General features: G+C 31.0%; 2 protein-coding genes across 2 annotated transcripts; both read right to left on the bottom strand.

The window, feature by feature from the left end:
• Positions 1 to 6,285: 6,285 nt before the first annotated feature.
• LOC123302340 (probable peroxisomal acyl-coenzyme A oxidase 1) lies at positions 6,286 to 34,532 on the bottom strand. Its single transcript, XM_044885231.1, has 8 exons — positions 34,355 to 34,532; positions 34,069 to 34,228; positions 31,762 to 32,054; positions 28,248 to 28,492; positions 26,995 to 27,155; positions 13,390 to 13,896; positions 12,125 to 12,383; positions 6,286 to 6,641 (listed from the first exon to the last, which is right to left on the bottom strand). Exons 1-8 carry the CDS (start codon positions 34,479 to 34,481, stop codon positions 6,381 to 6,383), a joined length of 2,013 nt encoding a protein of 670 aa, XP_044741166.1. The 5' UTR covers positions 34,482 to 34,532; the 3' UTR covers positions 6,286 to 6,380.
• Positions 34,533 to 48,857: 14,325 nt separating this feature from the next.
• On the bottom strand, positions 48,858 to 50,965 carry LOC123302883 (cytochrome c oxidase subunit 6B1-like). Its single transcript, XM_044885976.1, has 2 exons — positions 50,668 to 50,965; positions 48,858 to 48,894 (listed from the first exon to the last, which is right to left on the bottom strand). The coding sequence occupies exons 1-2, from the start codon at positions 50,880 to 50,882 to the stop codon at positions 48,858 to 48,860; spliced, it is 252 nt and encodes an 83-aa protein (XP_044741911.1). The 5' UTR covers positions 50,883 to 50,965.
• Between the last annotated feature and the right edge of the window lie 21,124 nt (positions 50,966 to 72,089).

Consider the following 72,089-nt stretch of genomic DNA (forward strand, 5'->3'; position numbering starts at 1 on the left):
AATTTTTCAATTCAAAGGGCCCAACACGCTCTCAGGGCACTTTGAAATTTTTTTACATATACATAACTGACCCTTATTCACTTCCGCCGTCCACCGATTTTATCAAAAAATGATTCTTTCTAATGTACTGAATAAAAAAGTATTAGGTCATTTTCCAATTCTAAGGAAGAAACACCTCCCCAGGGGACTTTTTTTTAAATGAAGTTTTAACTTAAAAATTTTTAATTAAAATTTCGAATATTATATAATACTATTTTAATATTACTAATAATTAGTAATAACTACTAATAAATAGTTATAACGCTTAAAATATTTTAGTACTTGGATTTTAATGACCAAGAGATATATGTTTTTTCATTTTTAATAAACATTCTGTATAGTGGTTTCGTACATGCTGCCTGTATATAATACACATAATATTATTTTATTTAAGATACTGTTTCAATTTTAAAGTTTAGTCGCTGGATGCGTCACCGTTGGTAAATTATTTTCAAACTTGTTTCGCATTATGTAATCTTTATTTGATTAACGTGAATATTAAATTAATAATAATTTTTCCAGTAAATTATTAAGAACAGTAAGTAAAACTCATACTACGAACAAATACAAAATTTTATTTATTCAAAGAACTTACCCGACTACTTGGGATTGAATATTAACCCACTTTAACGTATCATCCGGCGTCTAACTGCAAAATATAACGATGGAATAGGAGTTTAAAAACATCTATCAAATGCCACTTGAATGGAAACTGGTGCTCAATTCTACCAACCGTTCTACTCGGATTACGCACAGCTACAATAAAAGACCTAAACATGTCGACCGCCGAATTAACTTTTGGAACTGCTCTTCGTATTCCGGGACAATTCATAGTCGACTCCCGAAATGACAACGATTCACCAATCGAATTCATACGGCAATTACAAGAGCACATGCGCAAGATAAAAATTAAACCAACTCTACACGACAATAAAAAAAAACATTTACATGCACCCTGACTTAAAAACGTGCAGCCACGTCTTTGTCCGAATCGATCGTACTAAAAAATCACTCGAACCTCAATATTCTGGTCCACACGCAGTAATTGAGCGAAACGACAAGTATTTCAAAATTTCACTCAACGGTCAAGAAAAAATGATTGCAATCGACCGCATCAAACCAGCATATATTTTTCACGACGACTCAACACTGAAAGATGATAAACGAACAGAGATCCAACCTACAATAACGCAAACACCCCCACAAATGGCCACACAACCAGAACACATGGAAACGAAAAAGACACGTTCAGGGCGACACGTCACATTTCCAACGCGTTTCAAAGAATATATTTATTTGAATCTGAACAGAGAAATCTCAAAATTACTGAAAAAGATTAAAATGAAGAAGGAACTCATAAAGAAAAGGAAATTGAAGCAGAAAAAGAAGATGATGAGAATGAATATAGATCAGCAGAAAGTTCCGAAGATTCAGATGGAGATAAGACCGTTGAATCTACCAGAAAATTGAGAGACAGAAATAAAATAAGAAAACCAGCTAGATACACTTATGATCCAGCAAGTGTAATCGCAGAAGCTTTAATTACTGGAGCTGAACCACTGGAACCAAGAACTTATGAAGAAGCAATAAAAGATGAAAATCATGAAAAATGGAAACAGGCAATGAATATTTCCTTATTCACAAAGAAGAAGCACAAAGTTTGGATTTTGAGCGAATTACCAGCAGACAGGAAAGCTCTTAAAAATAAATGAGTGTACAGAATTAAAAGAAATGAACATGGTCAAATTGAAAGATATAACGCCAGATTAGTATGCTGTGGTTATTCCCAGATACATGGCATCGCTTATACAGAAATTTTAAGTCCAGTATCCAGATATGACTCAATCAGACTTATTTTGTCATTGGCTGTAAAAGAAAATATGATGCTGGAACAATTTGATGTGACTACAGCCTACCTGTATGCAAAATTAGATGAAGAATTGTATACGGAGCAACCAAAAGGTTATGAAGATGGAACTGATAAAGTATGTAAGCTGAAACAAAGTATTTATGGCTATTGAAACAGTCTGGAAAAATGTGGAATAATCGATTTACTGAATTTCTCAAGAAATATGATTTAAAACAGAGCAAAGTTGATCCATGTATTTTTTCAAATCAAATTCATTCTATGTTTGTTGCAATTTATGTGGATGATGAACTAATTGCAGCTAAAAATCCAGAAGAATTTAAAAAACTGATCAATGGACTAAAAGATACTTTCAAGGTTTTAAGTTCACCATTGCACTATTATTTGGGTATGGAAATTATTCAGAAAAATGGCTCAATCTGCATCCACCAGAAAAATGACATTGAAAAAGTGCTCAGTAGATTTGGAAGTGATGATTCCAATCCAAGCTCAGTACCAGTGGATCACTCAGTGAAAAAGACCATCCACACAAACTGAAAAGTGTCAAAAATGAAGTGCCATATCGAGAGGTAGTTGGAAGTCTCATGTTTTTAGCTATCATTTCAAGGCCAGACATCAGCTATGCGGTGAGTCGAGCAAGTCAATTCTTAGAAGATCCAAAAACAATTCATTGGAATGCTGTCAAGAAAATTTTAAAATACTTACAAGGAACTAAAGAATATGGTCTTCTTTACCAAACTGAAGGAGATTTGGAAGGTTATTCAGATGCAGATTATGCTGGAGATACAGATGATAGAAAGTCAACTAGTGGATATGTATTTCAAAATGGAGGTGCAGCTGTATCATGGGCATCCAGAAAACAAAGACTTGTAGTTTTATCAACAACTGAGGCAGAATATGTGGCAGCAAGTGAAGCAGCAAGAGAAGCCATTTGGATCCGAAATTTGTATGTAGAACTGACCGGAGAAGACAAAGTCATTACCTTACATGTGGACAACAAGAGTGCCATCTGTGTCATCAAGGATGAAGCTTCCAAGAAGAGAGTCTCTTTAATACTCACATTTTGGTTGATTTTGACGCGCCGCCAAAAAAGGTTGCCGACCCCTTTTTTAAACTTCTAAACCTTTTTATTAAACTTTAATCGATGATGACGAATATGACGATAAAGAAACGGCTCTCTCTTTACTCTTAAGAGTAAAACTTAAGTGTAGGAAGGCTTTCGGTGATAATGGAATAACTAATGTTGTGCTCCACTATCTTCCTCGGAAGATGGTTGAACAGCTCAGCTATACCTTTATTGTGTGCTTGTGACTCGGTTATTTTCCTGACCTTTGGAACGCTGGTAAATTGCTAGCTCTTTCAAAATGGGGAAAGCAACTTAAGTCGCCTTCAAGCTACCGACGCATCAATTTACTGCCATCTCTCAGCAAGGTCATGGAGAAAGTACTTTAGACAAAATTACAAGGAGTAACATACACAATAAGAGTAATTATGATTAGCTGATTCATACTAATGTAGTCGAGATACTTATTAATATAATACAAAAACTGATCTAGGAGATTGGGGAAAATCTAATTTTAATTTTTAATACATAAAAAAGGCTAAAATTTGAAAAAAAAGAACCTCAACTGAACAACAGAAAAAAATTACAGCGGTTTTTAAAAACTCGATTTTCGTTTATTATAAAACATATTATTTATTAATTTGGCTAATATTTTAAGTGAATGTTGAAGACGTTTAAAAGCACTTATAGCAGAAATTTTACATAAATCGGTTGGTAATTTAAAGGTAGTAAACTCGAGTCCATGCAACATCTCCGTTAAATTTGGCTCAATTCGGTCTAGTAGTTTTAAAAACAAAAATAAAAACCACATACAAGTTGAAAAGAACGCAATTTTCGTGGCCATTATGATATTGAACTGAATTCATAAAGCATCATTTTCTAAAAGGTCAAAAATTGACAGTTTGTCTTGGCGTTAAAAAGCAGTTTGGTAAATGAATTATTTGATCCATTATGTTCAACTGAAGCATTCTGTTAATTGTTTCCAGGAGTGTTTTTTTTATGAAACGAAAAGTAAAAAAAATTTTTTTCAATCTTCATTTAAATTTGATTATTAGTTCTCAAGATTTAGAAGCTCTAGAAACTAAGTTTATTTTATTTTTATGAGTACAAATTTCTTTTTTTTTTTTTTACAGTCCATTAAGTTCGCCCGTCTCTTTTTTGTTCGGGCTTTGCCGCTACAAACATTTTGAACAATCGCAAAAGTAACCTAATTGCTATCGTTAAGATAGTACATCGTATATGCGTATGTGAAAGGTCTGTTAAGTGAATTCCGCGTTTACTCGCAGCTGACCAAAAACAACAACATGGAGTATATAAGAATGGATGAAACACGTATCCACCGTTTTACTGCAGAGTCAAATCGGGAATCAGCTTAATGAATAATAAAGAATGCAAGCCAACCTAAGCGACCAAAAATCGTAGGTTGGAAAAGTTATGTTATCCGTATTTTGGAATGTGATTGAAATCGGTAAAATATACTAATTTCTAAAACCAAATTTCTCCAGATTTAAAAGTTCTAGCGACCAAGTTTACAATATTTTCAAAATATTGGAAAAACAAGTTTCGTACTTTGATAAAACAATACGAGTTATATACTAGAAATTCGAAAATATGTTTTACTAAAAAATAAATACTCCACACAAAAAAAGTTAAGTTCATAAGCGCACACTTTACGTAGACATTAAATTCGACCGCAAGTTTCAGAGTCAATGAAAAATTAGCTCATACTCATTTGTAAGAAGAAATCACCAAAGGAAAGAATGGTCATAAAAGACAAAACAAAAAGTGATCCTACACCAAAAAAATGTGCTGCCTCACAAGTCGGTTTTCATTTTTGTCAACGATGACAAAAATTTGAATTGCAGTCAAGTTATTTTGAATCTATCTTATTCTCTAGATTTGGCTCCCTCAAGTATTAATGTTCGCAAAACCTGGGAAAATTTTCTTGTAACATAATTAATTACAAAAGAAGTAAAATAATATTTATCGAATTTTAAGATTAGTTTGCAATATAAATTGATTTATTAAATAAAAAAAGTCTATTGCAATGACGGTTAAAATTTGAATTGCACTACCTTCAAATTGCTTACACATCCATTTTTTCTAGATTTGAGCCCAAGCGACCTTTTCGCAAATCTCAAAAACTTGTCGCCGAAAATACAACGACCCCTATGAAAACATGATATTCGAAACTGAAGCCAATTCTGTAAGATAAAACAAATCATTCCAGCAAAAAGGCATTAGAAATGTTAGAGCATCACCAGAAAGATTAAATCATTTTACAAGTCAATCACGAAATTATGTTGATGAATAAAATGAATTTGGCGGAATGAAAACATTCTTTTTATTTTGCTTAAAACTGCTCCAAACAGGGCTTTGAATCATCATCATGATTTACTTGGCACAGAGCTTTTACAAGCTCAAATACTGATCCAAAATACAACGTCATATTTTTACGATGCCAGATATTTATTTATACCAAACAGTACAAGTAGTTGACGGATTTATGAGGATATACACATCTTTTCATGTCTAAACTCATACTACTCTTACCAATATCAATACTGAGAATTTGTACATAAACTTCTTGCCCCCTTGTTACGAGAATACTAACTGGTAAATTGCTCTTAGTCGAAGTTATTTCTAACGAGTTCACTGAACCTTTAATTCCAGATATAAGCTCAACAAACAATCCATAATCTGCTATGTTTTTACATAACCCTTATTCACGCTATCAACTGTATATTTTGGCTCTGCATTTTGTCAAGGAGTATCTTCTATCTGCTTCACACCCAAGGAAATTGAATGAAATAGGTGAAACCATGAGTGGGGAATATTTATTTAAAGGAATCATGAAAAAGTTACTCTTTCTCCAATACAATGTCTCCCAAATTAATAGAAACGATAGCAAAAATTTAAACTGCACTTAAAATTGGCTTCGTCTCTATCTCATCCTCTAAATTTAGCATTCAGCTATCATTACTTATGCTAGCTGGATCAAGTACGATTCCAATGAACAAATTATTTCTGAAACTGGAGCGTATTTTAAAGAATTGAAAAAATTATTCTATAAGAAAAGGCAAAGAAATGCCGGAGCGGCGCTGAAAAAATCACTACAGAAGTCTAGAAAAAGATATGTTGACTACTTATGTTGAATTTTTCCATAGAATCGTATTTTCATGTTATTTTCAGGGCCTTTCACAAGCATTAAATAAACATTCAATCTGGAAGAAAACAGAAATATATTAAATTCAATTCAATTCAAATGGTAATTTTGAATAAAATTATGTTTAACACTTTCATTTTAAAATGACCAACCCTGTATATAAAATTTATTATAAAAAAACAAACATTTTCTAAGTAAAACAGTTAATTACAAAAAATAAGTAAAAAATAATTTTACTACTAAATTTATAGATTTGATTTTAAGAAAGGTTTTAAATACAAATGGAATGATTTATTAACAGGTTCTTGATTCAAAGGACTCTTGGCAGCTTCTTCGAACAAACGTTCATAAACACGACCATCATACGATCCTAAAGTTGAATTAAGAATACGATCACTCAAGTCAAATCCATCTACAATACCCACAACATTTGGTCGAAGTTCTTTTAAAAGTTTTTCTAACCATTCTTGTAAACTGTCAACTGCTTCACCATTCAACGAAGCAAACTGAAAAAATAATAAATAATTGAAAATAAACAACTGACTGATTTAATTGCTGAAATACTCTGTATAGACAGTGTTAGGTATCAGTGCTTTTATAAATAAGATAAGTGTAAAATAAAAGGATTCATGTAGAATAAAAAGACGACCATTTTGTCCGGAAAATTTCTAAAATTTTTCTTGGAATTGGAATCCGTTTTTTTTTGAAATTTACATGTTTTGAAAAGAATTTTTAAACGACAGAAATTTTGCTTTAAAAATTGGCCCCTTTGATTCCATTAATGTTATCGAATGGATTAAATATGAAATTATCGAAAGACTCACTATTTGAAACTACTTACAAAATTTCAAATCTCTATAGTTCAGTTCCCCTATTTGGAAATCAGCTTTATTGAGGTACACACTTCGTGGTCATTGATGATTTGTTCGTAATGTTAACATAAATCCGAAAAGGTTTCACAAAAATTTGCCCCAAGATGATCTTTTTTGGCGGTTTTTTTAAAAAAAGTTAGAAAAAAAACTGTTTTTTGGGAAATTTATTGATTTTCGTGGATAACATCAAATGGGAAAGTTGAAGATAATTAAAAAATACGTATTTTGAGATTCGACCCTCTACTGTATCCGTTCTCTACTTATCAGCAATTGAAGTTTAGAAATTGACAAATTTTTTTCTCGGAAACGCGGGGGGGGGGTAGTATTTTTTGTGTATATTTATATTTTTTGCGAATTTGTATTAATAATAGAAACGAGCCTATACCTGTTTGCTTTTTAAAATTGATGCACAGTCGCTGACATTTGAAGGGCATAGCAACCAAAATAAAATTCCTCAGGTCGAGGTATGATTAATATTTACAAAATATCAAAAAATCAAAATTTTTAATAACTTGCCTAACAAAATTAATTAAAATTAAATCTATATATATAAAACAAAGTCGTGTTAGTGACACCACTATAACTAAAGAACGGCTGAACCGATTTAGCTGAAAATTGGCAGGGAGGTAGTTTAGAGCCACGAGAATAACATAGGATACTTTTTATCCCGTTCGACAGCATTCCTGTGGGACTTCATAACTCTACATATACCATTTATTTATTAAACAAGGATAGTTCAAACCTACTTACATTTAAATCTTATATGTCGATCTTTATTTATTAAATGTTATATGTACTGTCTATATCTATTTAATATATGTTTAGAGCTATCTTTGTTTAGGATATTCATTTTATAATTTAGTGTTCTCTTACAATAAATTATAAATGTTTGTTGTATCTACTATCTTTTTTTGAAAATTTTTTATTAAACAAGGATTGTTCAAACCTACTTACATTTAAATCTTATATGTCGATCTTTATTTATTAAATGTTATATGTAATGTAACATCTATTTAATATATGTTTAGAGCTATCTTTGTTTAGAATATTCATTTTATTATTTAGTGTTCTCTTACAATAAATTCTAAATGTTTGTTAAAAAACTAATGTAATAAAATGAATAACAAATATCTTGGGTCTTTGTCCAACTTTTTACTGTCCGAAACAGTAATGAATCGTAATTGAAATGAAAAGGACAATTTCGGAATAATTAGATTCAATGCGGAATAATTTCAGAGACAGAACGGAATGAAAATGTTGGCTCTACAGTCAGATCATAAAATATCTCGAAAATTACTCATTTAATGGTCAAATAAACACGATTTTTGTAATTTTCGGGTCAAAATTACCTTATAAACTTAGTTTTATCGAAATTGGAAACAAAAACTTTTTTTACACTTTTGCAATTTGTAAAAATCGAAAAAATCATAAAAAATTCAAAAAAACACAATTTTTGTAATTTTTGGTTGGGTTGGGTTAGGTTGGGTTAGGTTGGGTTAGGCTGGGTTAGGCTGGGTTAGGCTGGGTTAGGTCGGGTTGGGTTGGGTTGAATGTGGGTGTGGGTGTGGGTGTGGGTTGAGTTGGGTTTTTTTTCAATTTTATTGATCTGTATATATAAAAATAAATTGCTGTGCGTTAGTCTCCCTAAAACTCAAAAACGGCTGGACCGATTTTCAAAATTAAACTTAACTAAATTTTAAAAAACCCAAAAATTAAACTAAAGAAATCAAAATTTATTAATTTTGTATCGGAATCGCTATTGTTACGCTTGATCCTCAAGGTTGCAAGAGTGTAACAAAATTGTTCAATATATAGGAAGATACGTACAAGTATACTGCGAAGTTATACTACTTATCTATATTCAGTTTGTAAAACATAACCAAAAATTTCAAGAAGAAACTCAAGAAGAATGTTTGTCATTACTTTTGTTTTATTTGTGTTTATTCCCATATTGTTTATATTGTGTATGTTTATTAACATACCCGTGCGCCTGGCCTTTGCGATGATCATAAACAAATCGCAAGGCCAGTCGTTGGAAGTTTGCGGGATTAATTTAGAATTTCCATGCTTCTCGCATGGACAACTATATGTCGCGTGTTCACGTGTAGGAAAGCCATCGTCTTTATATACTTATGCTCCGATAAACCAAACTAAAAACGTAGTTTATCAAAAAGCTTTAAATTGCATAGATATATTTATTATGTTTTGTTATGTATTGATTATATTTTGTTGTGTTAATAAAACACATAAAACATGTTAAAATGACCAACAAGTTTCATTTAATAACCTAATACCATTTTAACCGTAGATAATACAACCAGTGTTACTTTTTGACAAAAATAAATTAGAGTCTAAAGGTTGACATAATCACGAACCAAAAGTTGTAAAAAAAAAAGTTGCAGGTGATACGAAGTTCACCGGGTCAGCTAGTTTTATTATAAAAAATACCAAAATAATTTTTTTTTTAGATGCCAAAAATTTTAACCTTGCAATTACTGCCAGGCAAGCTTATTAAAATTTTTGTTATATTTTGTTAACATATTTAGTCGACCTGGGGGGTTCATTTTGGTCACTATCCCCTCAATTGTCAGCGGCGGTCCATCAATTTACATAAACAAACATGTATAGGTTCGTTTCTATTATTAATACAAATTCGAAAAAAGAATCATAATTCATAAGACTTTTGAAAAATTTTCGTTATTTAGAAGAATATCGATTTGAAATTTTGCACAGTCATACAGGGTGATGAATCACATTTTTTAAAGTACTTAACCGAAATTTAAACTTTAAACTCAGTCTACTACAAATTGGCAAATAGGGCCGATTCTTAATATTTTGCCCAGCGTCAAAGATGGTTAGAGATATCGAAAAATAAAAAATATTAGAAAAATTTGCTTAGATCCATAGAAAAGTTCTTATACCCATATATCGATTTTCATGACAAAATACGCATTTTTGATTTGTAATTATTTTGGTCTATACACATAATTATAAAAAGTTTATTGGAATATTTGAGTACATATAACACTATTAAATTATCAATTTATCCAGTTTTTATATTCCATAACACACTAATTATAAAATAAAAAATAAACTTTTACAACTAGTGTGCTATGAAATGTAAAAACTGGACAATTTGATAATTTAATAGTGTTATATATTCAAATATTTCATTAAACTTGTAATAATTATGAGTGTAGACCAAAATAAGAAAAAATTTAAAAATGTGTACTTCGTCATGAAAATCCATATTTGAGTATAAAAAAAAATATTCTAAGCAACTTTTTCTAATAGTTTTTTTTTTCTTCGATATCTCTAACCATTTCTAGCGTTAGGCCAAATAATAAGAGTCGGCCCTATTTGTCTATTTGTATCAGGCTGAGTTTAAAATTCAGATTTCGGTTAAGTATCTTTAAAAATGTATGCCAATAAATGACGAAAAGATGATGGTGTCTTCATCTTAAATGCAACACACGGCACATATAAAATTTATATTAGATCGGTTTACTGCGCAAACGCAATACATTCTTAGCTTTTAGTCGATATAAACCTGTTATTTTCAGCTGAGCATGTGTTGTTCGTACACGAGTTTTACAATAGAAATGATTTGTCTAACCCTAATTTTCTAGTGAAAATATTACTTTTGTAAAACTTACGTTACACACAATTTTGTAATCTGAAACTGTAAAACATATCCAATGATATCCACGCGCCTCCCAAGTGTGTTGCGTTGACGCAGAAAGGCAATAAAATTTATAATTTTTGAATAAAATCATCACTTTTATAAAACTTGTGCACATACAAAACACGATCCGCTAAAGAGAAAAGGTTCATGCCGACTAAAAACTTTTAGGACCAGGTTTTCGAATGATATGGAATAGCTGTTCAAATATATGTTGAGCTTTTCCCAAATACATCCGGTTTCTATTAGTTGGTAGGTTGAAGCGCTAGCAGTGCCGGCAATGACTCGGAGGCCTGCCGTCCAATACCCGGTTGCTTTATCCCTTCATCCATCTCGTGAAATTCCCGCTTAAAGTTTATGGTAATTTTTTTAAAGCGTTGTCACATCGTGGAAGTGTGGAAGTATAAGCGCGCTGATTTATAAACAATTACATCATACAATCATACAAATTTTTAATCGATTAAAATATAATAAATTATTTTTATTAACTTGATATATGATAAATTGAGATATATTTTATTATTCTTAAAGAAATTGATTTTATGAAATTAAACATCAGATGTAAATGTCGAATTTTTTTTTTTTTTTTTTATGAATTATATTATAGAAAAATTTAAAAAATCTCATGTGAAAATTTTAAATTATTCAAAAATAATTACTTAGAAATAATTTATAAATCATAAATAACAAGTGAAAACAAACAATTGACAGAGTTACTTGTTGAAATACCATGTATAGACAATGTTGATTACTCTATAACATTACAGATATACATAACTGACAATTCAATATTAATACATACTATAAAATTTGGATCTAATATGTACCCTTGTGAGTAAACAGTGCAGCGATGTTTACAAAAAAAAACATGTTTCAAACCAAAGTTGTTTATTTTTCGACAAGGAATTTTTTTTTACATTTAAACTTTTGTTCTATCTCTAACGGTTTACAAGATGGGTCCTACGGACTCAAGACCCAATTGACCTATGTTGCTCATTTACGAAGTTATCTCCCCTTTTTACGCCCTGAGTGCATACTAAAAATTTCAACTTGGTATCTTTTTTCGTTTTTGAGTTATCGTGTTGACAGGAATCGACTAATTAGGTGAAATTATGAACACCCTTAACCAAAATTTTGTTCGTAGCATCAATATTTTTAAAAGTTACAAACTTGAGACTAAACTTGGTATACCGTGATATATATTACACATATTGAAGGTATAATAACCAGAATAATTTATAAAGCATAATTAGATATAGTTGAAATAATAAAACATAGGTGGACGTGAGATTAACCTAAGATCAGTTGGTGACAAAGCTGCGAAGAATTTAAAATGCGAATTTTTCGTGTTCCCTTATAAGATAATCTGAACAGTTTTCCTGAGTTAAAAACTACTTTCCTCTTTTCTTCCAAAATCCAAAAAAAAAATGCTCACCCGAATTAAATCTCCTAACATTTTGGTAGCAGTGTGAACTGCATATAATTCACATAATTGCATAAAGACTAGTTGTAATGGTTGAGATAATGTTTTGGTAGTAGTTTTAACAGTTTCATAAAACTTTTCTACCAATATTAATCGACAATGTGCTTCGGCAGCTGCAACTAATTGTATAGATGCATCATTCCAAGCATCTTCGTAGCACATTCCTTGACGTAAACGTTTATCTATGTGTTCGTAACTCAATCGAATTTTCCTGTAAAATTAAACAAAAATAATTAATATTAAAATATTAAAATATTAAAATAACAAGCTCTATAAGAATCGTGACTCTTGACAGATATTTTTAATTTGGTATAGAAACTTTTAACTGTTGAGAACTGCTTAAAAAAATACTCAAATAGAATCCATGTAAAAATTAATTGAGCATCAAGCGTAGCTTAAAACAAAGACATCGAAGGTAAACTCTACTTCAGTTTCTCGCTAATAAAACCGTTATAAGCGGGGAGTCGGTGACAGTAAAACTGCACTTACATGGATTTCGAAATTTTGCATAAGAACCAATTCTATTTAGGTCCAGTATTTTAGTTAAGACTAAACCCTCTTTCTGTATCCGTTCTCTAGTTATAAGCAATTGAAGTTTTGAAATTGACACATTTTTTTCTCGGAAACAGCGGGGGTGAGTTGAATAGTAGTAGTATGAGAACTTTTTATGTTATATTTATGATATTTTTTACGTATTTGTATTAATAATAGAAATGGTCATATATCTGTTTGTTTTTGAAAATTAATGGACCGCTCAGCGGTCCATCCATCACAAAACAAACAGGTATATGCCCGTTTCTATTATTAATACAAAAAATATCATAAATATAACATAAAAAGTTCTCATATTACTACTATCCAATTCACCCCCGCCGTTTCCGAGAAAAAAATTTGTCAATTTCAAATCTTCAATTGCTTATAACTAGATAAAGAATACAGAAAGAGGATCGAGGCTCAAAATACGTATTTTTTATTATTTTATTTATTTATGAACCGTTGATTATCGGGGTTATTAATGGTATCAACAAAAAATCAGTAGTTTTCCCAAAACAACCGGTTTTTTTCAAAATTTTCTCAAACCGATGTATTATCAATTTTAGTACAAATATCTGTGGATATTTTCAGGAATTATTTCAAAGTAGCCAACAGTCCTCGATAGCTAATTGTATTGACATTTAGAGTTTCAATCATATGAAAGTGAAAGCTAAAGCACTTACTCAGCCGCAACTAATTTTAGCGCACTAATAATTCCAGGCACCGTGTTGATGAAGAAATAACTTCCTCTCAATTGATTAACTTCATGTAAATAACTAACAGCCGGTGTTAATGATTGTTTTGCTATAACTCTTGGCCAAACTTTCATTAGATACCGTGCAGTTTGTAATAATAGCACGGTATTTTCACCTTCATAAGTACATGCAGCCGTAACCATGCCATATGTTTGAGGAAAATTTGATGATGTCATATATCCATGACCACCACAAGACAAACGACATTTTTCAACACCTTCAGCCGAATCAGCTGTACTCACAGCTTTTAGACAACATGCAATAGAATGTAATTCTGGAAGACTGTCCAAATCACCTTTTTCTAAGTCATTTGAAACATTATTGTACATATCCCAAAGCCATGCTGCACAAAATCGGAACGCGAACACATATGAGAGATATGGAAAAATTTTGTATTGTTGTGTGACGTAATCCAAAATTTGTGGTTCTGGTTCCCTGTGGACAATAAAAAAATAGGTTTTAATCTAACTCAACAACTAAAATAATATAACCTTACAAATTTTCCGAATACGAAAAATTGAAAAAATTTTCATATTTGCTTTTAACCTGTCATTTTGCTCAAGCTCAATTAAAAAATAAATAACTTTTATTATTCAAAGGGTTGGAACTTTTTCTATCTTCATATAATTTTATCCATTTTCGAATGATAAGTTTTTTAGTAATGATGTAAGCAAAAAATAATATCGTTTGGAAAATTTCCGGACCTATACGGTGTAAATCGTTAAAATTTATTTCTCAAAAATATTGCAATGTCATTATAATTAATTGTGCAATAATCTTAAGTGATCATAATTATTAATTAGTAATTAATTTTAATAATAAGTTTAATAAATGCAGGTGACGTTGTTTTAAGTAATTTTTTTAATGATTTATTTATATTATATAATTTCTATATAAAATAGTCATTTTCTTAATGCAAAGAGTTACATCAATAAATATTTGCAATGTAATTTATGATAATGATTATTCTGTTCTAAAATTATTCACTTTTTAAAATTCGCACTCGTAAATATTGAAGAATGTACAGAACGTGAGAGCAAAACTCTCATCACGAGACTAAAAATTATCAAGCGAAAATCAAAACGAGGAAAAAGGATGCTCAAATTTTCGAAATTAAGAATTTTGGTAGTTGTATTTGGTGGTAGTATTGATTACAAAATTCAAAGTTTTTATGAGTACAAAGTTCTAAAAATTCTATTTTTTAAAATTCTTATGTTTTTATTCCGCAAAAAGTACAGTTAAAATTGTTAATTGAGCTTATAACGATGAATTGGTAAATAATCCAATTAATCTCAATATTAAATTTGATAAAATTAGTATAAAAAAACAAAAATACGTTGTTATCAAGGGGCTAAGTTAACCAAAAAAATTCGCCAAAGTTTAAAAAAACGGTTTTCTTGTCATTAAAAAAAGTTGTCGTTTAATGCAAAACAAAATAATTGGAAAGTTATATTTCGATTATAGGGTAATAGTTCAGTTTTAGCAATTTTTCTTATAAAACATCCTAGAACATCAGGAAAAAAAACATTTTCAAGCATTTTTCATGTAGATTATGAATCCGTATGCGACGATACCAAAAAATTCTTTAATTCAGGACAATATGCTTTTTGAAAATATGAATTTTCTTGGTTAATACAAGTTATATTTTAAGCCTAAAATGGAATATATGGGTTAAGTTAATTAAACATATGTTTTTATGGTATTTTATTTACCTTATTTATTATTAAATAGGTTAAAATTATACAAAAATATATTCAATAAAATAATATTTTTAAATATTTAAGTATTAAGTAGGTATCAAAACAAATATGGCGTCAACAAATGACATCTACCTTGTTTGTGTATACATTTATAAAATAGGGTTGACGACACAATTGATGGATACTATGAAAGCCTAAAAACAAGCTAACTCGATCCCGTTAAAAGTACGATTGACATCAAATCACAGAGTGAACGCAGGGGCCAAAAAACCCGCAGACCCGTCCTAACTCGACCCCATTAAAGGCATGGTCAACCCGTAGATCGCAGGGAGAATTCCATCACAGAATGAACGCAAGGGCCAAGAACCCGCAGACCCGCCCTTACTCGACCCCATTAAAGGCATGGCCAACCCGTAGATCGCAGGGTGAATTCAATCATATGGTGAACACAAATGCCAAAAATCTTGCGAGCTCGTGCTAACTAGACCTCCTTAAAGGCATGACCAACCTGTGGTACACAAGATGAACGCAACCATTTGCGAGTTGTTTGCCTTATGCGTTTACCATGTGATCAACAGGTTGGCCATGCCTTTAATGGGGTCGAGTTAGGACGGGTCCGCTGGTTTTTGGCCCTTGCGTTCACTCTCTGATTTGATGTCAATCATACTTTTAACGGGATCGAGTTAGCATGAGTATCGTAGATTAATAGTTGTTTTTAGGCTTTCATACTATCCATTATTTGTGTCGTCAACCCTATTTTTGCATGTTTACACAAACAAGATAGATGTCACATGTTGACGCCATATTCATTTCGAAACTTAATACTTAAATATTTAAAAATATTATTTTATTGAATATATTTTTATAATTTTTGTATTGTTTTAACATATTAATAATAAATAAAGTAAATAACGACCTATTTTTAATTAATTTAATACAGTTATTCATTTTTAGGCTTGAAAATATTAACCAAGAAAATTGAGTATATTTTCCTGAATTAAAGAAAAACTGTAAGTTTTTCGGTATCGTCGCATACGGATTCGTAATCTAGGAAAAAATGCTTGAAAATGTTTTTTTTCCCGATGTTCTAGGATGTTTTATAAGAAAAAGTGCTAAAACTGAACTTTTACCCTATAATTTCCCATTTAATTATTGTGCATTAGTGGTCAACTTTTTTTTATCGCAAGAAAATTTTTGTTATCTTTTTGACAATTTTTTTAGGTTAACTTGGCCATTGGTAAGCCTTAACCAAAAAGTGCTGTTTTCTGATACCAATTTTGTCATCCGTTTCGCAGATTAATTGAATTAAAAATACAAACTGAGTACAAAATATAAATGAAGACATACCATCTACAACAACAGCGGATAAAACAGCATAACGGTTAGAGCGGCCAACCATCATTAGAATTAGTCGTTTATAACGACCAACATTTAATTTTTTGAACATTTGAAGTTGCATGCACTTTCTTTTGAACGTTATAACCAATGACGCCTTAAACAACCCGTTATAAGGGACACTTGTTTCTTTTTTGTAACTTAACACTTAAATAGATTTATAAAGTAGTCACCATAAATTAGTTACAGGTAGTTATTCTGCAGTAGATAACAATTGTCTTCATTCATATATGTTGATTTACTGTTTCAATAGTAACAATTGAAATTAAAATGTTAATAAATCAAATTATAAAATTATACAAAAGATTTCTTCAACATTTCACTGTCGGTTTATTAATCACTACAAAAAAATATTTATTGATCATACTTCAGTTAATTCAGTTTGAATCTGATTTAATTATTATTTTTTAACATAACTTTTAATTCAATTCTTCATGACTTGATAACGTTACTTTACTACATCAAAATGTCAGACTAAGTTTGACATTAAATTACCTCCAAAATTATGAATAATATCTATTACACCAAAAACGAATATGTAATACTAATATTTCGAATGAGTTCCGACATAGACTGCGACCACTGTGAGGTATGAAGTTTATTTAGGGTGCGTTCCGTTATACACTGCGAGCACTGTACAGTGCTCTTATTGGAGAAAAATTCGTTCCGTTGTAGGCCGCCTCCTTAAAGAGGTAGGTACTCTCAGTGCTTGGTAAACGTAGTCAAAATCAAACAGCGCCAGCTTTAAAAAGGACGTGTTCCGTAATATTCACCAGTATATTTGTCAGTGCTCATGACGTCAGAATGTACCATATTAGCACTGGCCAGTATACTGGGGAATAGTATGGAACATACCTAACATTTCGCGTCTATTGTTAATATAAAGAAATTATTCATCATAATAATAAAATGTGAAGTAAAATTGTTTTTTAAGTTTGAGAACGTTAATTGTATGTTTAATGTGTTTTAATTTATAAAATTGGTTTATTAATAAAAATTTTAGGCATTACATTCATGTTAAATGAAGATATAACATTAAAAAAAAAAATATATATTTATACCATGTATATATGAAATATACATAGTATATTAAGTTCAGTCCCAAGTTTGTAACGCTTAATAATATTGATGCTAAGAAAAAAATGTTGGTATAGGTGTTCAAAAATCACCTAATTACTCTATTTTCGGCTGTCTGTCCGTCTGTCTGTCTGTCAACACGATAACTCAAAAACGAAAAATGATATCAAGCTGAAATTTTTACAGCGTGCTCAGGACATAAAAAGTGAGATCGAGTTCGTAAATGGGCAACATAGGTCAAACGAGTCTTGGGTCCGTAGGAGGGTCATTTTGTAAACCGTTAGAGATAGAACAAAAGTTAAAATGCAACTTTTCGAAACATTTTTTCGTAAACATCAGTGTTTACCCGTGAGAGCGCAAATTAGGCACAACTTATATAGTATGCATTATATGGGAATATCAGTTATGTATGTGTGACTATGAGTTCGAATCCTGCACGTGCCCATTGAACATTTTACGTCATAATTATTATTTTATATATTTTTTTTTTCTTTTTTTTTTTTTTTTGCTTAATTCCGAAGTTTTTAAGAAGAATTTTTATTTAAATTTTGGGAACGCCGTAATTTATATATATTATCGCCGTTAATTTATATTTATATTTATATGTATGTGAAAATTCAGTGACTTTAAACATATATTGTGGACAAACACAAAATCAATGAATATACTAGTTAACTTCATGTGAACTTTCAAGTGCAAAGAAACAATAAAACCCGAACTATTAGTGTCATTTATCAAGAAAGATTACGGTCAGAAGTTATTATACGAACAAAAAAGTGCTAAAGTGTAAACAAAAACCATAATTTCAGTATATAAGTGAAAAATAGCAAAAATCAAAGATTTATTAGGAATGATTTAGCAAAATCGATCACGTAATTAATGCCACCTATCGGGAAACAGTTGTACTTTTTATTATACTGATTACCAACGGCCGCTTGTAACGTAGTAAAGTGCTGGGCATCTAACAGAGAACAGAAGTACTTTGAAGACCATACATCTTATTATTATAATAATATATATATATTTTTTCAAAAAGAAACCAATAATAAATCATGGATGAAATTATGAGCATGCTTCGTAAAATTGAAAAAGAATTAGATGAACAAAAATTAACTATTCTACATTCAGCAGAAAAGGTTACTGAACAGGTTACTCAAAATATAATTATTATACTAGAGAATAAGTTTCATGAACTGGATGTTAAATATGATAACTTAAAGGAAAAGTTGGAAAATCAAGAAAAGAGGTTATATTTCCTGGAAAAACAGTCACGACAGAGAAATATTATACTTTTTGGCTTGGAAGAAACAGAAAGATCATATAAAGATTTAGTAAATATCGTTATTAATTTTATACATAGATATTTTCAAATAGATCTACAACAGCGGGACATTCAGGAAACTAGGAGAATTGGGAAAAAAGGGGAAAAGCATAGACCCATTTCTATAACATTCACAACACTGGGCGTAAAGATTAAAATCCTTAAAAATAGAAGAATACTGAATGATACTACGTATTACATCAAAGAAGATTTTCCCCCACATATTTTAGAAAAAAGGAAGGAATTACAGGAACTAGCAAAAATTGAAATAGAAAAGGGTAACCTCGCCACTATCAGGTACGACAAACTGATAATACGCTCAAAGAATAACGACCTACCAAGCGGAAAGAAAAGAGCTCTCCCAATATCACCGGAAAGTATAGCGCCTACACAAATCAAACAGCAAAACACACAAGCTAATAAAAAAAATAAAACACAAACACGCCCACGGAGATCATCTAGTTTATCAGAAGGAATACTTAAACCTGGAATTCTAAATTACTTAACCAGCAAGAAAACCGATGGTACACCGAAAGAGCAACTAGACAAAAATAATCAATAGCAATTATCGCCCCCTCCTCCTCAGGCGACAACCATTTATGAAAACCACAACGCTAGATCATTAAATCTTCCAAGCCGGTTGGTCACCGTGGAAGATCACGACCACAACCCTCCAAGGAAAGAAAGAGAAATAAACAAATACAACATTTGCACCTTCAATGTTCGAACCCTCTCGTCTGCAACAAAATTGATAGAGTTAAAAGAAGCTTTAAAAAACATCAATCACGATATTTTGGGCCTGTGCGAGATTCGCCGACTGGGAGAAAATATTATCGAAGACGAGGATTACGTGATGTACTACCTCGGAAAAATGAAAGGCCAGTTGGGCGTGGGCTTCTTGGTCAAGAAAAAGTACAAATCATGCATAACAACCTTCATCGGAATATCAGATAGAGTGTGTATATTAGAAATTACTCTAGAAAACTTACCTTTTGCTATCATACAAGCGCATGCACCCACTGAAGGCTCATCACAGGAAGATATTGACGCATTCTACGAGGATCTTGCAAAGGCTCACGACTCAGTCTCAACCGATAATATAATCTCCATGGGTGACATCAATGCTCAAATTGGGAAATCGAAACATCACGAACAAACAGTGACTGGTAATTACGGCCATGGAACCAGAAGTGATCGTGGAGTGAGACTGATTCAGTACGCGTACGAATACAATTTGAGAATCATCAACACCATGTTCGATATGAAGACACACAAGAGATGGACATGGCAATCTCCAGATAAAGAAACAAAAAATGAAATTGATTATATCATGTCAACTAAACCAAGGTTTATTTGCTAGATGGACAGATGATCTGGTAAGGGCAGCAGGGAAAAATTGGACAACCCTGACCAGAAATAAAGAAAGATGGAAGGCCTTGGAGGAGGCTTTTACCCGCAGGGGGTCCATGTAAGCCACGACAGGGCAATGATTTGAAGTCGTTGAGTTAATATATTGTTTATTGAATAATATGTAATTATAATGAATTAATATGCAACTGAGTTATTTATACATATTGTATTGAAAAAATTTTTTTTTCATCAAGAATTAATTTAAATTTAAATTGTATAAATTTATATTTTATTTTAAAAATGAATTGTTTTGGCTGCATGGAATTAATAAAGCTTTATTATTATTATTATTATTATTATTATGTGTGACATGTATGTATGTGTAATGTGACACGTGTATTCAACACAGTCTATACATGGTATTTTAACAATTAACTCACTCAATTGTTTGTTTTCACCTGTTTTATTATAAATTTCAACTAACCTTCATTATATTATAAATATTCTAACAGATAATTTAACAGAGAACTTTTTAATGACAACGGTGTCAAAAAATGTGATAACAGTACACTGGACTGCGTTCCGTTTATACCACTGTTATAAACCCTTTTAGCCAGCCACACTGGTTACTAACCAGTACAGCTGTCTAAAAAGGAACGGCTTCGCAGTATTCTGAATAAATGACAGATCTTACAGTGGTCTTAGTTTCGGCACATAACCGCAGTATACTGGGAAGCCGTTTCTTTATAGCCAGTTTTACTAGTTTTTTGACACCGTTGTCAAATGAGAATAGCTTTCATTATAAAGTCCTCTGTTAGACGAAATAAATTATTGTTTAATTAAATATTTGATGAATATTTATAATATTTTCAAGATTAGTAGAAAAAATTAAATTTATTTTATATATTATAAAAACACATAAATTTAAAGTAAATTTTTATTTACTTACAATGTTATATTTTTTTGTAACATGAATGTAAGGCTTAATAGTTTTATTAAATTTCTTACTCATCATTTTATAATTATGGTATGTAATTTTTTTATACGCTGTTTGGTTTTGACCATGTGTTCAAAGCACTGAGAGTACCTTATCTCTAAAACGGCAGATGTACTCGTAATAGTAAAATGACGATGATTTATGACGTCATTAATTCCCCTACAGTACTGTGGCAGTGTACTGCAAGTCGAAAACGAAATTTCTCTCCAGTAAGAACTCTGTACAGTGGTCGCAATGTATAACGAAACGCACCCCTCTTAAGTTGCTAAAAAGAGCGGCAATTCAAATATATATATATATATATATATATATATATATACTCTCTTCTTTTTTGACGAAAGAAAATTCCTGTCTTTTAACGCGACGGGGCTATCATTTTTCGCCTGAGAAGGATGATTTTAATCACCAAACTAACTACTAGTGACATTTCTACCAGAAGATCTTTTTTTTTGGAATATAAAAAACATTAAATTAATTCTAAACCTCGTATAATTGGTCATAGTATAAGCACAAATATTTTAACTATCAAGAATGTTCCATTTTTATGTAATTTTTAAGAATGCCGCCATTTTAATGTTTTGTACTAGAATGTCATATTTGTGGACAAGTGAACACATCTCGGTTTAAAAAAAAAAAAAAAACTAAATATTTTAGTGATGATCGTGTGCAAATGAAGAAGGGGGGGGGGGGGTGAAACTCAGACGACACTGTCCATCTGAGAGGACAGTGAGTCTCGTAAATGCCAGCGTAGGCAATCAATACCAATTGTCGAAAATAATGAGATGATTTACTGAAATTAGTTATTATTGCATTTCATGTAATTTCTTTATATAAAATAACATAATAATTTATAATTGTTTTACATAGTTCATCATGTTAATTGAAATGATATTAAAATTTGGAGTAATACTTGGGAGTTTTTATACACTGTAGATATGTAATACATATCAAGGTATACTTAACTTAATCCCAAGTTTTTTTAACGCTTAAAACATAGGTCAATTGGCTCTTGGGCCCGTCTTATAAACCGTTAAGAATAGAAGAAAAGTTTAAATGTAAAAAATTTTTCCTTATAAAACAAATAAACATATTTTTGTTTGAAATATTTTTTCGTTAACTATTTACCAGTAAGGGCGCAAATTAGGACCAAATTTTGTGGTGTACTGTGCCCATTTTCTCCCAAAATACAGATAAAAAGATAGTTATACCATACCCAACAAATTTTTTAACTAAGTTATTCAATTTTACTGATTTTGTGTTAAATACATCGATTCAAAAGCTATAGATAATAGATAAGGTATTTCGATACCGAAAAAATGAAAATGATGCAAAAAAGTTAGATATTTTATTCATCAATTAACCATCCTTTTATACGACTTTTGTGAAAAAATCGTATCGATTTTCCGAACGGTTAAGGAGAAATTAACTATCAAAGTCATATAAGGATGAATTCTTGTTGACTTCGAGTTGAGACATATTTATTGAAATAAATACCACGATACTCGAAATAAAATTGTATATAAAGAAATTCTATTTAAAAAATACAATTAAAAAACATACAACGGACTTACATGTAGCTAAATATCGATATTTCGATTGCAACGCAACAAAAATTTTTGTATTTTTATTTTTTGTAAATCGTTACTGTTTTGTTGGTAATGTTTTGTTTATTTTTAATTTTTTAATTTTGTGTAAAATGTTTGTAATGTGTTATATGAATAAATTTTGCTACTGATGATGATTGCGTTGCAATCGAAATATCTTGATATACAATTTTATTTCGAGTATCGTGGTATTTATTTCAATAACTATACCAAAGTCAGCTTTTTAACCAAAACCTACATTTAATGTGACTCTTCATATACTACCATCTAGAAAGCGCTATTTTTAAGAATTAATTTATCGTAAACCATACAGAGAATCAAATTGAAAATCGACCTGTGTAAACGGCTACAGCTTAGTCTTTTGTCTATGGGGAATATTGTCAACTGTCAAAATTGGCAGTTGGTGTTATATTATGAAGTTGGCAACGTAATTTCTTAAAGAAAAAAAGTTTGCAATTGTAAATTTACTACAGATTGTAAATTTACAAAAGAATTTCTAAAATTCTATAAAAAAGCATAGTTTAAAAAAAAAAATAATGGTTATATTTATAGTATTGTACTTTTAAACTAAAATCTCAGAGCGATTAGACACAATCTATTTTTAAATAAATGAAACGAAGTTCTTAGTAGTATTTCATGTGCTTAGAACGTGTGCGCACTTACAGAGTTAAATCTGTGACAAATGTACAGTTACCAGGTGAGAAAGGTGAGTAAAAATAAGAGTTACTTTCCTTAAATTTGTATGACTGATTTTTATATATGTTTTGTAAAATTAAACTCAGTCTCTTAAATTAAAGTAGTATCCAGCGTCGCCAGACACTTCTCGCTGACCACAACTTCTGACAGACGCTTTAAAACGCAGGGAACAATTAATGAACTCCACTTAAATTTAAATGCTTGATTTTTATATATGTTATTCAGATATATATTATATTTATATTTCATCAGCCAGACAAATTGCAAAGTCCAAACATCCCCCCAGACGTAAAGAATAGTCATCTATTAGTATGAGTGCGAGAGCTTTATGTATGCGTTTAGAGCGAGTGAGACATTTATGTAAACTCCTTCTTAAGATCACAATCTGTTTTAGTTTTAGTGTATGTGTATGAATTTCATGATGATGACCAGGATGATTAGGAATAAATCATATAATTTTACTAAAATACTATATACATACTTATCTTTTTATCATATATACCATGTATATATGAAATATATCATAGCATATTAAGTTTATTCCCAAGTTTGTAACGCTTAAAAAATTGATGCTACCAACAAAATTTTGGTATAGGTGTTCATAAAATCACCTAATTAGTCCATTTACAGTTGCCTGTCCGTAAGCACGAATAACTCAAAAACGAAAAGAGATATCAAGAGGACCCGCCTAGCCGTTCGAGATAGAACAAAAGTTTAAATGTAAAAAACAACAACAACTTTTGTTTGAAACATTTTTTTCTAAACATCACTGTTTACCCACTAGGGCGCAAATTAGGTGCAAATTTTAAAAAGTGTATTATATGGGAATAGTAACTATGAATATATGGCTATCTAAGAGTAGATATCTTTCTTATGTGACGTCAAAAAACAAACGGTTGCGTCCTACACACTGTCTATGCATGTATTTCAACAATTAACTCAGTCAATTGTTTGCTTTCACTTGTTTTTCCTAAGATTTTTTTATACTATCTATATATCAAATACAGTAGAATCTCGATAAGTTAAAGTCCAAGGGAAACACAAAATATTTTAAGTTATAGAGGTTTTAAGTTATCAAGTGTCTATGTTAGGTAAAGGTTAATATAGAGGTATGTACATGTTTCTATGTAGTTACTGAGGGCCTATACAGAGATTATTTATTTAAGTTATAGAGGTTGCGTATTTTAAGTTACAGAGGTTTTGGGCTCTGATGGGAAGGGAACATAGTATTTTTTGAAGTAACAGAGGTTTTTATGTTACCGAGGTTTAAGTTATCGAGATTCTACTGTATATATCAAGGTATACTAATTTTAGTCTCAAATATTTAACGCTTAAAAATATTGATGATTGATTTTTGGTACAGATGTTCCTAACATCAACTAATTAGATCATTTTCGTTTGTCCGTCCGTAAACATGACAACTTAAAAACGAAAAGAGATGTCAAGCTGAAATTTTTATAGCATGCTCAGGATATAAAAACAGAGATTGAGTTCGTAAATGAGAACGTAAGTCAATTAAACCGTTAGTGATGGAACAAAAGTTTAAATGCAAAAAATGTTCCTTATAAAAAGATAAACAACTTTTGTTTGAAACATTTTTTCGTAAATAAGATTTTTTTCCCGTGAGGGAGCAAATTATGGCAAGGTTTGGTATCCATTTACGCCAAAATTATAAAAAATACAGAAATGAAAATTTGTAGGTAATTTCAACTAGTAAATTTTGTGAAAGACTATTGAAATGAAAAAAAAATTCTGGAAAATACTTCGAAAAATTTTCAAAATTAGAACAAATAGTGGTCGGTAGGCCAGCATAAAATTGTGTTTGTTTTTAATTTATTAAAAATAATGCAAGCCCTGATATTCAACATTTTCTGTACCGGGTATTGCAACAATTAACTTGTTTTACATTGATCTAATTAATACCTGTTCTAAAATAAAATAAAAATAAAATTTCAAAAAAGTGCCTCAAAAAATTTTTTCTTCCAAATATATGTAGTAGATCAACTTTCGGCCTAAAATAAATCATTGTTAAATATTAAATTAAAGCTCCTACTAACAGCTGCTATTCTTTACGTCTGGTGGGGATATTTGGTCTTTGCAATTTGTCTAGCTGATGGACTATAATTTTGTGATAGTTGTCTGAATCATATTTAAAAATTTAGCATTTAAAAATGAAGTTGATTAATTGTTCTCTGCGCTTTAAAGCGTCTGTCAGAAGTAGTGGTCAGCAGAAAGTGTCTGGAGACACTGGATACTAGTTTCTAATGATATGTTACAAAACATATATAAAAATCAGCCATACAAATTTAAGTAAAGTGAATTTTATTTTTACTTACCTTACCTGGTAGCTGTTGTACATTTGTCACGGATTTAACACTGTAAGTACGCAAGCGTTCTAAGTACATGAAATACTACTAAGAATGTAAGATTTTATTATTTAAAAATAGATTGTGTCTAATCGTCTTAGAATCTTAGTATATTTTTTAGTAATGTATTTATATTTACTACTCCCATCAAATTAGATGAAATTTCATATGACTTATTGAAGTTTTGGAGACTGCAATGCCACCTATGCAGAGCTTTTTACCTGTATCGGACGTACAATTTCCGCGCAATTTGAATACATAAACTGTTTCTTTATCTTTCATATTTCTTATCTTTTATATTTTGATGGTTTTTTTAAATTTTTTTTAAACTGTACATTTTAGGGAAATTTTATTGTTCCCAATCTTTCGCATTTTCGGAAAAATTAATATATACCAGGCATACATACTAATATTTATTTCCCGTCCTTTAGTGAAATGTTTTTTGCTTAAAATGCTTTCGAATAAATTGTAAGACTGCGGAAAAACGCGAAAAATTTTATTTAAATATCGATTTTTCCAAAAATGTGAAAGCTAGAAACCATCAAAATTTTGGACTGTACCATTTTTTCTCTAAATTGCATAAATTCTTTCGAGTAAATTGCACAAAATTATGGAAAAACGTGGAAAATTTTTATGTTTTTTTTACGTATATGCAAGTTTTTATTCTACAAATAAAAAGCTAAAATTTTTCATTGGTGGGTGGCATTTCTGCCTCCAAAATTCAGTAAATTTTACCTAATTTGATGGAAGTATACTCATCTTGTCCAAGCATGATATTATTGATGTTCAAATCACAAAAAGTACATGTTAACATTGCAGTAGCAAAAATTCGACAGTAAAGTTTCGCGTATCTCAAACCCATGTGGCATTTGGTATAAAAATTTCCGACCCGACAATATCCGAATTAGGAAAATTCTCCTAAAATCAATAACTCCAACTCTTATAAGCCGATTACAGAAATATTTAAAGAAAGAATATATTCTCAGAGAACAATTACCTTAAAAATATAATAAAATAAAATACTTACCCTGGTTTCGGTTGTGATTGTCTTCGGATAACAGCATATCGTGTAGCTATTGTAACTGCTTTTGACAAATAATTTGCCATGTCATTGACTAATACCACTCTTACAAACATCATTGTTCCATAGGTCAATTTTGAATTTGGTGCTTTTACAAAAGTTCCATCCTTATAAAATTAAAATAAACGACAAATCAATAAAACTTCGTTCACAAAAATAATCAAAATATAATATAGAGCCTTTTCAAATCCATACCAATATTTCTGTTTTGATTATATGGAATGCTAGTTTTTGTTTGTTAAAAATAATTTCATAAGTTTGATAAATAAATTCCAATTTTTGTCCAAATTTCCTTAATCAATTTTTGTGTTCTATAAATACGTATTTCGATTTAATTGTAGTCATTATCAGTATGAATTAGCTAATCGTAATTACTATTACAAATAGCGTACTTTACTCGTTGATAATTTGATAACAGTCTGCACTGAATACATATTTATATAATACAAAAATTGATTTAGAAATTGAGAAAAAAAATCAAAATTTAATTCGAAATATAGTACTATTTTATTATTCTATGATAATATTTATATTTATCTGAGAAGAAAAGTTATTCTCTGGCTTCTGGGACTTGTTCAAATGTAAAGATGTCAATTTTATTAGAATTGGACTACAAATGGCAAAGTTATAAATATTTTAAGATCTTTAAAGTTTGATTTTTGAAACATAAACGGGCATGGCGAAATGATATAGGTTCCGTTTTTTGACACTTCCGCGGATCCCTAAAAATCAGTGTAAAACCTTTTCGTTTCCATGGGCTCAAAACATTTCAAAACAAGTAAAACAAACAATTGACTGAGTTAATTGTTAAAATACTAAAATTGTTATAGACAGGGTTGATTACGCAATCGTTTGTATTTTGATGCCGTAAAGAAAGTAAGTAATAATATATGTAACGTATAAATTTAACATATTTAATTTGCGCCTCTTCGAGAAATAACACGGTCAGGCAATTTTTCTTGCAAAATTGCGATGGTTTCATTGCTTGTGTGACAAGTAACGGGCTTTAAATGAAAACTATTATTGGAAAACTCGTACAAAAGAAGAGTAGGTGAGGTTAGGTTAAAAGGCTAATTGAGCCATGCCAACACTCAATTAAAGACCTAAGGCCCAGTGTGAATTTTGACAAAAAAAAGATTATAACCGATTTTGACTATATTCATCAGCATAAATAAAGAAAAGTAATTAGTCAGAGTCACCTCTAAAACTTGATTATTTTTCATCAGCATATTTTTTCGTGGTATTCGAACACTTTCAAAACCCAAATATCCATTATTTGTTCCATTCATTCCAAGTTTAGTACCAATTTCTCCAATTTTAATACCCGGCAATGGCATATGAGTCTCTTCATCACGAAGTTGAACTATGAATGGATGAATTCCTTCATTTTTGCCTTTTGTATGAAGTTGGGCAACGACTACAGCGTAATTCGCAGTATGTGCAACTGAAAACAATAACTCGGTATTAATTTTTAATAAATTTTATGTTCTTCAAGTTTATTATCCATAATTAGTCATATTTTCCCCAAAATATATACACTTATGAACTGTGGACGAAGGTTAATGGCAACGGGTGTTATAACTCCCTTTTATAATCCCTAGGAAAATAGTTGTGAGGTTTTTAGTATGTCTGATACAAATCCATTTCTTTAAACATGATCATTTCAAATAATTCACTGTTAATAACTCTTGACTTGATGATTGTTTTGAGTGATAACACGTCGATTTTGGTATCCGGGAAAGTTAAAAAATGGTGCCTAGAAAATTTTAGGTTTCATTCCTCCACACCCACTCACCTTAACTTTGAAATTTCAAATGGCACCTGCTACTTTGCGATATCTCATTTGAAAGGACAGAAATTTCTTTCTTTAACCATGGTAAAAAAATTAAATCGGTCAATTGGTTCTTAAGATAGATTACACAGAAGATGAAGGATATTAATATCTTCTGGGCAGTCTATTTTAAGAACCAATCGATCGATTTTATTTTTTTATTATGGTGAATAGAGAATTTTATGACCTTTAAAATGATGTATAACAAGGTAGGAGATGCCATTTGAAATTTCAAAGTAGGAATGACTAGGGGCGAAACTTAAAATTCTCTAGGTACCATTTTTGAATTTCCCCTCAATATCTAAATTGATGTGTTTTAACCCAAAACAATAATCACATCGGCTCAAGAGTTATAACGGGATACTTTTGAAATGATCACACTATACATTTTTTCCCTCTGAAATTCGACATGTTTGTTAACATCGCTTTTTTCTACATTTTTAAGGTTTTGCCCAAGTCTACAGACTTTTCCACGTGAGCTAAAGGGATGAAAATTTGTATGTAAGTTCAAGTAATAAGGAATTGCTTTTTGCAGGTTATCACCCTTCGTAGACACCTTGTGCTTTATGTATGTCGAAATAACATGATTTTCGAGATTTTCAAGGCATTTTCAAGGATAATTCACAATTTCTCTAAATTAAGTTAGACGATTGGATATTTGTATGCAAATTAAGTAAGTGCCAAGGAAGTGCATTTTTGGAGCGTTTTCAAAAGTGTTAATTTTGCTTGGAAGCAAATATTTTGGTCTAAAAAGCTCGTACGGGAATTTTTTATAGCTGATTTTCAAGACAAATAAACAATCTTTCCAGAGATTTTAACAAATTTATTGTAAAATTATTTTTAAAATTTTTAGTATGCTTCTAAACTTAAAAAAATAAAATTTAGGGAAAACATTTCTCAACTTTTCAACATTCCGTGAAAACCGACAAGGGGTGCAAAAAATTTTTGTTTAATAGATTCCAAAAATAGAAAGTACAAGTCTTCAAATAAGCTATTGAAATTCCGAAGTCGATGATTTTTCGCAAAGATACAGATGTTTGAAATATAGGTAATATTTTTAGTAAAAATTGTGTTCCCGTAATAAATTGGCGGAGTGTATATGAAAAGGCAAAAATCCCATTTCAACGAAAACCATTTAATAAGGGGAAAATGACCTCAGTGATGGTGCTCCGATACTTAGGTCTTTGTAATTGGCTTATCATTGTTAATCACAAAACACTAATAATCGTAAAATTTGTCGTTACGTATTCGTTATTAAAAATTTTTCGGTCAAACTTTTTTAGAATCGCATGGATTGTTGATTCGACTTAAGTAAGCATACCATTAACATGCTTATCAAAGGCAGCATCAAAGCCATACCACTCTAGTCAAATCAACAATTTTTTTTTTCTGTCTATTATATAATTTTCTCATAATATCTGTTTATAATTTGTAAATTGAACGTTATAGCTATTTTTAAGAAATCAATTAAAAAATTAATTTATATGAATTAATTTGCCTAGTATTAAGCAGCAACAACTTTCTTACAATTTTTAAGTTGGTGTATATAATTTAAAATATCAAACGTGCGATATCGATATTTCAAATTATTTTGAGTGAACGTGTAAAATTTTAAGTTTCAAAAACATCAAACGTGTGATATCGATATTTTAAATTATTTTGAGTGAACATGTAAAATTTTAATTTTCAAAAACAAGTGAGAAAAAACAGTTGACTGAGTTAATTGTTGAAATATTCTGTATAGAAAGCGTTGAATATCAGTGATTGCATTTTTTTATATAAATTAGAAGAGTTGCAAAAACCAACAAAATTTTCAAACGAATTTTCTAGAATATTTTTTGGTTTTTCGAGAATATTTCACAAGAGTATTAGGTAACGCTTCCAGTAAATTTTCAATTAGCTATTTTTTATAGTTTTGGAGAAAATGTACACCAACGTTTTGTCCTAATTTGCGCCCTTGCTAACAAACAGTGACGTTTACATAAAAATGTTTCAAACAAAACTTTTGTTCTATCTCTAACGGTTTACGATACGGGTCCTACGCCGCAAGACCCAATTGACTTATGTTGCTCATTTACGAACTCATACTCACTATCGTGAATACAGACAGACAGACGTACAATCGGAGATGGACTCTTTAGTTATTTTATGAACAACTATACCAAAATTTTATTCGTAGTCACAATATTTTTAAGCGTTACAAACTGGGGACTAAACTTAGTACACCTTGATATTACACACATACAGGGTATAAAAATATAAAATAGTCAACGGCATTTAAAAAATATATTTTTAATAGTAAGTATACCTCAAATAAAAAGGAATGTTATTTAATATACAGAGCTACTGAATTTCGATAATTTGTCCGCTATTTATTTTCCCCTAAATATGTCTCCCTAATATAGCTGTTTACGAAAAAACAAAGACAAACCCCAGCATAAAAACATTAATTTAAAAAAAAAAAAAAAAAGAAAAACTATACGATAAATCATGTTGAAATTCAACAAGAATTCGTGTTTAGAGCTATTTTATACATCAAGAAGTTTTTTACGAAAGGTTAACTTTGCCAATTTTTCAAATATAAACCATTTCCGATAAAATTGAACAAAGATACTCAGAGCCCATGTAATTTTGAAAATTTTAAATAATTATGTGTCTTAAACGACGGTAAAAAATCTCATTTTTTTGCTTTTAAAGTAGGAAACTATGATCTTTCGAATAAACTTTTTTTAAATTAATAGTATTTAACTGTGACTCTTGATACTACTATAACTTAATAAGACAAAAAAAATCTTAAAGAACGGCTCAATAAAGATCTCTCGTGTGGGATAAGTATACATAAAAATATCACGGCTAAATAATGTTAAAAAGAAAATACTCACGTCCACCAGGCCACCATTTGTAAGACGTTAAAGTTGGACTATTCAAAATAAATTCTTGTGTCTTTGGATCATATGTAGCAATTGTTTCTAAACCACGAATAAATGTACCATGGCCTAATTCGGTTTGTGCGTATGTACCAATTATACTGCAGGTCCAAGCTTTTTGCATCCATTCTGTTTGCTGTTCAATTGTACCTTGTCCCATTATTGTTGGAATAAACATTACATAATGTAATGCTAATGGATTTCCATCTTTTAACATTGATGATCCCAAAAGGCCACCTAAGACGGATCTGTAAACAATTTTTTTCCACAAATAAAACATTAAACAAAAATTGAAGCAGGATAAATGTAACGACTTTTTGGCATACCATCATTAAGAATGTACGAGCGTCAGAATAATTTTGGATAAAAGGGTTGATTTTTTTTTTTTTGTATGAAGTTGGACTAAGTCTCAATCAATTATGAATATTTTAGGGTGAGTTGCCCGATTATTTAAATAAATAAATGACTTAAAAAGTAGGCATATTTAACATTGGTCTTATGGGAAAATAGATATGTTTTCATAGATTTCTCCAAAACTAGTATGTGGAAATTATTAAAAAAAAAAATATTTAGAGTTAAAATCTTAATAAATTATTGGAAAAAAAAATTAAAAAAAAAACATTGTGCCCAAATAATTAAGGAAATACAGTTAAACCTGGGTAAGTGAGAACTGGATAAGGGAGAAAACTCTATAAGTAAGAGTAATAGCCAGGACCCCTTGAACTCTCGCTTATCCAGGTTTGACTGTATGAACACAAATTAATTTTTTTTTTCAATTTTGATGGTGAATTATGTTGTGAACTTTACAAGATAAGACAAAAAGTAAAAATAAAATTTTTACATTCAAGAAGTTATAACAAAATTCAGTCTACATTCCTGAAGTTACAACAAAATTGATCATCAAAGTTAAAAAAAAGTACAAATAATTTCAACCAGAAGTCTTGCCTTCGATCTGATTCACCTATAACGATTAAAATCTTCTAATTATAATATTTAATATTTCTTGACTAATATTAGAAAAACTTAAATTTTTATGACAAGAAAAGTTGTAGGAAATACAGTTTACTAAAATTTTTTTTTACTAAAGTTCAAATTTTTTATTTTAAAACATTAAACGCCAATTTCTCTGTAAATATTAACCAAAAGAATAGTCTGATAATAATTATAGAAAATGTTATATTCCTTACAACTTTGCTTATTACAAAAATTTAAGTTTTCCTATGAGTCGAGAATTTTTTTAAAATAAACGATAAGTAAAATTTAGTTATATCAAAAAACAAAGATATTTTCTTGGAATAAGGAATTGTCGTAAGGAATTCATAGTTTTTGTTTGGTTCGGTTATTTAGGGACATCTTGTATATAAATTCTCCAATTATTCACAATTGTTTTAAATAAATTCAGTGATTATTTCGAAAATTAAAATTTCACAATTCGGCGGCTTAATAATTTTACGGAGAAGCAGGAGTGTTTTAAGGAAAAGGTGTTTAAATTATTAAACAACTTTTCCTTAAAACACTTAAGGTTCTTTAAATTATTAAGAAATCGTATATCCTCAATTTTTTTTTTCAAATTTCTAGAAAGTAATTTTACCTTTACTAACTCATTGAAGGCATTGACAAGCCGTGGATCAGCGAATGAAGATTCGAGATGCTTTAAAATGGACCCCATAACCTCAAATTAAGTGATTTTGCAAAATTCATTTTTTATTATTAATATTTTTTGTAAATTTTAAGCATATTTAATAATAAATAAGGTAATTAACAATCTATTTTTAACTAACTATTAAAACGATAATTATTGAAAATAAAAATTTATAATTTATATTTGTTTATTTTAGAAAAATTAATGATTTTTATCCAGCTCTGACAACGGATTCGTAGTCTACGTAAAAAATTCTTTAATTTGGTTTTTTACCTGACACTCTAGGAGTTTTTTTAAGAAAAATTGCTAAAGATAACGTTAACGTTAGATACTCGTTAGATATACGATAGTGTCAGGATATCAGTGGTTTTTTTTTCAAGAACTACGAATTTCAATCTACAATATAATCACCAACGGATGAATTAGTTACTATGCCAGGAATTATTATGTTACTCGGATCTCATCTGATGGTTTACTAAATAAGCACCTAGTGAAATTTCTTGCAGAAAATACTGAAATTTCTTAAAGAAAATTAAATATCGATTATAACAAACACAAATAAAGGTTCCTTCAAGGTCGTTAAAACTGATTTTGACTATATTTACAAAATAAAAATTTACCTGTAACTATCCATTCCAGCTTTACCACTGTTTTGTAATTCTTGCACTTTTCGAAAAATAATACATGTTTTACGTATTGCTTCCTCATATTTTTCTTTGTGACTAAGATATTCATTTGGAACACTATCTTCTAATTCAGGATCCGAAAAGAAATAATTCTCTACAACAAATATAATAGGTATACACTCAATAAAACTTCATTTTGAATTCAAAACGTCAAAACTCAAAAATACAACAAAAAGTATATAACCTTAAAAAAAGTTTTTTAAGTCAAAATGTCACAAACCTCTTGAACGACGTTCTTCTGTCTTTTCAATTCCTCCATCTAAAAAGATTGTCAATTCCTCTGGATCGAAAGTACATCTTTGACGTTCTCTTAGTAAATCTTGATTAACTGTTTTCTTGATTGACATCTTTTAATGAATAATATTGATTAGAATTTAAAAAAAAAAAAATTACACAAAACTAGTTTTTATTCGCAAATTAATTAATACTGTTAAAATTATTTTACGGAATGTTTTAACACTTTTTAAAATATTGTAAGACGTCACCAAATTAAAAATCACTGATTTATTTTATTCTTTCATAACACTAGTTTTAAAAATTAACATTTGGTCTCTTCAACAGTGTTTTTAGTATAAATATAATAATTTATTTTTAATTACGTATGATGTATTTGTAGTATGTACAACATAATTTATCAGCATGAATATACAAAATTTTTACTCATTTTTTCTAAAGGCTATAATACCACTATCTGAATCTTGATACTTATTTACATTTGTAGACATTGTACTCTAACTACTCTAAGTATGAATGTACTAGCAATATAATTTATTTGCTTGATAGACGAAAAAGATACTTGTCATCCTAAGTTCTTTGTTGTGTATAAAATTATGAATGATCAAAATTAGAACAATCAACATATTTTTTGTTTAAATTTACGAAATAGTTTTATTCAGAAAATGTAATACTAAAATATTACGAATTTATTTTAGCATATTTTTATACCATGTATATATGAAATATACATAGTATATTAAGTTTAGTCCCAAGTTTGTAACGCTTAAAAATAATGATGCTAGGAAACAAATTTTGTCATAGGTGTTCATAAAATCATCTAATTAGTCTATTTCCGGTTGTCCGTCCGTCCGTCCGCCTGTGGACACGATAACTCAAAAACGAAAAAGGTATCGAGCTGAAATTTTTACAGCGTACTCAGGACGTAAAAAGTGAGGTCAAGTTCGTAAATGAGCATCATAGGTCAATTGGGTCTTGGGTCCGTAGGACCCATCTTGTAAACCGTTAGAGATAGAACAAAAGTTTAAATGTAAAAAATGTTCCTTATCAAAAATTAAACAACCTTTGTTTGAAACATTTTTTCGTAAACATCACTGTTTACCCGTGAGGGCGCCAATTAGGCGGAAATTTTAGAATATGTACTATACATGATTAACAGTTATGTATGTGTCACATGTTTGTATGTGTAATGTGATTAAGAAATTAACACTGACTATGCATGGTATTTCAACAATTAACTCAGTAAATTGTTTGTTTTCACTTGTTTTTTTTTTAACTTGAAACAGAATTTTTGAGTATACCCTAACAAGTAACTATTTGAGGTATTCTGAAAAGCAAAATTATTCTATTACATATTAGAAGTATTTTAAAAAACTTTGAAATCAATCGGGGAAGAAAAAACTTTTTTTTACCTACTTTCATTTCGTTATGAGTCAAAGTTATTTAAGACCATGCAATAATTTAATAAAGCCTGCTTAAAATGGTAGTTGGAAAGTTTTATTTGAAGGTGGGATTTGCCAATTTATCACCAAATAAAGCGAAAATGAAAAGTAACAATTTTCGATTTTGCGCTTGGCTTTCGAATAATTGAAGCCAAAAGTGCAACTTGAAATTTCATTGTACGGCCATTTTTTAGTTGAATTTATAATTAACGTTAAAAAATCCCAAGAACTCGATTTCATTGAAAAAACTAATTTGAAATTATTAAAAAAATTATCAAATTTATACTTTAGATAAAGCAACATATCGAAAAAAAATTTCATTATAGTTTTATGTTGACGCATTTAGCATTTTTATGAATGCCAAACCGTTATTCTTAAGAATTTTTAGGTTTTAGACGTACCTGTAATGCTGTAACAGCGAGTCAAAATTCTATATAAACGTTTGACCTGCAGTGCAACGGAAACACAGCGAATCGCGCATGTCCGCTGTAATAAATGTTGGATCGAACTAATAAAATTGAAAGCAGTTTTTGAGCGACCTGGCATACATTGTAAGTCTTGGTGAGTACATCATGAAAGCATGGTTCAAAATCTCCTAACACCTACAAATTTTCAAGTTATTGAGAAAAACCGTTTTTCGTGTACTCCGCGCACTTAAACAATTGTAACTCCGTCAATTTTTAATCGATTTTCGAATGCTGAATGTGGTTTTGAAAAACTAGAAACATTGAGCTTATGGAATATATATATTTATCTGTACTTTCTAAAAAAAATTAGGACTCTTAAGTAGAAGTTATCTAGGATTTACTTACTCTTTTATGTAACTACTTAATCCTCAAAAACAATTACTTTTTAACAGTTATTTTCAAAGTACATTCTATCTCGAGTATCGGTTAGAAAATGTTCAAGTTACAATGCTTTTTGTAAACAAAAAAATTTGTCTCTCATCAAAATGTAGCTACAATATATACGCACAATTTTCTGCTAACCAAAGGCCATTAAAAGGTCCTGGAGCCCAAGTAGGCTTATTTTCACCGTGTTTTTCAATGATTTCTTGCGAGTAGGACGTTAACTCTAAAAATAAAATGAATACCGAGAAAGATAGTGAATTTTGATATGCTGTTTCACCGCGTTTTTTGTTTTTTTGAATAGCGCCACTTCTGGCGCCAAAATTAAACATTTCTGGAAAATTTTAAAATTGAGTATTTAGGCCAAAAAATGCAGTTATTAAAAAAAAATAGTTGTTGTAGATTGTGGTCAGTACCTATAACCTAAAAATACCTTTCATTGTAAGTTTGGTCAATACTCCGACTTCCGTGCTTACTTAGAAAAATTCGGATCTCGAAAAATTGGGAAGTTTTCGACGTTAGAACTATTTTAGATTGGCCAAATTTTACACGTTGTTAGAGTGGACCATTATTTTATCTCATCTAGAAGTTTAACTACAAATTTGCGACCTCGTAGCTATCAATAAAAAAATTCTAAAATCTAAAAATTCTCTAATAGATTTTATTATTAGAGTCAACCTCCAACTCGAAAAAAATTATTTTAAAAAAACGTTAAAAATGAGCATATCTGGGCCTCAGGACCTTTAAATGACCTTAAGTTGTCGGAAAATTTTGCGTATGTACTCTGAAAACTTTTTTGACCTAACCCCTCAGCTCAAATTTAAATTTAAAAAAAACCGAAATTTCCAAGTTCAATTCAAATTTCTCGCTTAAAAATGGCCATATCTTATTTTTCCTCACCTCGTGGAGCAAAATGACAAAAAATTGGTGATCAGCGCACAAAGTTACACATTAGAAAAGTATTTTCAGGCATTCACAATTTTTGATTTTTTTGATATACGAGTTTGATTTTGATTACCAGGAGACTAGTTAATTAATTTGAGTGTAAGAGTGACTACCTTTCGTTTTCTTGATTTTTTAAATAATTAACTCTGTCAATTGTTTGTTTTCACTTGTTAATTGAAAGTTTGAAAATAAATATAAAAAACTAAAAAATTTTTATTTCAGTTTCAAAATTTTTACTTGCTTTTGGATTTATAAAGAATGAATTAAAAACAGTAAAATTTTTCATGGTATGCCAATATGATATTATAATATAATTAGAGTGATAAGATCAAAATATTATTATGACCTCGACAAATTTGTAAATAAAGTTTCAAAATGCAAAAATTGTACAATTCAGATAAGCTTATGAAAAAAACTTAGATCCCTAAAGTTTTCCCTTAGCATTTTGACCCTTTAATTAACAATTTGAGGCGTTTCTTGTCTAAAACTGGCAGCATCAACAACTTTTTTTATAAACGAATAAGAAAATTAAACATCCCGACTTGAAAAGGTTTTTGCGGTAAAGTTGAACGTCTACCGCCTTTGGTCTTTTTTTGGTACATTGCCATAAAATATTTTTTTTAGGTACTGTCTTATAATAACAGAAATTCCACTTGATTATTTATTAAAAACAAAAAAGTGAAAGCGCGACAATACCGATGAGTAAATCAAAGAAATTGCATACTATGTGTGCAATGTATATGTATAGGCACATGATAGTAAGTGAAAGTGTCACAATCTATGGTCACAATGGTAAGTCGACTTTGGAGCATACAAGACAGACAAATATAGAGAAAAAATTGCAAGTAGTGCCGTAGGTATTTACGGCACAAAATATTCCTAGAGTAAAAAAAATTTACCAATCCTTTTTTTCAACGCAATAATTTTTAAGCATTTTAAAATAAAACCAAAAAAGGGGGTTGAAATCGATAATAAAAGCGAAAAGAATGAGACTAGCTTAAGTATGTACGAGCCCCAAGGTAATTTTAAATAAAAAGCTTTTTTTTATATGAAGTTGGACTAAGTCTACATCATTTCCGAAAATTTTAGGGGGGGGGGAGTTGCCCGTTTATTAAAATATATAAATGACTTCAAAAGTAGCCATATTTAACATTGATTTTATGGTAAAACGGTAGATGGATGATATATTTACATAGATTTCTCCAAAAGTATGGCTCCATTTAGGTAAAGATATCTGTGGAAACTTTTGAATTTTTATTTCGATCAGACGTAATACAACTTTTCACCCCCAAAAAAATAGTACGGTAACTTTACCACTAGGCAATATGGGTTTTCTCATATCTTATCGGTTACTTAAAAAACCCATCGAAAAAATTTCGGCACAGAACTTTCCATACTCGTGCGTCGCTACGTACTACACTAATTTAAAGGTATATAAGTAATACGAAATTAAAATGAATACAATTGAACATTCAACTTTGAACAAACATCTGAAAAAAACTTCATTTAATCCTACTCTCGGTTACCTTTGTTCTGTTTCATCTTCATTGAGTTTATTTACTTTTAAAAGAGCTTATTCATTGTTTCAGATATGTCATTTTAATATTATATATAACAGCCACGCGCGCAGGAGCTGCGTATCCTTATCGATTTTTCTGAAATAAAGCTAAATGTACGGGCATCCATTAGTTTATACAGAAACGATTTCTAATCATCTGGATGGGAGTAAGAATACAATATTAAAAAATGCAATTTTCTGTTTTAAGCAAAATTAAGTAACATATTTATAATTTTTTTAACAGTATGAATATGCATATAATTTTAATTATTATTTAAAATTATTATTATATATACTAACAGCATGTCTACTTAAGATGGCGCCATATGAAACAAATTTTTATTATAAGGTTTACGAAAAAAAATTTCTTCTCTATAAAAATCTCTACTTTCAAAAATATTATCATTCAGGCATTCAGGAGTGTATATAAAGAATTTTATAAAAGAATAATTACATGTATGGAACGCGAAGGTGAATACGTTGAGGCAAAGCCGAATTGGAGATAACTGTTGTTATTTACTTTCGGTAGTGAAAAATAAATTATGAAATTTGATATAAATTAAAATTTATGTTGAAATATTCTTAAATATTCTGATTTTGAGTCTAAGAAACACATTTTGTTTTATTACATTAAAATTAAAAGTCTCTCGTTTTAATCTGTGTATCACGTGACCTAAATCCCCCATCATTATTTATAAAGGCAAAAATAATATTAATTACTAATTTATTGATGGCTTTCATAGTAATTGTAGGTTATATTACCAACAACTTTATTTATACATATATCTAATAATTACATACACTACTGTTGTTTTAATCAATATTACGTCACCAAAATGGTTGACAGCGTTTTTGAGAAAATAAAAAAGGTTTAAAATTTGATTTAATTTCATGGGAAGAAATCGTGTTTATTTTGACGATATTATATTTTCTTGTGACTTTTTATTAGGAAAATAAACATTTTGAACTTTTTCAAACATAGCCTATTGTATTTGTATATATTGTATTTGTATATAATAAATGTAATAAAATAATAATAAGATGCGAAAAATGTTTGAGTTGAAAAGTTGAGAGTTGCAAAAGGACCTATAAAAATTAGGTTCATTTTATTCCTTAATTCAAAAATTGTACACTTCAAAAATTCCAGGATTGATATAACCTCAATAGCTGCATCTTTTTTTAGAAAATGCATTAAAAAAATATAAATCTATTTTCATAAATAGTAAAACAGTGGTAATTTGCAAGATGATTAAGTAATATTACATATTGTATGTTAGACAAGGCGCTGAGTCTACCCACTATTAGTAAAAGTTTTCGAATCGTTTAGCGGAGTTATCTAAAGCTGATCAGTTTACTCTCACTAAGTTTTAGGAAATTGTCATCGCATCTGTCTATCTATCGAGAAAAAGAGTCTTATTGGATTTCCATATGAAATGTGCACTGTCATATTTTTTAACATTGAAACCTGTGAAGTTCAGATTTGGATTTGCCAACCTCGAAAACTCTCAGGACAATATTATTATTATACGTATTTGTTTTAATCGCGTATTATATTCTCGGTAGCCGAAAGGAGGCTTCAAGCTAAAAAATTTAATTTTCCGGTCGCCATTTTGAAATTTGAAACAAAATGAACCGTGTTAGTTCAAAATTATCAAAAAAATTAAAAAGTTGACTCTGATTTTACATTCATTCACTGCACTAATACTTAAATCAAACCAGTACCTACTCAGCGTCTGTACTATGTGATAAATAAAATATAAAACAAAATTGAATTACAAAGTTCGAAAATAAGGCCTTCAGAAATGGGAATATTTTTAAATATGAAGATATATATATAAATTAAATATTAAACAAAATTGAATTACAAAGTTCGAAAATAAGACCTTCAGAAATGGGAATATTTTTAAATATGAAGATATATATATATATATATATATATATATATATTCGAAAATAAGGCCTTCAGAAATGGGAATATTTTTAAATATGAAGATATATATATATATATATATATATATATATATATATATATATATATATATATATATATATCTTCATATTTAAAAATATTCCCATTTCTGAAGGCCTTATTTTCGAACTTTGTAATTCAATTTTGTTTTATATTTAATTTATCACATAGTACAGACGCTGAGTAGGTACTGGTTTGATTTAAGTATTAGTGCAGTGAATGAATGTAAAATCAGAGTGAACTTTTTAATTTTTTTGATAATTTTGAACTAACACGGTTCATTTTGTTTCAAATTTCAAAATGGCGACCGGAAAATTAAATTTTTATATTATATAGGTATATATTATATAAATAAATCTTCATATTTAAAAATATTTCCATTTCTGAAGGCCTTACATTGGGACTTTGTAATTCAATTTTGTTTTGTATTTAATTTATCGCATAGTACAGACGCTAACAGTCATGTTCGCTGGGCAATTTTAACTTAAAAGGGCCGTTCATAAAATACGTCAAGCTAAAATTAGGAATTTGAGACCCCCTCCCCCCGGTCATGTCACACTGTGTCACACTTGCTGTGACCACCCTATAAATACTACGTCACAAAAACTAAGCCCCCTCCCCCTAAAAATAGCAAATTTTGATTAATAGTACACAAATTTGTGTATAGAACTGCGATTCTTTTTATGTATCTGTATTCTTTGGCAACGCCATTAAAAACAAGGCAAAACGATACAGTATAATAGAGTCGCACTATAAAGCTAGCGCTTATAATGGAAAATAAACATAAGTAAACATATTAAGCTACAAATTATTGTCATAATAAAAAATTTTAAATTTAGCTAATTGTATATTTCCTTATTCGAAATAAATGCTTTTTCTCATGACAAAAAATGAAAAAAAAAAATAGCTGAAAGAAATTCTCCAATAAAATTTTTTGATAAGCCGCGAACGTCACCTTGTCTTAGACCAACTGTCCCCCCTTGTCACATCTTGTCACACTCAGCAGAACCCCTCCCCTCCTTGAGTGCGAACGTATTTTATGAATGGCCCCAAAAGAAAGACTACCGCGATATACCCTTCACTTCCCCGCCCTCACTTGTCTTCCCCAATTGTTCACAATTGCACGGGTTTCAATTTTTTGAAATGGAACCCTTATTTGTTGTAAATAAAATGCAACCCATTATATTTGCTGATAATTTAGAATTCTAAAGACGCAAAAATTTCTTTAATGTTTGAAAGTAGTATATTCAAAAATGACGTATTTTCATAGAAAATATCATCCCCTATTCCACTCCTTGGAGTAGGGGGGGGGGTTTATAGCTAGTATGCTATTCGAAGCGATTCGTTTCACCTACAATTTATTTGATAATAACTTTTGATCAGCGATTATTAATCTAAATTAACTTGCAGCACTAATTCATTCATCGCTATACTTAGCCAACCCGCGACTATTAGACTTACCTCTTGAAGCTCGCTGTGCTCGCATACAGTTATAGTAACTCTAAGTTCATAAACAGCCATACTAAGCTTGGTCCCGCGAAAAACTATGAAAATCGGTCGAGCCGTTCTCGAGTTATAAATGGTCGAACAAATCCGACTTTCTTTAATATATTAATATTTATTCAAAAACTAAGAATAATACTGTCTCCCACTTCTTTATCAAATTCTCGACAATGAGAAAAGATTGAAACAGAAAAAAATATTTTGATAGTCAAAATTAAACAATACAAACAATTGCATTACATACCTTCATCAGAGTTTTTTTGGCGTAATGTTCGCTTAAAAAATTGCATACAATGAGGGAAGAAAATAAATTTCATCGCTTATTTTTATACAAAATGAGTAGATATGAGTAGATGTAAAATGTCTATGAAATTAGTGGATAAAAATTTCTAATTTCGTGTATTATGTAGACTCTTCAGGTGAATATTAAACTCCAACAGAAGTCCAGTGCTACATATTGAACTTTGATCCCCTCTATCCGCAGCTTAAAATAAATACTGAAATGGATATAAAAATTAAATTAAAATTTATATTCTATTTTTATACAAGCAATCTCATATTTAGCTATGTTGCGATATTAATGGTACATTCTTTATAAATAATTAAAATATATACCGATTTCTTTAATCTGCTGTTCTTTGACTTTGCTATGTTTCATCATACAGAATGTTACAACATATTTCGCTGATTACCCTTTAAACATTGTGAAAGAGTGCTTTTTTTAACTTGATATTAAACTGAACGAGTTATTAAAACAAAGAGAAAATATTTGATACCATACCTATTATAGATTTTAAAATTGTAGTCTGTTTTGTTTAAGTGTATTCATTTCTGGAAAACTCACCAAAGTTGAAAATTTTATCTAAAGGTTATATCAAAAGGTTGGAAACATATCTTGGTTACGTATCTATTATAAATATAAATAATTTCTATGCTTATAAACTTTTTATTTTTAATTACTAATTTTGTAAACGTTCTCGTGGTGACGTTTTCTCATGACTTGTTCGACATAAATATATTTTATTAACATAATTTTTAATTCCCAGCTTAGATATCGACTAATTTTAGTTGGTGAATGATTAAAACTGGTTTCGATAATAAAAATAACAAAGTTCAGAGAATCCAAACGCGGGATCTACCATTTTTTTTGTGCCTCCGTCAAAGTGCTTCTTCTTTTCTCAGAAAATAAGTAACTTTTTGCTCCTGCTAGTCTCTAGAGTCCTTTAAACAGATGGCGAAGAATATCACGATGAAGAAACGGCTCGCTTAGTGTCAGAATATTTGGAAAATATTCTGTGTGTTTGAAATATATACTGCGTGCTTGCAACTTAGTTATTTTCCTGACCATTGCAGAGCTTCGAAAATGCTGGCTAGCTCTTTAGAAATCGGGAAGGCAACTTAACTCGCCTTCAAGCTACCCGTTTGGCCCGATGAACTTTTTCACAAACTTTCCAAATTCAAACTACCTACCTACATATCGAGCCAAAAATCACGATTTAATCTCCAACAAAGTAAATTGAGCTAATTTTGCGCTAAGGCTAATTTAATGTTACTGAAACTGCAATCTTTGCCGACGATACTGCCATCTGCTGCTCTTCCTTGCAAGTGAAATTGATTTTGAACTAGCTCCAGTTCCGATTATCAACACTTATATCCTATGGAATAAGTTAAGGAAATGATAATATTTTTATAGTAATATTACATTATGATAGTTTTATAATTTTGGTACAATATTGTAAAATTATTGGAATTACTTGGATGAGAAAATGCTTTCCATCAAAATAGAGGAGAATCTTTCTTTCACCTAGGTGCGTGCAATTCCACTTAACATGGTTATAAAGGACAATACTTGGTTATTTCAAGCTAGAGAGTGAAGATTTTGCACACTCATGAAACATACCCCAAACCAACTTTTAAGAGGTGTTTCTACTTTGAAACACTTGATGAGGACGTTTGCTTACCCTAAGAATTATTTTTACCCTACTTACCCTAAAAATTATTATTTTTACATACAATAAATGGTCTAATTATGTTTCCAGAGGTTATATCTGAGACTATGAAAGATATAAACTTGTCAATTCCACTGTGTAAGTTGCCCCGACTAGGAATTTTCGCCTTTCTCCAATTGGGGCTCAAATGCACATGTAACGCAGATTCGTACTTCGGCTCAAATCCCTAGGGCTCCAGTTTCCCATCAATTCCAATCATTTTCCGAAAAAATCTACTCCACTTAAGTTGCACTTATATACTTTCTTCCTTATTTACGACTGTTGATTATGCTAATTCTTTGTATTTGAAGGACGTTGAAATAGCCAAATCTTCTAGTTACATACTCATTTACCATAATTTTGAATTTCAATGGGATACTCAAGCATACTGAATGTCAAACTTGCCCATTTCATTTTTAAGAATGGTATATTAATTGCTTACTTGCGGAAAAAAGAGACTCAGGCTGACACTAAATAAAGTCGTATATTTGATTGACACAGAAGTCGTATGTACCGTTTGCAATTTAAACACTAGAAGTGATTTACATCACTTAATACTTGTCTGTCCTGTTAATTCGTACATGCGCGAGTGTTTCTTATCTTCGATAAGATGGAAGCCCTATGCACTCAGTCTTCAAACACTAATGGAAATAGGTGGCGATGCAAGTGTTATAAAAAAATTTTCAATTTTTTAAAAAAAGTTTTTTGTATACAAGAGCATTTATTCTTATACTAATTACTAAGAAAGTCCCGAAAGTTCACTTTCTCCCAAGCTGCAATATTAATTATATTGCAGATATCATGTTGCTGTAATAGAGTATTACACTATTTTTGAAAAAGTACTTCAAAATGTTGATTTTGTTAATAAAAAGCCACAAAAAATTTATTTCGGAAAAATACACATGCTTTCTTGCCAAAAACTTAAATTAAATTTTAAACCTTTTTTAAACTGTCAAAAACGCGGGCATCCAATTTGATGACGTAATATGGGTATCACTATACGAAATAACACAAATCAGTTTGACTGATATATTCATAGACATCTGATCATAATAAATATAAATACATATTATCTATGTATATAATATACCCAGCTGTCTACACTGAACTAACTGATGGTCTATGATTCATACTGCAATGACATCACAGCAGGGCTTACACGCGTTTTAGGTTACGTGATATACAGTTAAAAAATTACGATTTTTAATTTTAGTATTTTAAAAGAAAGAAGTGCTTTTATGACTCCAATCCAGAATATTTAAGTATATTTTTTTCATAAATTACGATAATACCCTATTACCAATTTTATTTATTGTTTATTATTATTATTATTACATTTTTTTGTGTGTGTGTCCATATTATTTTATTTGAGTATTAGAATCTTTTGGTTTTCAAATTTTTTTATTTAGCCTTTGTTTTGTTACAAATCATATGCAAGGATTTTTTTTTGTTTCAATATAAATCTGACTTTAGAGAATGACTGACAGATCCTTTGTATAAGATTGTATTAAGACAAATAAATTTCTTATTATTATTATTATTTACTAGTTTTACTCACTTTGATGTACAAATTGTTCAAATAAACTTGACGTTGTGGCAATGGTTGTGTCAGGGCTTGAACCGAAGATCATGGTATTGCGAGTCTGAGCTGTTATCCATTACACCAGGGGTGATCAATGGTTCCTTTATTGTACTCATATGAGTAGATTTTATGATTATAAAACATTTTTTAGACGCAGATCAGCTAGTATGACATTTTTTTACCTGTAATCAATTACTACCATCAGAAATTTTTTTTAGCGAGTCTCCAGTCAAGGGCTAACAAAAGAAGGCATGCAAGCAAATCTGATTATAATACTTCAAAGATTTTAGCCCAGTGCTAAAATCTTTGAAGTATTCAGAAGTATATCAACAGGTTACCATCCAAGTCCCAACTGGGCAAGCCCAATATTGAGTCATTTTATTACGTTGGGCTATCCCAATAATAGCCATTTATAGCAAGCCCGATTAAGAGTCATTTACTTTTACCTTAGGTTATCCCAACAGGTTCCCGTCCAGGTCCCAACTGGGCAAGCTCATTTATTTTTACATTGGGTATTCCCATCAGGTTGTTATTCAGGTTCTAACTGGGGTTGGCAAACTGAACATGCCCCATCCATAACCAATTGGGCCCCGATATGTAATTTGGGAAAATTTCTAGGCGAGTGCATCTGTCCCATCCATTCTCAAGTTGCATTTGATAACAACGGGCTTGTATAAAATGCGCATTTTATTCATTTAGATAGTAAAGCCCTATAATTAAAAAGAGTTCATTTTATGCTTTACAAGGCAAATATACGCCGCAGACCAAAAAGCTAGAAGCACACACGAGGTAAAATGCAAAACTGAGATTAGAGAATAGATAGCGATGGTAAGAACATATGGAATTATTTCTTCTTCATTAGACTTGAAATTCGAGGGACCATGTTACGGGCAACAGCTAGTATGATACGAAAATATTGAAACAGATCAAGGGCACATAAGTTAATAAATATATATGTTTTTAAATAGTTGTTGTAAAAGTTGAAAGTTCACTTGCATTAAATATATTTCCATATTAATGTCTGATAGATAGTTATAGTTAATTTCATCCAGAACAACGAAAACAAAAATTTTATGAGAATTTACGTTTTGAATTGTCTACTATTTGAATTATATTCTACTATTTGCGTAATATTTGAAATATAATATGAAATAACAAAAATTCTTCTACTTTCAACACATTTAGAATAATCACAAGCGAAAACAAAAAATTGCGAATTGAGTTAATTGTTGAAATACCATGTATAGGCAGTGTTGATTACACTGTCACATTACACATACATACATTCATATCACACATAAATAATCGATATTCCCATATAATACATACTATACAATTTGCGCCTTCGCTGGTAAACAGTGATGTTTACGAAAAAATGTTTCAAACAAAAATTCTGAGTACGCTGTAATTTCAGCTTGATATCTCTTTTCGTTTTTAAGTTATCGTGTTGTTAGACGGAAAGACAAACAGACAGACAACCGCAAATGGACACTTAAGGTGATTTTATGAACACCAATACCAAAATTTTGTTCGTAGCAACAATATTTTTCATTGTTGAAAACTGGGGACTAAACTTAGTATACCTTGATATATATTACATATACATTGTATAATAATAAAGTCGATATAATTACTATTAGTCCTGTGGGCAATCGACATTTTTGGTGCCTCTTTGCAACTAGTGGATTTAGTCCAGACCAGAAAAGTTCTACTTGGAGAATAGTTGATAATATTCCAATATCAAGAACCTCCCAAATTTCTGGTTTTTCGCCTACAAGATTTAAGTTTATATATTAAAAAAATTTTACTGTAGATATTTGATCAATTAATACATTAAGTAACAAATAAAGTTATTGATCTGACCTCTAAAGGCTATATGTAAAAACGGATAGTTTTTATTGATATTAATAAATATTTAAAAAATATATTATTTTTTATACCATGTATATGAAATATACATAGAATATTAAGTTTAGTCCCAAGTTTGTAACGCTTAAAAATAATGATGCTATGAACAAAATTTTGGTATAGGTGTTGATAAAATTATCTAGTTAGTCCATTTCCGCTTGTCTGTCTGTCTGTCGTTTGTCGTCTGTCCGTCTGTCATCACGATCCTCAAAAACGAAAAAAGACATCACGCTGAAATTTTTATAGCGTGCTGAGGACGTAAAAAGTGAGGTCAAGTTCGTAAATGTAAAAAATGTTTCTTATAAAAAAATAAACGACTTTTGTTTGAAACATTTTTTCGTAAACATCACTGTTTACCCGTGAGAGCGCAAATTGTAGTATTATGTGGGTATATCAGTTATATGTGTGTGACATGTATTTATGTGTAATGTAAGAGTAATCAGCACTGTCTATACATGGTATTTCAACAATTAACTCAGTCAATTGTTTGCTTTCACTTGTTTTAGAAACATTTTAATCATTTTGTAATTATTTCATTTTGTATGATTTATGAATTTCCTCAAGCTCTCAAGAACAAGAAAACAAACCTAGAAATGATTCCATAAAAACATCCTTTTCACATTTTGAATGTTTTGAAACTAATTTTAATTCCAATAAATTTTTTGAATCCTTTTCTAGGGCAAGTTTTTGTATATAATGAACAAAATTTTGGTATAGATGTTCATAAAATCACCTAACTAGTTTATTTATGGTTGTCTGTCAATCTCTCCGTCATCACGATAACTAAAAAACGAAAAAAGATATCAAGTTGCATTTTGTATAGCCTGCTCAGGAAGCAATGAATTTGGGATCGTAAATGACCAGCATAGGTCAACTTGATCTTGGATTCTTATGACTCATCTTGTGATCCGTTAGAGATTGAACAAAAATTTAAATGTAAAAATGTTTTTGCTGAAATTACTAAAAATATACCAAATGCGATAAATTTTTGTAGTGTTTTTGCTAACACGAGATAAGTGATATCTTTGGCACAACCTTCTATCCGGCAAATAGCTGAACTACTACAGTACTATTGAGTTAATGAGAGTAAGAGCAGGCGAGACTCTAGTGTTGATAGCTTCGATTTTATATGGGTACGCGTTTTTATCTCCTATACATTGACGGGCATTTGATTCTCGGGGGGGGGGGGGTGCTGTCCTTTGATCATCCACCGCAAATAATAGCATAATCACTCAAAGGGATCGAAATGCTGAATTCGATCTTTATTTTTTCAATCAATAGGGGGTTGTTTAGATACCTTAAATCTGATTTTGCGTATTCGGGAAATTAACCCTTCCGCCACCATCTTGGAAAATGACTTTATTACGTTGTTACCCATATCTTGCGTTCTATTCACTTCAATTTGATGATTATGATGTTTTTTTAATTGTGTTTTATCTTCAAACCCATTTATGACAAAGTACACGATTGACAGAAAAAAAGTTATTCGTTTTCAAAGTAACTACTATAGTTTAAATTGGAAGTATATCTTTAAGCTATGACTTACTTTAATTTTGAACTTTAATCAAAATTTCAAAAACAAACAAAAATAATCTAATCTAAGATTAATTGTAATTTTTTTGAAAATAAATTCTTTAGTTGTAAATAAGTTATGTCAGTTAGTTATTTCTTTAAATGAAAGTAAAAAATGACTAATTGTTGAAATACTCTGTATAGACAATGTTGAATATGAGTGCTTGCATTACTTTTAATAAATTAAACAAGTGAAAACAAACAATTGACTGAGTTAATTGTTGAAATACCATGCATAGTCAGTGTTGATTTCTTTATCACATTACACATACAAACGTGACACATACATAACTGATAATCAAGTATAGTACATGACTTTATGTAAATGACTATAGGTTTCTGCATTACCGACCGACATTTAGTGTATAGTTTGTACACATATTATAAAATTTCCGCCTAATTGGCGCCCTCACGGGTAAACAGTCATGTTTACGAAAAAATGTTTCAAACAAAAGTTGTTTAATTTTTGATAAGGAACATTTTTTACATTTAAACTTTTGTTCTATCTCTAACGGTTTATAAGATGGGTCCTACGGACCCAAGACCCAATTGAGCTATGATGCTCATTTACTAACTTGACCTCACTTTTTACGTTCTGAGTACGCTATAAAAATTTCAGCTCGATATCTTTTTTCGTTTTTGAGTTATCGTGACCACAGACGGACGGACGGACGGACAACCGGAAATGGACTAATAAGGTGATTCTATGAACACCTATGACAAAATTTTTTTCCTAGCATCATTATTTTAACCGTTACAAACTTGGGACTAAACTTAATATACTATGTATATTTCATATATACATGGTATAAAAAGATAAAAAACAAGTTTATGGCGGTTTTTGGAAAAACTTTTTTTTTGTTTTTCTTTTCTTTTTTTTTAATTTTTCATAAGGCCACTATATTTTTAACAGTTTTGGAAAAAATGAAAACCAAATTGCTCCCTCGTGGGAAAACAATGATGTTTAGGAAAAAAAATTCAAACAAAGTTTGTTTCATTTCAGTCCATGCATTTGGACATAATGATTTGTATGCTTTTTCAAAATAACGGCATGGTTCATAATCGGATCCTTTCACCTTTTGACAACGATGAAAATCTAAATAACTTTGATAACAGTATCTTGTTTGATTTGTTTTTGGGTATCGTGGATCGAATGGTGCAGTTGAAATGTCTGCTATTTGTGTAATTGCGGCTGGCATTTCGAAGTTTTGGATTGGCTACGGTTCAGCTAGGGTTTTGATCAACCAATTAATTAATTACTTATTCAAATAATGTTTTTGGTAATTTGACAAATATTTATTTATTAAATATAATATTTTTTTAATGTTTATACTGCGTATATGACCATATAGTAGTTAAACACGCAGTATAATATTTAAAAAAAAAAGTTTGTTTATTTCTTTTACTGGAAATTATTTTCAATTAAAACTTTTGTTCTATTTCTAACGGTTTACAATGGGTCCTACGAGCGCATGACCCAATAAACACCAAATTTGAAACCACTGACAGTCGGACAGACAAACGGAAATGGACTAATTAGGTGATTTTATGAACACCTATACCAAAATTTTGTTCGTATCATCAATATTTCTAAGCGTTACAAACTTTGAAATAAAATTAGTATACCTTGATATATATTTCATATTAAGAGGGTAGATCCACATGCTTAGACAGTTACCCAATTATAAAGATATTGAAATTCTTGGACAAAAATGGCACGATTTGTGGAAGATCGGTGTAATCGGATATCGGATTCGTAATCAGCGGCAAAAAATTTCTTATAGAGTAAAGTTTGGACGATAAATACTTAGTTTTCCGTTTTGTGCCAAAAAGTGGAATTTCGGGTCAACAATTGCATGATTTTTGGAATACGAGACAGAATTAGTGTAATCTGGCATCGGACTCGTATGTAGCGACCAAAAGTACCTACTAAATAACAATTTTATGCCAAAAAAAGAACTTCAAAAAAAATTGGGTTGCAAGCACTGGTATTTAACACAGTCTATACAGGGCATTTCAACAATTAACTCAGTCTATTGTTTGTTTTCATTTGGTTTTATTTTTAGTTTTTCTTAATATTCTTATATTTGTTTTTGTTTATTGTTGTGGAGGTTTAATACAAAGAAATTTTTTATTTATGTTCTTAAAGAATATTTTAGAAACGTTTTAATATTAGAAAATTAGAATTGAGTAATTATTAATGTACATTATTGCTTAAATTACTGCAAGGACTATGGTTTAAATACAGATATTAACGTATCTTATTTTATCTTATCTTAATCCAAAATTTTGTTCCTATTAATATACATCAAGGTGTATATTTGGTACATATTCCATAACAGGGTATAAACACATACTTAGGCTATTATAAAGATATTTTAATATGTAGATAAAAATATCTAGAACAATATTTTACAACCGGTAGCGGATTTGGTTGTGGGAGCGCTCTAAACATTTGACATCTTAAGCCGCTTTTTTTGTAACAAATTATTCTATATAATTGTCATGGGTATTTTAAACTCATGGGTAGTTTAAAAACGTATTTTAAACTCAAAATCAACAATTTTAATTTATGAATGATAAATTGATTATTAGTTCGGGCGCTGCTGACATTTGAGCATTTTGACGTTATTCTTTGTTTTTTGGTTCGCTGAACCAGGTATCAGGCCGAATTCCTGGTCAATTTTTGGTTATTAACTAGTTAATTTGTAAAATTATGTTTTTTCGTTTTTCTTGTCTGATACAAACAATCAAGCTTAAATTTTAAAATTTTGATTTTAAAATTTTGGTTTTAAAATTGAATTCTAAGAGAAAAAACACGTTAGAATAATATATTTTAACATAAGTTTATATTACAAAATAGGATTTTGTCGAGAGAAATGTGAAAAACCCATAACGTGAGGCCGCGCAGCGGCTATCGAATATTGTATTAAAACAAAAAGATACTTTAAAAATGATTCAATTATTAACTATCAAATCCGTTTATTTGTCAAACTTTATTACAAAACTCATAAATTAACAGTTATGAAAAGTTAACAACAATTTTATTCTTAGTTTATTATTTTATAAAGTAAAAAAAATAACATAAACTAAATGCTGTGCAACTAAATGGATATTTTTTTTTAAGAACAAAACAACGTTTACAGAATTTTATAAGTTTTCAATTTCAACATTTTCTACTCAGAATAATTTGATTCATTTTTAATTTTTTAGCGTCTTTTTTGCAATGAATACAGCTCTGTGAAAAATGTTATTAGTTCCGGCGGAATTTCACGGAGACTTTAAAGTACTTAAATCAAGAAGTTTACCATCTAAATCGAAATTAACTGTTTTTAAATTTTTTTTTTTATAATTTTAGCACTTTGTTTACGAATAGTTTCTGGCTGCAATTTAGAATTAACGTCTTCCAAACATACGCATACGCATTATGACATTATTCAATGACATATTGTCATAAAATAATATCGGTTTCTTTTGGTCAGATGGAATTCAAATTTCAATGATTTCACCGTGATATTTTTGTCTACAATTCTTAACATCTATGTAGACAATATTAAATTTTGAATTCGGAAGGATATTTGCTTCGTTCCGAACGAAAGTTAAAGAAAAACTTTCTTCTTGACGAATTCGTAGCATTAAAGAATTTACTATGTGAGAAATTGCATAGAATTTTTCATTTGTTATATTAGACTCCTGACTTCATTGACGTTAGAGTTAAATAGACTGAGTATCAAACGATTGTAACAGTGCCAACAACTCAGGTAATTGGCTAAGTAAAATCCATGGTCGATTCATAAGAAAAAATTTAAAGTGATACATGATAAGTATTTTTTTAAGTCAAAAAGGGAAAAAGTTCAGTGAAATCACAATAATTTATGTAAAACATTATGTGTTATGAAAGTTTAACATTCAATATGTTTATTTATTTATTTATTTTTTTGATAAATGTCCCTATATTCAATGTATATTTTTGTGATAAATGTCCCTATATTCAATGTATATTTTATTGATAAATGTCCCTAAATTCTTGCTGATCGACTCGGCGGTGGTTTATATAAGGAGCGTAGGGCAACCTATCAACTTCTCGAGCGCCTCGAGTCCATTTCGGATGAAAGCCTCTCTGATCAACAGAGGGCCTCCAAAGAATGGGCAAAAGGTGTAATCGGGGCAAAGGAAAAGGCAAAACTAAATCCTGCTAAGCGACCAGGCTCGCAGGAAGAAGCAGCCCCCCCCCCCGCCCTTCCAAGAAAGCGAAAATGCCAAAAGGGTCAACTAATCGAGTCGGCCGTACAGCGAAGTGGTTTAAGATAAGAACTTCATCTGGGCGGTATTATACCGTAGTAGCTTCGACCGTACCATCTCTCCGCCCAATTCAAAGAAGGAAACCGCGAAACCGCTCTTTTAAGAGTTTACAAGGAAGTCAACAACACAACGGAAAACCTGGGGTCACATAAAGCTTGTGGCCTGTGAAGACCAAAGATCTGCAGATCTTTACAAGGAGGCTATAGGGAAGGTGAGGAGGTATGGGACAGCACTGGAAACTGTCTCAAGGGATTCGATCCCGAGCAGACCACGGTCGAGAGCCTGGATCCCAGCCGAACCTGCCGACTCCTTTGCACGTTTAGAGCTCATCCAAATGAGCAACCCAAATTTATCCCCGGAAGACTGGAGGGTGGATAGGTTTAGGAAGCTGTTGGAGGCTCGAGACAGGTACTGATTATCCTTAATCAGAACTCTGTGGTTCCCCTTATGGAAAAACGAGGGGAGATCTATTTTGTCTTCGGTCAATCTATCCTTAGCATCTACAACAAGAAGATCTACGAGAAATGTCAATCCCTATAGGAGGTAGTTCAACTTAAGAGGCGTTGGAAATTTTCTCTAAAATAAGAGTGTAAAGTGGAGATGAGTCGCTCTCATCTGGGGACGAAAACCTCGATTCAACAGTAATTGAGGTACTGCACCAAAAAGCGGATGAGAGTGGTTTAATTTAACCTCCACCACTCGAAAGCAGCCTCCGCTGCATTCCTCCTCAAAGGTTACAATACCATCAACATTCAAGGTAAAGGTAAGCCTAGGGCATGCATATTTTATTATTTTTATTCTGCATAATTTCAGTGATCTGGACACCGTGAGCGTGGTAGTAGAATTGAGAGAATAGACTCTCTGACTACCGGCTTCCTATATGGCCCACAGCGACTCTCCTCCACCGACGTACTTGCGAAAAGCGATAACAGAAGCGGGGAAGAGAAGAATACCAATCATCATTGGGCCCGACGGTAACGCACACCATTCGACGTGGGGAATCACGGACATCAATGAACGAGGTGACTTACTATTTGAATACATATTAAGTAACAAACTATATATCTGCAATAAGGGAAAACATCCAACCTTTATTACATTAGTTAGGCGGGTTCTGGACATCACTTTAGTCAACGAACAGGCTGCCGGTATGGATGAGGCTTGGAAAGTCTCAAGCGAACACTTTTTTCGCACCATCGATATATAGCGTTCTCAATAGACGTACCAAAACCCAAAGTTAATACTTATACTAACAGACGTAAGATAGACTGGGAAATGTGCGTCGATACTTTTCAAAATTTAAGGAAATCCTCACTACAGCATGCAATGAAGCCACTAGAGCATCATATCCAACAAGGGTAGCCAAGGGGAAATCAAAATCTCCATGGTTGTCTCGCGAAATTGGCATCCTAAGGAAAAATTGCCAACGCTTATTCAATCAGGTCAAAACAACCAATCAGTGGAACGCTTATAAGGTCAGCTTGAACACTTTCAAAAAAGCATTAAGGCTTGCATAAAGGAACTCTTGGGCGACTTTTGCAAGAAAATAGAGGCAATCACGGAGGCGAGTCGACTAAGAAAAATTCTCTCTTCAAGTCCAGTGGCTCCAGGATATCTGGAAGACCCTATCACTGGCCATAGACGGAATCAAGCTTGGGCACTCTCGAACTCCTAGCCAATCACCATGGCCAAGAACAGCGGCTATATATATATATATATATATATATATATATATATATATATATATATATATATATATATATATATATATAGCCGCTGTTCTTGGCCATGGTGATTGGCTAGGAGTTCGAGAGTGTCCAAGCTTGATTCCGAGAGTGCCCAAGCTTGAACATCCAAGAGCCTCTCCATTGTCTTGAGTAGAAAAGAAAGTCTTTGTGAGGCACGTCCGCCTATGGATATAAAAACGAAGGTGACCTGCCGCCATCTAATCTCGGGATGCCTGCGGATAACTCCATCTAAAGCAATACAGATAATTCTGCACCTCCTGCCAACTGACCTCTTCGGCGAGAAATGTGCAGCAGGTGTAGCTCTAAGGCAAAATTTTGTCTCACCTTGGACTGAGACTCATTATGGTCATGCACGGATGTTACGAAGATACTCACTTTCAAGATCCGTTGACTACATTTTACCTTCTCCAAACTCGGGAACAGGTTCTCAGTAATGATTCCCTCCAGACAGGATTGGGATGAGAACCTAGTTAAACCAAAGGGCTTCTTATTTTACACTGACAGATCTAAGAGTTAGTTAGTTAGAGAAGGGGGTGGGTTGTTGGATCTTCTCTGAAAATCTCGATCTGCGTCTATCATTACGGCTGCCGGATCACTGTAGCGTGTTTCAAGCCCAAGTGCAGGCTATTCATGCGGTATGTGCATGTGTAAGACTTCACACCCCATCCTTCATTCAGTCTATCTAACGTCAAAGGTAGCGCAGAGCTGCCGTACGTCCTTAAATGAGCTGGCAGAAAAAATGCATGTAAACCTGGTATGGGTACTGGAACATAGGGACATCCCAGGAACTTGTGAAGCCGACGAGCTTGCCAGGAATGGCACAATGATGCCGGACACAAGCATCAATGAATATTGTTCCATTTGGTAACTGCTAGTTGATCCTCAAAGAAGATATCTTAAAAAAGGCCAATCTTAGATGAAGACAGGAACATACTTGTGGTACTAAGAGACAGATATGGTCTGAATACAATCGCAAGCGTTCCGAAGATCTTATATCACTTCCAAGGACCTCTGTTCGCAAAGTTGTTGCGGCTATTACCTGGTTTGGTGGCAGGCAGGCTGAACGCCTGGGCCTGACAGTGTATCATGACTACTGCAGGAGCTGTCACAGTGGTGAGGAGGAGAAGAAAATATCTCACCTTCTCTGTCACTACCCAGCTCTTGTCAAGAGGAGATGGACTTACTTGAGCCAGCCTCTATTTGAAGACCTGTCCGACCTTAAGTCCGTCAAAGCTCTCTCCTGTTGTTCTTAAACAGCTCCAAATGGTTCATGGATTAGTGGTCGGGGATGGGCCAACCTTTTTTCGGTATCACAACGGACCCTATGGTCTAAGTGTGTCCCACCCCAGGACATCCACTCTTACTTAACCTAACCAAACCCTACATTATTTTGACAGATTTATTTTTTTGATAAATATCCCTATAGGCGATGTTTAGTCTATGTATAACTCTAAAGTGAATTCGCTTTGCGGGATAATATTTTAAATAAAATAACTAATTATAAATTAAGAATAAAATTTTCTTAACTTTTCATAATTGTTAATTTATGAGTGTTGTTATAAAATTTTGCAAACAGATTTAATAATTAATAATTAAATCATTTTAAGAGTATCTTTTTGTTTTAATACAAAATTGGCCAGCTGCTGTGGAGTCTCGCGTTATCAGTTTTTCACATTTCTCTCGACAAAATCCTATTTTTTAATATAAACTTATGTTAAAATATATTAACTTAACATGTTTTTCCTCACAGAATTCAATATTAAAATCAAATTTAAGCATGAATGTTTGTAAAAAAAAAAAATTGACCTGAAATTTAGCCTGGTACCCTCGAAATTCGGTTTCAGCGACCCAAAAAACCGAGGGGAGATCTCAAAAATGCTCAAATTTATTTTAACATATAAGAGGCGTCAAAATTTAGGCCTCAGATTTAGGCCTCACGGACCTGAGCTGGAATCTGCTTCTGTTAATAGTCAATGCAATCAGAGATGTTGTCCGCCTGTGGCGTCGCAAATCCCAAATAGATGTATTGTTTCTGATTTTATTTTATAATTGTTTGCGTAAGAAGATGTTTATATTTATGCTTCATAAAAATGTTTTCTATTAAAAGTTGATTATTGTAGGAAAATTCTTTTTTTTCGACATTTTGAAATCGATACTTATCGATTAACTCTTCAAATTGAACTGGAGGGCTGAAAATTTGTATGCAGTTTCATTTAGTGCCGGACAAGTGCCTTTTAGAGTTGTCATCCCAGCATCTTCATTTCCTTTTTTCACAAATAATATATAAAGTTGAAAAAATATAAAATGAAATTAAATTAAAAACAAAATTCCGACACAAAAGAAAAACTTCAAAAAAAAAAAAAAATGTATGGGTCCTTTAAGTTTAAAATAAGTAGTAATAGTGGGAAAAACAGAGGCTTTTATTCCGGGAGATTTCGGGGAAGTCAAAACTTTTGAAAATACTCTGTTTACGCCAGGAAGAACATACTAAAAATTATAAACATCCTTCTGTGTAGTTTTTCATCACCCTTTTGCGTACAACACAAGTTTTTCTGTACAATAAAAAATGTACGATCCAGAATTTTCGTTAAAGCACGAAAATGGAAATCAAAGACAACAGTACAGTGAATGAAGACCACGCGCTTTGCTTGACTAAATTTGCTGTAGCTTTAACAGGAATTATCAAATTGAGCTAAACTCATTCGCTCTAAATTAAAAATTTTTGACGCTGTGAGAAAATTTGAAATGTATATGATGTAAGTAATTTATATCACTTTAAGATTTTTTAAGCTTGAAATATGTACTTTTAAATAATTCAAGGGGGTTTTGTATATGTAATAAGGATGTTACTATGTTGAAAGCTATCTTAAAAACGACAACCTTTTTCAGTGGCAATTAAAACTTGAATGTCTCTGCTTTCTCTGCATGGAAGAACACTCATTACACATTTTCCACTGGCTCCCATAAAAATCTATTGACAATTCCTTGGTTAAATGCTTTATTTTCTACAGTATTAATAGAATATTTCTGATAAAAACACTTTAATGTAGGTGATGAATAGGTTTCGTATGCATTTACAGGTTCTACCGAACAAGGAGTGTATTTCGACGTATTTTGATCCGCTGAATCCAGATTTTGAACTTGTTCATCGCTGTGAGTGGGAGGAAATTTGTTATAAACAAATTAATTGTTTATACGGCCATAGCTCCTAAACTATTGAAAATTTTACATGAAAAAACAAATATTTATTTTTATTTATTCGTCTTGATATGACCAAAAGAACCGGAGATATGGTTAAAATAGAAAACAAAAATGATATTGCATAAGCTCGGCGCGCAGCGCTTGGTTTAAAACGTCTGCATAAATAATATTTTTTTACTTCAAGGTAGGTACTACTTATTTGAAAGATATGAAATTTTAATGCACGTAAAACTAGCTTACAATAATGCAAGTATTAAGTTTTTATCACTTAGCGAAAGAACACCTCACATAATTATATATGAGAAAATTACACATTTGTTATATGTTATATTATGTTATTTTGATAATAATGATCATTTATAAAATAATTCTAATAGAAAGCTGTTTTTTATCACTGAAAACTGAAATCAAAATTGATTTGATAAATTTTAGGATGTCTACAATCTTAGGGCAGTACGAGCGCCTAAGCAATTTTAGATTTGTGGTTGAAATTATTTTTACCTTATTTTAAATTTTGATGATGAGTTATAACTTCATGTATACGCATAATGAGAATAAAATTGAGAACAAAAAACGGGTCCCATCCTGCAACTAATTTTTTCCTTAACAAAATGCAATTCATTTGGTCTATTACACATCCTTTAAAATAAACCATTATGGTATCTTTAAAGATAATAATTTTCCATATATGAGAAGATTATCTAATTAGAAAATATGGTATTGTATTGTTCGAACTTTAATTCTAGTTTTAGAAAATTACATTATCATAGTTATAATAGATTATATTATGATCTTAGAAACTAAATTAATTGCCATGTTCGCATTTTAAACTCAATAGTTGAAATATCCCCTAATAAAGAACTATAGTCTGGTCAATAAATTCAAATTAGTGAAATATAAAGATAATGGGCATAAAAATACGTGCCATAAAATCTAAGAAGCTAATAGATTCGTAATGATGTCTAAAAAAATGTCCTGGAATCGTTTTTTAGCACAAAAAAACGAATTTATAAACAGTTATAAAAATGACGGTGTTGTATGATGACGGTGTTGTATTTGAAATAATTATTCTTCCCTCTTCTTCAGAAGTGGATTCATTTAGATACTTTACAGCGTCAATGCTTGCTGTGGGATGAATTTGATTTTTAACAGCATTACCATCTCCAAAACAACAGTTGATGAATTTTAATTTAGTACCATTACCATTGTCGTTATTTGTACGTTTTCTTTTAAAACATCGAAAACATTTTCCGATGAAGAACCATAGAATTTGTAACAGTTTGAATTTGTAAATTAAATGCATGCCCATGAGTGATATAAATGATGACACCAGTATTTTTTCATAATGTAATATTCAGTCTTCATGTTTTATAAAGAACGGTTTATTTAATTGCTGTTGAAGCTGTTCGTCGAATTGATTGAGCCTGTGTTGCGCATACTTTAATTCTGATAGGTCCACATGAGTTATTTTGATTGGTTCCAATTTTATTGAATTTAGTGTGGTTTTATTAATGTCTTTCTTTACACAACAATCATCTTCGGTGATGTCGATTTTCGGTATGAACATTTTCAGCGTGTGATTGAATAATGATAACTGAGGTTCCATTGTATAGAAATTCGACTGAGCTTTGCAGATACCATTAATTGTTAAAATTCCAGTATTTTGCAGGATGATATCGTCGTCTTCGTCGTTCAAGCATAGTATGGTACATTGTGTTGGGTTTGTTAGGATGAACAACCATTGATAGTTTGAAATTGGTTGCCAAATTTCGGTGGTTGCGTGTAACGTATTTGTTTGGCATGTTGGTGGTATTTCTTTCGTTGTGATAACAAATAAGGCTGTTTCGCATGTGTCTTCCGCTCGTTGTCGGGATATACTTATTTGATTGCATAGAAATTACGTTGGTTTGAACATTTTTTCGTAAACATCACATTACAGGTACCTATATTAGAAGCAAGGTATAGGGGAGCGGAGGGTAAAGCCGTACACCTAACTTTAAACGTGTATTTCTTCAAACCTATTTAATAGAATACAATGCATTATGTATCAGGCCATCAAAAATTTAGTATAGTTTTTTATAAATAATTTTTATAAATAATCCATAATTGACAGTGTCCAATTTGACAATGTCAAAATCAAAAGTTATTTATTCGGAATTACCCGAGACTTGCTTCTAATTCCGTACTTTGTTCGTCTAATTTCGTACATAATTTTAAGACCTTAAAAAGCCTGAAAAAAGGTTTTTTTTAACAAATAAAAAAAATAATTTTAATTAACTGTGGGTAATCTTTTATTTATTCACAAAATACACAGATATAATCGTCCTCAGAATTTGCGCCACTACACAAAGCATGTGCCCATTTGTCACATGACACACATCTGTACTATAATTCTTTATCCTTACCAAATTCATTACATATTACACACAATTCATTAACTCCTGATTGCCCTTCGTCATAAAATTGTCCATCGGCATCTTAATCATCGTTACATAATAACTTTAAATGAACTTCATCTTCAGACGATGAAGTTGAATAATTTTTAGTTGGACAGAAAGTGAGAATTATTGAGTGTTGCTGATATCTTTTGCCTTGCCATTTTCTTGCTTTTTCTTACTGTCTGGTAATGGAGAAATAACCCCGAAAGATATTTGTATAGAAAATTCCCGCATTTGCTTTCTATCGCACATAATATTTTTTTCGGTGAGCTTAGAAGTTAAAATAATCTCTTGTTCAACATTTTTATCAAGCTGCATTAGGTTATGAATGCCTGATGTACTAAGTTGCAGGTTATCTGGATGAATCACTGCTTTTTCTGGAGACACGAGTTCTTGTGATATTTCCGATTCTAAATTTACTGCTTCTACTGATGGAATGAGTTCATGTGATATCTCTGATTCTACATTTACTGCTTCTTCTGGAGAAATAATTCCATGTAATGGTTCATTGCAGGTAATACCGTACAGTGTACGGAAATTCCCGAAACCGAATTCAAATTTCAAGAATGAGTATTTACCTAAAAAGATTCAATAAAGGGATTCTTTAATCATAATCTTATTATAAAAATATTTATAGTCCGAAATAAAATAATTTCATTATAAAATTCAATAAAAATAGGTACTTACATCTTATTTTGTGATGTTTAAAAGTTATGTAAAAACGAGCGCCTAATCACATAACATCTATTTATACCAATACCAATATTTATACCCTTAATAACACAGTAACTTTAGAGGCTACACTAGCACTACTGCTCTAAGGATTGAAACCAAGCAAAGGCCCGCAGCTCAATTCCTTCAGTATAAACAGTGATGTACGGAATTAGCCGCTGTACGGTATTAGCCTCCGCTCCCCTACTCTATGTACCTATATGTATGTGTTTATTTATCTTTCTTTACTTACATAATATAAAAACACAAACAAATGCGTAATCAACACTGTCTATTTCAACAATTAACTCAGTCAATTGTTTATTTCACTTGTTTTTATTTAAATTTGATTTTTCGTGTAATCATTAAATTTTTAGTTTAAAGATTGTTATTGGAGAACAGTTTTTTTAAACATTTATACAAAATTTCAAGGCGTGTGGGTGATAATTGATTACAAACTGTTGTTTTTCAAAGGGTTATAGTTCAAAATGAAAATATAAAAATGTTAAACACTGAGACCAGAGGCAGGCGGAGACAGGTCTCGTCAAAAGTTAAGAGCCTTATAGTCCTGTAGTGCTGTTATATATGATAATGTATTTTGTAAGATTTCAACAACTACTCTCAGTACTGGCGTATCAACTGTTCACATCGACTGACCGTAATTATTAGACTTTTTATTTTACAGTTCCAGTAACTACAATGTGCTATATAACCCGTTTCCATAGAAACTGTGCTATTTTCGTTATCCACAGCTACTTTAAATTCCAGACTCAATTGTATTCTTCTTGAAAAGACTTGGACAGCCGCTCACGATACTAGACTCGTAACTCTACCCCCTCGTTAAAGATATTTCGATCCGCAAAATTCCTCAAAAAAAGTCAATCAATTAAGATAGACTATACGCGATTTCGCTGTGGTTTGTATAGCCACATAATATCGCTAGGCTGACAACCAGCCTTTTGCCCACCCAATCCTTTACGGGATCGCAATACTGTGGTGTATTCAAGGTTTTAAAAATGTTCTAGGATAGTTCTGACTCTGAATCGGCATATCCAATCCTTTACTAGCACTGGTACTATCCTTCTGATTCTTTAATGCAAATATTTCTTCCCATTTGTCAAAATAATCCATCGCAACAACAATGAATTTACTTTCCCAGTCGGACTCTGGAAAAGATTTCGCCACTTCAACAGCAATAAATTAAAAACAAGCTATATCCTTTGAATCATCAGCATACCAACCACAATGCTTGTTTGGGATTTTTTTTCGCAATGGCTGACTAATGTATAAAGATGACTCTCGTTGATATCATTGCCGTTAATACACCTATTTTTTTACGTTAATCCATTTTACAATGCCGAAGACTTTATTAAGGATGATTTGCTTAGTAACCACTTTGGGCTGTTCGGACACCAGTTCCAATTCAACCTTGGTGTTCGACTAGTAGGAAGATGTTTTTACCCCGCTACCATTCCTGGTGTTAACTACATTTCGTTTATATGATTGTTGAATGCTGGACTACTTGATGCATTTTGTTCTGTTTTCCCAGGTGCATATTGGCTATCGATTGACGTTCTTCCCTTTGCATCGACCCCTGTTAGTCCGATATCTCTTTAATTATCCTTGTACACAATTATTTGATATGATCAGCTTTCCCAAAATTCCAGCAGCGTAGTGGCTTGTTTCGGCTGTTGACCAATTGTCATTTTCATCCTCCTTCCATTGTCATTTTCATCGTACTCAACATTATTGAAAACTCCTCCTGAGTGGTGCTATCCCTGATTTACGAACGTACACGTGTGGAGTTTGACTTTTTTCTTCGCTCAATGAAATTCTCTATGACTAGCCGCTCTCTAATATCTTCTGCCGTTATGTACGTTAGCCTAATTATTTGGGCGATATTTGCTTCAAATTCTTGAGGGTCTTATTTTCCCTTTGGATGCGATTATTCAATCGGGTGTACTGGTCTAGCTAGAAATGCTCATATCGAATTTCTAACCGGTGTAGTAATCTTATCGCTCTGCTGGTGACAACGTTTGCAACACATCTGCAGCGTTTGCTAACAGGGACGCAGTAAGTTCTACTGCCTTCTTACATTCTTATAATCTTACCATCCATTACAGGTAGCCGCAGTTATAAGCTTCAATTAGTGAATCCATGACGTTTTCGCATCAAAGTTGGTGGTTTTGTGTAGTGATTTAACAATATTTTAGCTCTCGCATTCTTTCGAATCTGATTTCAGCCGTTTTACAATATTTCTTACGAGTCGTTTTTTATATCGTTTAAAATTTATCAAGTGATTCAATGTACTTGATATTTTGTTTCATAACCAGTTCCTTCATCTTTGGATCTTTGGGAACCCATGATTCCAGACCCGCTTTTTCACCTACCAGTTCCTCCCGCAGTCGTTCAACCAATGCATCCTTTCCATAGGTATCAAATTCCCCAATTTCTAACTCACTTCTAAGCTGGAAATATTAAGGTCGTACGAAGAAGTTATTTTTTAATTTACCAGACACCTCCACACCAAATTGTAACGTATTACCCTCGTAGGATCGATACACTTAAAACACCAAGCTATCTTAGATTCCAGACTTAGTTGTATTGTTCCATTAACGAATTTCTACAAACGAGCCGCTTACGATACTACATGATACAATATTATAAAATATAAGTTCAGAAAAAATATACTATCCGGAAGCAAGGAAAATTTAGTTTATTTCCTGAGAATGAAACTAAATTATCCTTTATTTGTAAAGAAGAATTATGGAATCTATATTAGTGGAATAAAATTATTAGAAAAAGAGGGTGTTATATGGATTAAAAGTTCGAGCAGCAGAACTTTGGGGTTTTTCTTTTCACATCAAACAAAGTATATTTGAAATTTTTTATTTTCCCGGAGTGATGCAACATCTAACCAACAAAACGGCGTCAAAAGTGGCATTTTTTTCAGAAATTTTATAATTTTTATTTTATATTTGCAAGAGTAGGCATCGATGCCTATCCAAATTTGGTAGGTTTGTAATAAAAACAAATATTTCGACACAAACAATCAAACATCCATACTTTCACATTGATAATATATAGGGATGTATCTACTAGTCAATTGGTTTTACTTTTTGAATTTTTAGGAAAAAAAAATTTATTTGTAAAATAGTTTCAAAACAAATAGTTGAGTAAAATTACGACTTGTGTATGGTCTAAACGTTCGGGAAGGAAAACTTTAGAGTTCTCCTTTTCACATCAAATGAGTATTTTTTGAAATTTTTTACTTTCCTGAAGTGGTGCAACATGTCTAACCAACAAAATGGTGTCGAAAATGGTATTTTTTCAGAAATTCTATACCTACTTTTGGGTTTTTTTAGTTTCATTAAAATCAGTGAAATATTACTCAAGTTTATTGCGCGTGTTGTTTCAAATGTAAGATACACAATTTTTTAATAATTTATAGTACTGTTAGTTTGTTCAATTAATTGTCGACATTCAATTTTAATTAATTTTGTTGTAATTAAATAGTTGTTTTAATAAATAAAATCATTTTTGTGTTGTGTTTTAGTACATAAAATTAAAAATTTTCCTTCGGAATTGTAATACATACATATAGTAAAACAGTTCATTTGACTGTAACTTGAACAATATTACACTGATTTTAATGAAACTACAAAAAATCAAAAGTAGGTTTTAATACTTACAACTTTCAGTTAAAATTTTAGCCAAATTGCTGCCATTTTATGCCATTTTGTCTTACGGAGTTAAATTTGTAGCATTTTTTATTATCGTTCGATTTCATAATTGGTTGCATACCCATAAAATGACTCGTTGAGCCATACTTTCGCGAAAGACGAATTATCATTTTTTAGAAATTATTGTTTGCTGGGTTTATTAACTGGCAGTTTTTTGCTTTTTCTTCAGAAAATTATTCTTAAAAAAGTCTATATATTAAAGCGGAACTTTTTAGCTTCAACCCTCGCGCCATTGGGGGAAAGGTGATGTAAGGAAAAAATACCTTTTAAAAAATTATAAAAAAGTCAAAACAGTTTTAAATGCAAAAAAAAAACCCGCAACTTATGATATTTTTTTTAATATACCCCTTTTTGCAACATACCCTCCCCCTTTTTTTTCGGTGGTTTAAAAGGCTCTCAAAATTATAAGGACCATTTTTTTTGCAAATTAAAATTAAAGACGTATAAAGAGGTTATTGGGGTCGCTGATCTCGAAATGTCAGCCGAAATGTTTAATTTGTTAACCTCCCTCCTTCTTTTATCCCACATGTGATTATGACCCCTTAAAAATACTACCCTTTTTTTGAAAATCTAAGCCTTTTTAAGGCATATAAGGGGTTTTTAAAGTCACTGATCTCGAATTTATAATCAAATTGATTCGATTTCCGGTCCCTCTCCCTCCTTTAACCTACACAAATAGACTCTCTAAATATATTGTACTATTTTTTGCGGTTTTTAAATGGTGTGAAATCACACTGCATTAAAACAGCATATATCACTATGCAGATTATTAACTGCTCATGCGCCAAGTTTGTTGTTCTTAGTAAGAAAAAGTAAAATACAAGCTATGATTTTAATGAATTGACATTAGATTCGATATCAAAGATACAAAAAAAAATCTTTTTTAAAACCTAAAATAGGATTAAATAGTAAAAAAATTGTGATTTTCACTTCGAGAGACTGCTAATTTGGATTATAAAAAGGGCGAAAATAAGAAAATTTTTTTAATTTAAAATTAAAAAAAGGACTAGTAGGTATATCCCTATATATTATTAATGTGAAATTATGTATGTTTGATTGTTTGTGACGCTTTCACGCAAAAACTAGTGAATGGAGTTGAATGAAACTTAACAATAATATAGCTTATAAATTAGAATAACACATGAGATATAATTAATAACGATATATTTAAAAAAAATTAAATTTCATCTGACATTATGCTGCTCCATCTATGATCAGCATTTTGGACCATAAATTAACAATTTCTGTAAAAATTTAAAATAGTAAATGTAAAATAGTTCATGGTCATCTTTGCTGATTTACTCAATGAATTATGACTACTTTACACAAAAAAAATTGAAAACTGTGCATATATTTAAGCTGTGAAAAACAATCCCTTCGAGTGTTATGGAAGGGGGATAATTAAGATCAAGAGAAGTGCAGGCTATAAAGTGGAGGTTTTTACTTTTAAGCAAAGTGAAGCGGGCGGTTATCAAGCTAGTAAATTCATAAATTTGTTTTGAGTTAAAAGTTCGTTTCAAAACATGAAAAACGAGCTGTCGAAATACATACTTTTTATCGTTACACGTTGCTGTTTAATTTGTCAAAATTTCTAACCCTTCTAAAACGTTTATAAGCTTCCTTTTCTCGCATATGTGTAAAATTTTGAATTTATCGTCAAATTTGTGGGCATTTAGAATGCAATGGTCTGAAAAAGCTGTTGCGCCAATGTTTTTCAATCGAATGGATGCACTATGTTCCTCTATTCTTTCTTTGAATGCGCGGCCAGATTTTCCCACATATGTAACGGGACATTGTGCATAATTAATTTGGTAAATATCTGATTTTTCTTTATCTAAAGTTTTCTGTTTATTATTCACTAATAATTTTGATAATGTTAAATTATTTTTAATGTTGTAATTATATTTTTTGTAAAAGACCCAATTTTCGATCCAAAACTTGTATACGGTAGAGAGGCCTAATTGTTTTCATTGCTTGTATCATTTATACTGTAACCATGCTTCAAAACGATTTTTTCTATTTTTTTTATGTTAAATTATAATTATTGCTTTGACATTTCATAAAACAAGCTGAACGAGATAAAATTTATGGACAATTCAACCAAGGTTACCAAATGTCCTTCTGACATTAAAAAAAATCGAAAACTGATGGTTACAAAACTTTTATTTGTTTAAAAAAAGCGAAGAAGTGTAATTTTGAGTATATCATATTCATTGAAAAGAATAAATAATTATTTTATTTAATCAAATTCTCTAGTAACCATTGCATCTTGTAGGTACATTATTGCATTCTAAACTGTCGCCTACACATCTATCAGCGTTAAATTTATAATATAGCTACAATACCTCGACCCGTGGCGATTTTCGCAGTGCGATGTCTGTGGCTAAAAAACTACTTGAGAAATAATAGTAAGCTAGTAATTGACTTACTTTTATTTATAGGCAGTTTTGTTACAGTTAAGATATACAAATTACATAGCTAAAATTTAATCCTAATAATTAATTATTTCTCTAGCCTGGTTTATCCTAAGCGGTACATTTTTAGATCCTTAGTTTTTTTCGCCATTAGCCAACATGAAAAGGTTTAAAATGAGGGATAAGTTATGGAATTTGATAAAGAAATAAGGCAGATATCGCGTGGACAGGAAAAAACACGCCAGAGAAATAATATAAAGGGTTTATGTACTATAAATGAAAAGTTTTAGGAGTTTTATTTATTATCTGTTCATAGAACACAAAGAGATTTTTCCTTAAAGATTGATAACATAGTAAGTACTAAATATCCTTAAGATTTTGAAGAGATCTTAAGAAGTGAATAATGTAAGACATGAAGAAGTGAACTTACCTTTTCAACTCAAAGATTCATAAGAAAATACTGAGAATGTATATGGTACAGTCAAAACTCTTAACCGGTCAAAACTACCTTTGACTGGCAAAATTAGTCAACAGTACTTTTGATCGCAGACTTTCGTCAATAGTTTTATGCCAGTCAAAAGTACTTTTGATTAATGAAGCTGGTCAAAAGCTGATTCTACTAACTGATTACATAACAAGACAAGTCGGCTATTACAAATTTGGTAAAAACAACTCGACACAAAAACAACTCTGGTCAAAACGAATCGTTGCAAAAAAATTCTGGCACGTAGATTAGTGAATGAACGCAATCACAGGGTTAATCAATATAAAAAAAACCGCAGACCCGTGCTAAATCGACCTCATTAATGGCATGGACAACCCATGGATGAGTGAGTGAACGCAATCACAGGGTTAACATAAGAGCCAAAAACTCGCAGACCCGTGCTTACTCGGTCCCATTCAAGGCATGCAATTTGTAAAAAGACTGGAACAAAAAATGATTCGATTCAGGTCTTCAGTTAAAAGCTTTTGCATGAGAGACCTTTCGCCTACAAAGCCAATATTTTTATTTTTTCAGCTAAATCGTAATGATCCTACCAGTTGATGTCAAAAGTGACCATCGTTAAAATATATTATATATATATCAGAGCAGACCGAGGGTGTGTTATAAAGTGCATAAGTCTACATTATCAGACAAAATATTACCAATAATATTAATAGATTTATAAATGCACACAATTAATAATAAGTTAATAAGTCGTGTCATTTTAGCATTTCAAAGAGAATTTTTATGTACCTTAAACTATCGGGCCAGTTTTTTTTTTAGAAATGTTCAGGAAAGTCCATATATAAAAATCTATATCTAACTTTTTGCCGCTAGAAAGGTTGTGCATTGCTATGGGCCAAATAGGCCAATCATTAGAATTCATTTATGAGGTAATTTTTGAAAATTTTCAAACCTTGAAAATATGGGCCAGAAACGTATACTCAGGGTTTTCGGGGTCGCTGATCACTATACCGAAGTCAGAACTTCGATATAATCCCCCCATCTTGGGGTAATTCACCTCGCTGGTCCACAATGCATCGGGGTTACGTTTTCATGTAAATTACAAGTTTTTAATGTACACATCATGACCTTTTATTTAATACAGACTTGTGTTTATTTGAAAATATTCGAAAGTTCACCCCTGAAAGTTCCACCACTTTTGCTATATCTACGCGTTGGGGTCACAGTTTTGTAATGTACACGTCAAGCTCTTTTATTTGATACCCCACTTTGCTATATTTGAAAATATTCGATCCTTCGTCCCCACTTTCACACCCTCCCCCCATATGCCTTTTCGTCGCGGTATAGGTTTTGTAATATAAACGTCATGCTCGTTTATTTGATACCCCAATTGAGTATATTTGAAAATATTCGATTGTTCATCTCCATTGCTGTACTGGGCCAGCGGTAGGCAAATTACCGCAGCAGGGAGGAGTATATCCACATTCTAACTTCAGAATCAAGATCAACAACCCCAAAAACATATTTACAGAATATTTCTGTGTTGGACCAGCGAGTGGCAAATAACCCCAGGAGGAGGAAGTATATCCCCATTCTAAATTTGAAACCGTAATCAGTGACCCCAAAAACTCCCGAGTATTCTTTTTGATCCATTTTGTTGAATATTTACAGAATATTACATCTTGACATCCCAGGAGGGGAGAGTGTATCGAAATTTTGACTGCGGAATAGCGACCCCGAAAACCCCCGAATTTACGTTTCTGGCCCATTTTGTTGAATATTTTCATGGTTTTAAAATTTTCAAAAATCACCTCAGATATGGATTCTAATCATTGGATTATTTGGCCCATAGAAATGAACAAAATTTCTAGCGGCAAAAAGTTAGATGTAGATTTTGATATATGAACCTTCCTGAACATTTAAAAAAAAACTGTCACGATAGGTTGAGCTACATAAAAATTCTTCATTTTACACTTTTTTCATCTAAAATGATTCGTCTAAGTTCGCTCAATTAAAACGTGTATCAGTACAGTGTGAGGAAATGAAATGCATTTATGAGAGAAGGGTTTTTTTTTAACCACAAGGTTGCTTTATTTATTATTAATTTTTTCATAAGTAACTTTTATATTACTTTTCCTTGTTGAACTAATTTAAATATAAACAAAATCCTTGCCTTAAAAGTAATGAAAACTATCGGGTGTAAAATGACCTCTCTTTTATAGAGGTATAAACGTTAAAATTAAGTGGTTAAATCAAAACAGAAAATAATTTAATTCATTCGTTAGAGTCTACGAAAGAAAGTAAGGAATTGTATTCAGGACTGAGTTAAACTATGGGGGCGAGCTAATATTTTATAAAGTAAAAATAGTAACGAGAATTAAACAAGTGAAACTAAATAATTGACTGAGATAATTTTTGAAATACCCTGTATATACAGTGTTGAATATCAATGCTTGCATCATTTTTTACGTCCTGAGTACACTATAAAAATTGCTTGATATCTCTTTTCATTTTTGAGTTATCGTGATCACGGAGGATAAACCGAAATGTTCAAATTAGGATATTTTATTAACACCTATAAGCTAATATCATCAATATTTCTAAGCGTTATAAACTTGGGACTAAAATTAGTTTACCTTAGTATATATTTTATATATACAGGATATAAAAACATAACATATGTTCATACTTTTAATATATACAGAGTGGGTCATTTTAATCTATAAACCTTAATATCTCGTTTTGTAGTTAGCCAATCAAAAAATAGCCTGAAAAAAAGGTGCAAAACTGAGGAAGTTGCTTCAAATTGTTTGAAAATGGTTGTTCAGGCCGAAAATGTAACAATATAAAAAATTTTTAAAATATTAAATAAAGAGTGGAATTGTGCAAATTAAAAAATTTGAGATTTATTCAGCTATTATAATGGAATTCCACAAAGTAAAGCCCTCTCTAATAAATTTGAAAAAAGTTGTAGAGTTTAATATGGGGGGCATCAGGCTCTGACATCAGATTGGACCTAGCTCTTCGGTCTAATTTAATAGTATTTAGATCCTAAACGGTAACACTTTATATATTATATTTAGATAGAATAACACTTTAAACTAGAAAGTTAATCCTCATTAAAAAAAACTAGCATTTTTGTGAAAACATTTTTTCAGAAAACGGTAGCTTTCGGAAAAACGTTTAAAGTTTATCGATAATTGTGTTCGATTATCGATAAATGTTCTAAGTCATGGGCACAGATGAATGCTCTCTATTGTCCTTGACAACTTTTGGCTAAGCATTTTTCCGCGTTTTCTTTCGATTAAATTCTATGATAACATTTTTAAGTCACATTTTCTCCGAAAGATAACGCTTTTCGAAAAGTGTTTAAAAAAAAATTGTTAGTTGTTTTTTGAGGA

Source organism: Chrysoperla carnea, chromosome X (assembly GCF_905475395.1).
Source record: "Chrysoperla carnea chromosome X, inChrCarn1.1, whole genome shotgun sequence".
In the NCBI taxonomy this organism is placed as follows: domain Eukaryota; kingdom Metazoa; phylum Arthropoda; class Insecta; order Neuroptera; family Chrysopidae; genus Chrysoperla; species Chrysoperla carnea.

What these genes read in the sequence shown, in the direction of transcription:
- LOC123302883 (XM_044885976.1), bottom strand. Translation starts at nt 50,882, where the DNA reads ATGCCAGCCGCAATTACACAAATAGCAGACATTTCAACTGCACCATTC. An exon ending in ACTGAAATGAAACAAACTTT is followed by an intron (nt 48,895 to 50,667) that starts GTTTGAATTTTT and finishes TTCGTTTTTTAG; the next exon opens with TTATCGTGATGACGGAGAGA.
- LOC123302340 (XM_044885231.1), bottom strand. Translation starts at nt 34,481, where the DNA reads ATGTCAATCAAGAAAACAGTTAATCAAGATTTACTAAGAGAACGTCAA. An exon ending in CTAAAATTAGTTGCGGCTGA is followed by an intron (nt 12,384 to 13,389) that starts GTAAGTGCTTTA and finishes TTAATTTTACAG; the next exon opens with GAAAATTCGATTGAGTTACG. An exon ending in TGTTAGGAGATTTAATTCGG is followed by an intron (nt 6,642 to 12,124) that starts GTGAGCATTTTT and finishes TTATTTTTTCAG; the next exon opens with TTTGCTTCGTTGAATGGTGA.